The sequence below is a fragment of the Mesoplodon bidens genome (genome assembly GCF_964165515.1).
Source record: "Mesoplodon bidens genome assembly, chromosome: 4".
NCBI lineage: Eukaryota > Metazoa > Chordata > Mammalia > Artiodactyla > Ziphiidae > Mesoplodon > Mesoplodon bidens.
This window is the reverse complement of record NC_138160.1, coordinates 157,146,202-157,218,290: the sequence shown is the minus strand read 5'-3', so window position 1 is coordinate 157,218,290 and position 72,089 is coordinate 157,146,202.

Genomic DNA, 72,089 nt, shown 5'->3' with positions numbered 1-72,089 from the left:
ACTTGTGGATCCAATCAACTCTCTGAGGAGAAAGGCTGCCAGCTTGGACAGAGATGAGAAGAAATGAAGGAAGGCTCTCAGACCAGATTTTCACTGGGGCTAAGGAGGTGGGGTTGTCACCCCCATGGGCCAAAAGAACACAGCATGGAGCCAAAGAGGATTATTCTAAAGCCTTAAAATTGAATGGAATTTGCCCTAATAGTTTTCCGACTTCCTTCGGACCTGTGACCCCTTCTGTCCTACTAATTTTTCTCTTTTGGAATAGGAATTTCTACTCTGTGCCTGTCCCACCTTATATTTTGGAAACAGATAACTTGTTGTCTGCTTTCACAAGTACACAAATGGAGAGGAATTTTGACCCTGGATGAATCCTACTCCAACTCTTACCTATAAATGATTTTGCCTGATTTAGATGATAAGATATGGGACTTTGAGGAGATGATGTTTAGATGAGATTTGAGGCTTAGAATTGATGCAGGAATAAGTAACACATCTGGGGATATTGGGATGGGTGAATTCATTTTGCATGTAGGGATTTTGGGGGGTCCAGAAGGAAGACTATTATGGGTTGAATTGTGTCTCCTAAGAAAAGAAATGTTGGAATCTTAACCCCTAGGGTCTCAGAATATGATCTTATTTGGAGATAGGGTCTTTACAGAGATAATCATGTTTAAATTAGGTCATTAGGGTAGACCCTAATCCAGTATTAATAGTTTCCTTATGGAAAGGGAAAATGTTGAGACAGAGACAGACACAGAAGAAAGATACACACACACACACACACACACACACACACACAGAAAGTCATGTGAACATGAAGGTAGAGATCGAGGTCAAGCTCAGAAATGACAAAGATTCCTGGCAAGCCACCAGGAGCCAGGAGAGAGGCATGGAATAGATTCTCCCTCCAAGCCCAAGAAGAAACCAACCATGTTGACCTTGATCTTGAACTTCTAACCTTCATAAATGTAAGAGTGCATTTCTGTTGTTTAAGCCACACCTGTTTAGTCTCTTTTACCTTTGAAGACTTTGAAAATTATGTTCCATCTATTTATGAAACTCTTCCTTCCACCCCAGGTTTACTTAGCTTACTCCTTCTTTTCCTTCAGTTCTCTGTTTGGGCTTTAGTTTTTCTAAGAAGCTTTCCTCAACTTCCCCAGGGTGGATAGGTGCTTCCTAACCTCTTGTGTTCCTACTAGCTCAGCATTCAACATACACCAGGGTAAGTATATCTTTATCTATCTGTCTTTGCCACAGACTGTAGAATCCTTGAGGACAGAGTTATTTCTTATTCTTCACTGTATTCTGAACACAGTTGCACAGTTGCACAGTTTCACACATAGAGAACAGCTCAAAACTATTTTTTGGACGGATGAATGGAAAATGAAATCTAAACCTAAGAGATACAAACAAGTACTGAACATTTTTCAGGCTGTTAAATGACCACAGTTTTTAAAAATTGTTGGAAAATCAATGACATTATGAATTTTAAGATCTATCAATATAACAATTTTCCCGAGTAGCACACAATTATATTTTCTATTACTTCCCTGGCCTTGCTTGAGTCACCCATGATTGCTTACATTGCTCAAGTACTGCCTGCTGAATTGTCATGGTTCCATGTCTTAATAGAGGGTTTTTATTTCCTGCAAAAAGTAATAGCAGAATGACTAGTTGACAAGGGAATCAAGTCACTTAATTGATGGCTTGCATGTACACACATTCACAGGGAAACCTGATTAGCTGGCAGGGTACAGGAGCTGGGTTCAGAAGAACTGGATTGGGTTTCTGGCCTTGCCATTGCCAGCATGAGGTTTTGCAACCATCATGAGGTGGGAGGACCAGGAGAAGAGCACTTAACTGTGAGTCAGAAACCAGACTGGCCTTCTTACCTACTAGCTGAGTGACTCTTTGAAAATGTTTTCTAATTTCAAAAATGGGGGTAAGAAGCTTATCTCCTCCTCCTCTTCTTCCCAAGGTTGTTGTGAGATGCAAATGAGAACACACACAAGAAAGGGCTTCATAACTGCAAAGCCCTGCAATGAATGGAGTTTCTCAAAGATTCCCCCAATGGGGGCTCCACAAAGAAACATCCTGTGGTCATATAAATTGGGGAATGCTGTCAATGCTAATCCCTTTTGTATATTACAAAGTGGATTCCCCTAGTAAACACTCTGAAATGCCTTGCAAAAAAAACCCCCCAAAAACAAAAAACCTATCTGATTGTATTTGGTACCATATTTCCCAAACTTGTTTGATATAGAAAAATGTGTGTGTTTTTACATGAGTATAGATGTCTCTAAAACACTTTTCTACACTGGGTTCCAAAGAACACACTTTGGGAAATATTTCCTTAAATGTCTCCAGAGAGAGTATCAGCCATCCAAGATGCTATTAAATCAATACCTTTTTTTTTTTTTTTGCGGTATGCGGGCCTCTCACTGTTGTGGCCTTTCCCGTTGCGGAGCACAGGCTCCGGATGCGCAGGCCCAGCGGCCATGGCTCACGGGCCCAGCCGCTCCGCGGCATATGGGATCCTCCCAGACCGGGGCACGAACCCGTATCCCCTGCATTGGCAGGCGGACTCTCAACCACTGCACCACCAGGGAGGCCCCTAAATCAATACATTTTATAGGTTCCTGCAAATTATCACAGGTGAGTTTCTCAAAATCATACTGTCTGTTGAGTGACTACTCATTTAGGCACTGATCTAGGAACTTTTCAGATGACATCTTGTTAAATTTTCACATCATACCATGAGACAAGAACATTAGCCCTCTTTCAAAGTTGATAAAGTCAAATCTTAGGGAGGCTGAGGACATATACCCATTAGGCATACATCTTGCAAATGGCAGAGCTGTGATTTGAAGCCAGGCTTGCCTGACTCCTAAGCCAAAGATATTCTTTACACAGCCTTCATAAGAACACAAAATACTATGCTTTGGAGGATGAGGTTATTCTGTATTCATATTAAACTCTATAGCTCTTCAGATATTCCAGCTAGAAGCCTGGTGTGTTTGCTAGGACTCATTATTCTTGATAGGTCCAGGTCTCCAGGATGTGTACACCCAAATCAGCTTCTTTTCTCTCAGACTGCTGCTACTTACACCCCAGCCAATGCCTTTTGTGCTAAGGAGGAACCCCTGAAAAGATACACTATAGGAATAAGTGCAAAACAGGAGCCCAGCCCTCAAAAAGACTGAAGCCCAGCCTCTAATCAGCTCAATCCTTGATTAGATGGAGATCTTCCTCAACTTAACTACATGGCTAAGCAAAGAAAGTCCCCTCAGGAGGAAAAGAATATCATCGAAAGCCTCAAAGTATCTTTGACATTTTTCATACAAAATGTCTGACATTTTATCAAAACTTTTCAAGCATTCCAGAAGAAAACAAGTGACCAGAAATCAAGTGAAACAAACAAACAAATAATAGAAAAAGACCCACAACAGATCCATATACTGAGATTAACAGACATGGATATTAAAATGACAGTGATTCATATTTTCAAGAAAAGATAAGACACGTTTCTGATTTTCACCACAGACCTGAAATCTATACAAAATGGAAATTCTAGAAGTGCAAAATGTACTAAAATTAATAACTCAATAGATTTATTACCAGCAGATTAGATATAGCTGAAGAGAGGATTAATGATCAAGAAGACAAGTCAATAGAAAATATCTAGATTGAAGCATGGAGAGAAAAAAGCATGGGAAAAAGGGGTTTAGGAGATATATGAGACATGGTGAAAGAACTAAATGCATGTAATTGGAAGACCAGAAAGAAAGGAGAGAAAAGGGTGCCAAGGCAATATTAAGAAGATAATAGCCAAGAATTTTCCAAAAATAACGAAAGCTGCAGGTTCAAGAAGTGCTCTGAATCCTAAACAGAATAAATATGAGGAAACAAACAATATCAAATGAATAGCATTTTGCCTGTTTTTAGAGTTTAAGTATGATACATTTCTGTAGATATTCTGTAATTTTCCTTGTTACCTAATGTTATTCATTGTAACTGTATTTAATTTTTCACTGTATAAAAACTGTCCCATTGTATAAATGGTATATTAATCCATTCCACATTTGAAGGACATTAGGTTGTTTCTAATCTTTCACTATTCCACATTTGATGCTATCTGCCTTCTTGTGCACATATGTAAAATTGATCTGATGAAGGAAGTACATTCCGAATTGGGGCACATACATTCCAAGGAGGGTGGCAAGACAATCCATGTGGGGACAGGAAGAAAATGGTAGAAATTCTACTTGCATTTCTTAAAGACATCTTTTAAAAACTTCTGCTTTTATATGTGTTTAATAATACTCATATGGGAATAGTGATATGTGTACATGATTTATAAATCAAAAAAAATACTTATACTAAGAGTGCATGCTTTAAAAAAACTTAACTGATGAGGAATGTGATCAAAAAATCTGGAGACCTTTACTCTAAAGAATATGGCTAGATGTGGAATTTCCGAGTCCCCACATTCAGTTTTATTAGATATTACCACATTGCTCTCCCAGGTGGTTGTACTAATCCATCTTCTAACCTGCAATGCGTGTGAAGGTTATATTTGCTGGTAATCTCCTGAATTGTAGAGATTTTAAGTAACTCCCAAATCAATCACTACTGCTCAGAAATGACATAGTATGAAGCTGTATCATCAACATACTACCAAGAAAAAATTCTTCATATGAGCATTTTAACACATAAAATGTAAAGAACCAGACCCCAATGGTACAGATCAAATTCTAAGAAGAATTAGCATTATTATTTTTAAAGTGTATTTAAATTCTCGAAGAGCACCTTTTTGTTCATGATCCCCTAGCATATTGCCAATATCTCTAACTGCGTTTATCCTTTTTTTCCTCAAAATTCTGAAATATGGTGCACAAAGCAGCAGCTGTCATATCAGGATATTTCAGTGATGTGATAATTTGTATTTAAAATTCCCTGAGATCCAGTGAAAAAGTCACAAGCATGTAAAGTCAGATGAAGAAAAGGAAGCAAGTAATTTCAGAGCCCCATGAGTCAAGACTGCCAAAGTTCCAGTAGGACCCAAGGGGTTCTTGTAGGAGTGCAGTACGCAAAGCCCCCAGTTCCTGATTGACAGAAAACTGAATGACTGCAAATGACTGGGACTTAGTTAACTCAGCACTTGGGCACTAGTCAAAGTATCCAAAACGCTTGGGTAGTTCAGATACTCATCTGAATTCTGACCATATCATGCAGTGTATGTTTACATAACTAATGTTAATTGACCACCTACTATGTTGTACCAAGAAATATATTAGATGTTGTGAGTAAATGACAATGCCATCAATGTAGCTGACATTTATCAAACATTTACTATGTTCCAGGCTCTTTTAAAAATGCATTTCTAGGGCTTCCCTGGTGGCGCAGTGGTTGAGAGTCCGCCTGCCGATGCAGGGGACACGGGTTCGTGCCCCGGTCTGGGAAGATTCCATATGCCGCAGAGCGGCTGGGCCCGTGAGCCATGGCCGCTGAGCCTGTGCTCCGCAATGGGAGAGGCCACAACAGTGAGAGGCCCAACTACTGCAAAAAAAAAAAAAAAAATGCATTTCTAGCAATCCTATGATTTCTTTATGTCATTGATAAAGAGACACAATACGGCATGTACAACACAGCTCTTATCACAGAATTGCAATCTAGTTGGAGACAGACTCAGAAACACAAGAAAGGTTATAATGTGCAGATGAGTGAAGTGGCTGAGGATGGGTGCAAAAGGCTGCTAGGAGATGGGGCATTTGACCTGGGTCTTGAAAGGTGAGTAGGACCTTGAGGGATGGAGGAGAGAGGGGAGGGCATCCTGGATAGAGGGAATAGCAATGCAAAGACAAGGGTGTGAAGGGGTATATGCATTGGTGAAAAGTGTTTAAGTTCTATGTGAATAGAAAAAAATAGTGCAAGGAGGACATGAGTAAAAAGAGTGGTTTTAGAAAAGTCAGCAGGACTCATTCATGTCAAACTAAAAAGCTCCAACTTTTTACACTTGGCCGTAGAGCACCATTAATAAGTTTTCAAACAGGAATGTGACATGGTTAGTGCTGGAATTTACAAAAACTGCTTTAATCTAGACCCAGATTTCCCAGAATTCCTGCCCTGCTCACTGGGGAGACATAAAAGAATAGCTTATAAAAGTCCTTACATTGGTAAGACCCAGTCTCAAGATGATGCTAAGATCAAAAGCCCTAGGGATTTTGAAGAGAATTTTTTAAGCCTTAGAGGAATAGAAAGAGGTCCCTGAGAAGACCTCTCAGTCCTGTAAACCTGTAGCACTTTCATACATGGCTGCCTGCAACAAAAGCAGAGTCAGAAGTACATGGCTGAGGCAGGATCTGAATCCTTCAGTCACCCGGGGCAGAAGAACAGAAAGCTTAAAGGAGCCAGCCTGGAGCTCACACTGAAGTCACAGGGCTAATTTTAGGGGCATCAAACTTGGGACAAGCCCTTTGATTGACCTCACGTGTCTTATCCCATGAGTACGCTGCCACATGAGACTTTCAGGCCTGAAAGATAATTCTTCTGGAGAAAGGGAAATTTTTAGATTTCTCACAAACAGCTCACTTTTTTATAAGGAGAAACGAGGAGCTAAAATAAAACTGCCTCAATTATTTGGCTTCTAAACTGACTTATGAAACCCACAGAGGACTTTGTGAAAATTTATCAGAAGCCATGGGAAAGAGTCATTACAAATCTCTGCAGGTGGCAGTGTCCTGGGCAGATCTTGCTGGTTTCCAGGCCCAGGGCTGAGCAGCTATGCCCAGGTGCATAGGCCTTGAAGCAAGGCGTCTAAAGGACATAAACTTGAAATTGATTCCTGAAGAAGAGGCCATCTCTATGTTCTTCCAAAGGATGTGCCATCTCTTCCTGTCAAGATCTAGCCTTGACTCTTTGTAGGGATGCTGGCCTCATTTTTTCCTCACTGCCCTGAATTTCCTTTCTGCTCAGGTATCATCAGACACACTAGAGAAACTATTAAGAGGGAGCCCATCTTGCACAAGGAGATAAATGCAAGGATTCACCGCAGCCCTGGTTGCAATACTCCAAAATTGAAAACAATCTGAATGTTCATCAACGGGAGAAAACACACAGGATCGAACACTACACACATGTTAAAAGGAAGGGTACCAAGGTATATGGATAAATATCAAAAACCAGAATGTTGAATTAGAGTACATTACAAAATGATTCCTGGTGTTAGCTACCATATATTTAATACTCTGTATTACTTATGAGTTCCCACTAATGGAATAAAAATGCAAAATCATGCAGGGGAAGTATGTATGTTTACTTCAGTTTAGAAGTTATCTCTGGGGAGGAAAGTAAATGGGGTCAGGGACATGAAGGAACTTCAACTCTATCTGTGATGTTTTATTTGTAAAAAAACCATTGAGGGCTTCCCTGGTGGCGCAGTGGCTGCGAGTCCACCTGCCGATGCAGGGGACACGGGTTCGTGCCCCGGTCCGGGAAGTTCCCACATGCCGCGGAGCAGCTGGGCCCGTGAGCCATGGCCGTTGAGCCTGCGTGTCCGGAGCCTGTGCTCCGCAATGGGAGAGGCCACAACAGTGAGAGGCCCGTGTACGGCAAAAAAAAAAAAAAAAAAAAAAAAAAAAAAAAAAAATTGAGAGATTTGAAAGGAATAGAGTGATGTTCAGATTCACTATGCCAAGTGGTGAGTGCACAAATGTTTATTACATTGGTCTCTGTACTTCTATTCATGTTATATATATTTCATAAAAACTATTTTTAGAAAGAGTCGATTGGGTCTCTTTTTCCTGCTAAGGGTCAGAGGTTAGGCCTTGTGTATGAATTAGGTTAAGAAGGGCTTATTGGCCTGATTCAGCAGGAAGCCTGGATTGGCCCTGCTGGTCTAGCAGCTAAGGATCTCAGACTCTGGGCTGACCTCCCAGCCATTCTCTTGGTAACAGAAGTGGCTGTGGCAGCTTGGAACACCTCATCCTCACACACCAAGGGCCCAGCCACACACAGGAAATACAGCCTCAAATGTGTGCTTCTCATCAGGCAGCAAAATCTTTCCCAGAATCTTCTAGCAGACCCGTCATTGGCTGCACCTCAATCACATGATCACCTCTCCTTCCAAGGAGGCTGGGGAATCAAGGATCTGACAGCTGGACCATGGGATAGGCAACAGGTTCTCCAAGAATGGGAAAGGGGGAAGCAAGGGATTTGGGTAGGCAACCAAGAGGCATGATGCCCCATGTGGAAGACGGTGGGCTGGTGAAGGGCTGAGATCCTCGAGGAGCAAGTTCTGGTGGTGTCAGCGGAAGGGGGCATCACAGCCAGTGGCTTCCAGGGGGAAAATTAGGCTAATAGACATGTGTGGTAGAGCAGAAAAACAGTGATCATGGGCTTTGCAGTTTCACAAACCAATGCACTAAAAAAACCTGCAAGTGTTGGCAACCATTGTGCCAAGTGAGATAATTAACAGAAAAAAAAACTACCATCTATTCTATTCTTATATTATTCCTACAAAATGAAAGAGTATTTTTACATGAACAAATTAGGAAGAACACTGTAAAAAATAAAGGCATGTTCTTCCCATTGAACCAGGCTTAGGGAAGAGTCACTTATGGGTGAAAGTCTTTCACTCTTTGCCCAATGGGGTGAAAGTTTTGCCACCTGGGACACTTGCCTATGGACCAGCTGTTGGATCATGAGTGGTCTGGTAATGTGAGAGCAAAGATTTGGGTGGAAGAAGAAGCAGGGTGGGATGCTGGAAAGGTAAACTGGGTCAAGGCTGTGAAGAGCCTTGAATGCCAAGCCAAGAGATTGAGAGACCCAGCTCAAAAGTGATATTTTCTATGAAGCTTTTCCTGATACCTTTCTGCATCCCTAACACACTTTGCCAGCCCCTATGACCAACAACTCCCTGTCTTGTGTCCCTCCTGGTACAACCTAGATTTCAGTTGAGTGTCATTGCACTGTTTATTGATTAATCTACCTCCCTCTTTACCCTTGGAGTTCCTAAAGAGCCAGAAAAATGTCCTGCCCATTTCTGCATCACCAGCATCCAGCCCAGCAGCCCAGTAGGTTGGAATAACTGATGAATGAATAAATTAATCAATATATGAAAACATGAACAAGTGAAGGGAATGGATTAGGCAACCTTTAGAGTATAGCTTAGTGTTTAAAAGGATGGGCTATACGTTAGGAGGGGGTTTAAAGGTGCCCAAGTTTGACTTCCAACTCTGTTTCTGCCTATGTGACCTTGAGCAAATCATTTAACATGTCTGTGCCTCAGTTTCCTTGTCTATAAAATGCGAATAATAGTGACATTCACAGGGTTATTAAAAGAATTAAATGCATTCATATAAGTAAATCAAATCAACCTGGCTCAATAATTTCAGCTGATATTATTAGTAGTAGTAGCATCTCCATTTCCATTCTGAGGAAAACTAAGGCAGAAAAGTTAATGACCTCATTAAATTCCCACAACTGAAATCCAGTTCCTTTGGCTCCAAACCCATGCCCCAAACACTAGCCACCTTCTTATGATGCATCAAGGGTCTACATCATTGTGAATGAAATGTCTTTACTTTTCTACCTAGAATCTTCAAAAGTATGATTTCCACAGTGTTCTTAGAGATCAGTGAAAGGGTTGGAGGTCTTCAGAGAAAACTGCCACCAAATTTGCTTTGCTTCTATCAGGAGCCAAGGACTTACGAAGGGAGTACCTGTTCATCACCGTGGCTGGCATTTATTGAGCAATTACTATGTACTAGGTCAGAGGTCAGCATACTACAGTTTATGAGCCAAATCTGTTTTTGTAGGGCCTCTGAATTAAGAGTGTTTACATTTTAAGTGGTTTTAAAAAGACAAAAGAAGCATAATATTTCATGCACATTAAAATTATATGAAATTAAATTTTCAGTGTCCTTTAATGAAATTTTATTGTAACACAGCCACATCTATTCTTTGCACGTTGTCTATGGCTGCTTTAGTGTCCAAAAGCCTAAAAGACTTCTTAGCTGGTCTTTTACAGTAAAAGCTTGCCAACCCCTGTGATGGATGCTCCTTTCAGGACTTCACCTGGATTGCACGCTCAGTCTTTTTTTGTTTCTTATTAAATTTATCTATTTATTTAACTTATTGTCTTTGGCTGCATTGGGTCTTCGTTGCTGCACGCAGGCTTTCTCTAGTTGCAGCGAGCGGGGGCTACTCTTCGTTGTGGTGTGTGGGCTTCTCATTGCGGTGGCTTCTCTTGTTGTGGAGCACAGGGTCTAGGCACGTGGGCTTCAGTAGCTGCAGCCTGTGGGCTCAGTAGTTGTGGCTCATGGGCTCTAGAGCACAGGCTCAGGAGTTGTGGCACACAGACTTAGTTGCTCCACGGCATGTGGCATCTTCCCCGACCAGGGATCGAACCCATGTCCTCTGAATTGGGAGGCAGATTCTTAACCACTGCGCCACCAGGGAAGTCCCTCACTTACTCTTTATGACTCCATATGGTAGAGGTGTGCAGACTGACCTCGTTTGCCATTGGGAAGCAGATGCTTAAAGGGGGCAAGTGACTTATAACAGGTCATATACCTATGTTACCAGAGTCAGGACATGAGAGCTGGGCAGCTCAGAAAGAATGAATGGCAATTTCCCCCTACAGTTGAATTTTTCCTAAGACTCATCAGACTTGTTCACTCTTCTCAAAAAATAAATGGCTCTTAACTACTAGAAGGACCTAAATTAATTGAAAAAGGGAAGATGCTTTTACAATAGTTTAATAAAGCAGATGGTGGGTGGTGGGTGGCAGGTGTAGGGCCTGACTGCTCCAGATGGATGATTGGGAGAGGAGGGGTGGTGGTCAGACTCAGAGGAGGGTGGTAATTATAAGACAACCAAACTCTACTCTGAGTAGTCAGTGAGGGTCTCACTGCTCAAGATGTGGGCCTGAGGCCACTCTGGGGCCAAGGAGCTGCGGGGAATGGCAGAAATCCATCCTGCTAAGGGGAGTTCGAGAGATGTCGGAGAGAAGGTCAGGTCAGGGATGGATGGGGTAATTTCTGCCCAGGATCTTTCTTCGGCCTTGGAGCTCTCAGCATCTGTCTTAAAGCTATTACCTTGTTCCCGCATTCCACAACTTCTGCCCCTGAACTGGCTGGTCTCGGGGTCTGACTTGGACAAAGCACAGTGCTTCCAAGGATTTGGAAGCACTCCTGTGTAATACAAGAGAGATTATTCCGGAAGACAGGATTATTTTCCAGAGTAGAAAAATGGGAGTGATTCAGGCTGAGCCTTTATACAGTGTAAACACCTTATTAGGAGTTTTTCATGCACTATTCCATTAGCCTACAAGTCAAACTATCAAATGGGGCTATGGGGCAGAACTGGCCTATATTCCCCCAGTATTCTTCCCCCTTCTTCCTTAGCAATAGGACCTCAACTTCACCTGGGTGCATAGCTACCTGAATAAAGATTGCATTCCTTAGAAACCCTTGTTGCCAAGTAGGGCCACATGACCAATTCTGCCCAAAGGTCGGTAAGCCCAAGTGTTGCGTATGCCTTCTAGGAAGCATTCTTTAAAGAGAGGGAGAGAATCCCACTATAGTCCTTACTCTTTCCTGCTAGTTAAAAATAGGACATGGTGTCTGGTGCTTGGCAGCCATGTTGGGCCGTGAGGTGAACACTTCCTGCTGATAGTCACAGAGCAGCAAAAGGGAAGGGCCTGGTTCCCTGAAGATTATGAAACTATCCTACCTGTCCTGAACTGCTTACCTGGAGACTTTTAGATGAGAGAGAAAGAAACTTTTATCTTGTTTAAGCCACTGTTACCTTGGCCTTTCTTGTGCTCATAGCCAAACCAAATGCCAACTTATAATAATGTAGCAACAGAGGTTCAGAGAGGTCAATGACTTACTCAAGGTCACACAGCTATTAAGTGGCAGAACCAGGATTTATACACAGCCTTGCCTGACCTCAAAGCCTGCTCTTCTTTTAATAATAATGACAACTCAATGACAGCCACTATTCATTGAGTCCCTACTATGTGCCAGGCACTGGGCATCTTCACCAAAACTGACCGGGTTTGCTACCACAAGCTTGATATATAAGCTAGGGCAAGCTATTTAACCACTGAGCTTCAGATTCCCCACCTGTAAATGAGCTCAAATACATTGATTTGGGGAAAATGAAATGAGATCATGGATGTAAAGTGCTGAGTACGTTGCCTGGCACAGAATGGGTTCCTTATAGACGACTTCCACTTTATGTCTGGATCATTGGTGCCCTATCATAGGTTGCACACATAGTAGGCACACAGGTTAATCCTCACTGCTTGCATGTCAGTAACTATTGTACTAGCTTCTTTTGCAAGAAAAGGACAGAGACAAGTGAATTGAACGTTTACTGGACACCTAGTATGTGCAGTAGCACACAGGCTGCTGCTTGGGAAGACACAGTTCCTGGTAGATGAGAAGCTCATGGTGAGAGTGGTGAAGGCCAGCCCTGTTAAAAGGGAAGATGGAATAAGAGTTCAAGAAGTCAGGATCATATCTCCCTGCCCAAAGCAGAACAGGGCTCCGAGGAGTACACGCACAACCTAAGGATACCGCAGAAGAGAAATCTGATGAGGTTAGAGACTCAACACTCAGGCCTCCAATGTCATGAGAACCCCAGATGGCTTTCTGCTGGCTGGTTTTGGTGATCAGATAGCCTAGGAGAGGCGGGATTTGGGCAAGCCTGGAATAAAGGGAAGATTTTGATAGGCACTGTGGCAGAGGGTGTGGTTCCAGGGAAGATGCTAAATTACTCTGACCTCCTGGGTGCCAACTGGTGGAAGAGACTGGAAATCACACGTCCTTAACCAATAAAACCCATCCATCTGAATCTTCTTCTAAATATTCTAGAGGCACATTAAAGCTGACTTTGAGAGATGGTAGGAAAAACAGAATTTGGAGTCCAAAGACTCATGTTCTAAGCTTAACTCTTCTGTTTACTAGCTGTGAGATGCTATTCAAGTCAGGGAATTACAGGTTTCAGTTGCTACACCTATTAAGTGGGGCTTAATTAAATAGGCACCTTGCTGATATGAGGATTATGTGAAATAATATATGAGAAAGCACAAGACAAGTGATGGCTAGCAGCGAAAGGACTTTGCCATCAGACTGACCTCTCTGAGCTTCTGTTTCGTTCTCTGGAAACTATTAAACGTGTTTGAAGGATGACATCAAAGCATGGAAAACACTTAAAACAGCCCCTTCAAAAGTGGCAGCCACCACCTTCATCATTGCCATCATAATTAATAATGTTTTCCAATACCTGGGCTCAAAACTGTTCAGCTTAGATTATTCAGTCCTCTCAAAGAGACAGAAGATAAATGCAGTGTAGAAGCAGACTCGGCAATCTTTCCTGTAAAAGCAGTGCTTTTGCTTCAGCTGTCTTCATACCATATGCATCCTTGAAGGCTCCTGCAGAAAGCTGCACACATCTCCTGGGGTGTTCAAGGAAAGCCCGGGCCTTGTCTCCTGAGTCTGCCCTCAACCTGCCTCACAGGTGCAACCAGAGGAGAGAAAAGGCCAGGGTGGGCTGGGGGACCCTTCTGTAGCAGGTGGCTCATGCCCACAAGCCATTTGTTGAATTGGATGGGGCAGAGCTTAACCTCCAATGAAGTGATTCTTTAACAAGTAGCCTTTCAAGACTCCATCTACAAAATTCTTTCTTCCTTATTTCATGCCTTTTAGCTTCATATGAGTAGCAGAGTGGGAACAGGTGTCCAGGGAGATAACAGATCATCAGAGATGAGATGCTCATGGGGAAACCACCAGGTCCAATCTCATGTGATGTGCTTTTCCCACCTGCAAGGACACTATTTTATTCCTAAAAATTTCAGAGCCTGGAACCAATTTTTATGTACATATAAAATAACAATAACTTCTCTCAGGCCTGTCCATTGCATTGGGTAAAATTGCTTTGGGGCTTTTAAAAGTCTAGTAGTTGTGTGGCTGTAGAGTAAGTATAATGCATATACACTGTGCTTTGGGGTCCACATGTGTCCAGACATTTAAATGGGCAGGAAGAAGAGGAAACAATAAAGACAAATAAAAGGTCAGAGAATCTATATGTGATAAGCATTTTATTGATGTTCTCATTTAATTCTCAGAGACCTCCCTGAAATGGGTATTAGGAAGCCCATTTCACAGTTAATAAGAATAATGACAGCAGTAATAGTAACAATAGAGTTACTGGGATCACTGCTCACCTTTACTGAGCCGTCGCCATGTGCCAGGCAGAGTGCTAAGAGCTTTACATACATTGTCTCATTTAATCCTTATAAAAACCCTGGATCTTAGGTCTAGCCCTATCCTCATTTTACAGATTTGGAGACATGTAGGTACTATGTGGAAGAACAGAAGTTCAAGTGCACGCTCTTAGCTTTTACACAGTAGGGCTGAAGGCAATGAGGCCAGGCAATCAGGGACCTTGTCCGGGACACACAAGTAGTAAGTGGTTCGCCAGAGACCTGAAGCCAGGTTTGCCCAGTTGCAAAGGCCACTCTCCTTCCAGCAGCCCAGAGCATTCTGAGAGGCGCAGAGGGCCAGTACTATCTCAAAACGGTTCCGAGGGCTTCCCTAGTGGCGCAGTGGTTGAGAGTCCGCCTGCCGATGCAGGGGACACGGGTTCGTGCCCCGGTTCAGGAAGGTCCCACATGCCACGGAGTGGCTGGGCCCGTGAGCCATGGCCGCTGAGCCTGCGTGTCCGGAGCCTGTGCTCTGCAATGGGAGAGGCCACAACAGTGAGAGGCCCGCGTATCGCAAAAACAAACAAACAAACAAACAAAAACGGTTCCAAAACCTAGATGAACAGGAAGACTAAGGTTGCCAATAAGTTCACTCTAGCCCAGTCCCACTTTGGAAACAAGCCCTGAGTTTGGGCTTCACTCTAAGCGTCACAGGAAGCCGCTTGGAGGAGTGTGAGCCAGAAAGTGACACATCCTTATTAAGAGGTTTTCAAAAATTACTCAGGACACTCTGCGGGGAACAGACTGCAAGAGTGGGAGCAGGATTGTTAATTACCTAATGTAAGTTTCTAAGTGCACAGAGATGATTCCTTGTAAGAAAATTAAAATATTCAGATGCAACTAAAATCCGCCTGAGCACTGCCTCTACCCTGGTGTGGTTTCCGAATCCTGGAGGAAGAAGGCCCATTTTCAGTGGGCTAAGGGCACTCATGCCCAAGCAATGTCGTGAGGACTGCTGAAAACAGAAGTGGCATCTGGACCATTTCATGCGGTGCCAGGCAAGCAAACCAAGGTGAGGGAGAATGCACGCACTCAGCCAACTCTAACTCAGGGTAGAAGCGGCTGCAGTGAACTGTTGTTCAAGGTGGGTTGGACACCCAGAGCAGACCAGACCACTCCTCCCAGGTCCCAGAGATTCAGGAAGATAGTAGAGAGTGGAGGAACCCAGAAGCATGGGCCAGATGATGAGGAAGATGATGGGCTTTCCAGAGCACTAATAACGGAAGCTAACATTTCTTGAGGCTTACTGTGTGTCAGCCATGGTTCTGAGCACCTGATACTCATTCATTTATTTAAATCTCATCACCCTGCAAGGCCAAGGCAGTTTATTCTCAATATTCATGGTAGTTTTGTTCCAATAAGTTCTACCTGAACACTGAATTTATGAATACTGAACCACTGCTTCCAGGGCCACTCAAGATTAGGGTCCTGTAAACCTCTGGTCACATTATTTTTGTCAGTCAATACATAACCTGGTTTTATGTATGTTTCTGTTTAAAGACACCTTATTTAATATATAGTGGAAAAGAATATAAAAAGGAATGTATACATGTACAACTGAATCACATTGCTCTACAGCAGAAATTAACATAACATTGTAAATCAACTATACTTCAATTTTAAAAATGTAAAAAAAAGAATGATACATTTAAATATATATATATATATATATATAATTGATTAATAACATTGAACTCACAGCCAACAGCACTCATAACGCATGTATTTTCTCTTTAATGCATATCACAGGATTCCCGGGCTTAGGATCATTAGACAGAGCTTTAGCACCACAGAATTACCAACAAAGAGCACAAAAATGAGAAAAACATGGCACCAAATATTCTGCAAAAACGACACTCGTTTATCGTAGAAGAGCTGAACCAAGCAGCAGTCATCACCTTGTTTGAGCAGAGCTGGGAATGTGCGGATCACGTGACCCACATACTCCCCCACCCCCCCACGCACACACACGTCCGTCAGTTTCCGGGACAGCACATCGAGTATTGATTTAAGGGTTGCAAATACATTTTAGTCTGTAGGTGAATTCACAAAGAAAAGGTTTGTAAACAGTGAAGACTGTTCTATTAGATATTAGATCCCTGTTTTACCCATGGGGAAAGTGAGGCACAGGAAGGTGAAGTGCCTTGCCCCGGGTCTCATAGCCAGTAAGCGGCAGGGCCAGGATTCCGTGCTCAGGCACTGATGCATCCTCTACGCTGCACTGCCCTCTTCTCTCGTGTGGATTCAGTTGTGTGCAAGCGGCAGCAGATGGAAGGCGGGCACGTGTTTGCATAGATGGTGCACATGTGCTGTGTGCAGAGCTGACAAAGTGGGAGACTCAGAGCTCCCACCTCATGGGATTGAATTTAAAGGACATGATGCATGAGGCATGAACAGCACATAATCAATGCTTGACCAACAGTACCTGCCCCGCCCATAGCACACACAGAATAGACTAAAACTCAGAAAACCCCTATAGATCATACACATGGCATTTGACCCGAGAGTAAATGTTGCTATGCATCTTTGCACACTTGTCTCTAAGAAACCCACCTAGAAACTCACTAGACATCCAAGATCCCATTTAAATGTAAAATATTCATAGAACCTGACTGTCACAGGAATGCCAACAAATATTTTCAGGAGATTATCTGATGTACATTTCAAAACTCTGTAGGGGGCTTCCCTGGTGGCGCAGTGGTTGAGAGTCCGCCTGCCGATGCTAGGGGACACGGGTTCGCACCCCGGTCTGGGAAGATCCCACATGCCACGGAGCGGCTGGGCCCGTGAGCCATGGCCACTGAGCCTGCGCATCCAGAGCCTGTGCTCCGCAACGGGAGAGGCCACAACCATGAGAGGCCCGCATACCGCAAAAAAAAAAACAAAAACAAAAACAAAAAACTTGGTTTCCAAATTTTGGGCTTCCCTGGTGGCGCAGTGGTTGGGAGTCCGCCTGCCGATGCAGGGGATGCGGGTTCGTGCCCTGGTCTGGGAAGATCCCACATGCCGCGCAGCGGCTGGCCCTGTGAGCCATGGCCGCTGAGCCTGCGCGTCCGGAGCTTGTGCTCCGCAATGGGAGAGGCCACAGCGGTGAGAGGCCCGCGTACCGCAAAAAAAAAAAAAAAAAAACTCTGTAAAACCCATCTGTAAAAATTTCAAAACTGCAACGCAGCAAAAGAGATATATTTTTTTTAAATGAATGGATCCAAAATGATCAGGAAAAGTATTTGGAAGTTTATTCATTTAGAAAACTCTATCAATGGATTAGACATAAATTAATTGCTAAGATACAGAATCCAAGAAAGCTCTGTTCAGGGAGGTGTCATCAATTTAATATAGGGCTTTGCTAATTGAATGTATAATTTGAACAAATTCAAAAAGAGTATGTCACACTTGAACAGGATAAGAAAGAACACAGCCTAAACTATAGAGTCAGGCAATCAAAGTGATTTTTTAAAAGAAACTTGGAACAATAGATGCATTAAGCTGATAAGCATTGGAAAAACCCATGTCTGGTGGCTTTCAAAGGTCAGGGTTGGAGGCCAGGTACAAAGGGCCTTTGGAGGTATTGAATCTGAAATGAAAATTTGTTCTCAGGGGTGGAATTGCTGGATCATATGGCAGTACCTGAAAGAAACAAAAACTCTAATTTGAAAAGATACCTGCACCCCAATGTTCGTAGCAGCCTTATTTACAACAGCTAAGACATGAAAACAACCTAAGTGTCCATCAACAGATGAATGGATAAAGAAGATGTGGTGTATAGACACAATGGAATAGTATTCAGCCATAAAAAAGAATGAAATTTTGCCATTTGCAGCAACATAGATGGACCGGGATATAGGGTACTATGCTAAGTGAAATAAGTCAGACAGAGAGAAACAAATAATGTGTGACATCACTTATATATGGAATCTAAAAAATACAACAAACTAGTGAATCTAACAAAAAAGAAGCAGACTCACAGATATAGAGAACAAACTAGTGGTTACTAGTGGCCGTGGGGGGCTGGGGAGGCCAAAATGGGGGTGGGAGTGGGATGTACAAACTACAGGGTGTAAGATAGGCTCAAGGGTATATTGTACAACACGAGGAATATAGCCAATATTTTGTAACACCTGTAAGTGGGGAAGCTGTCTGCCGTACTCCAGGACGCTGTGTTAGTAGCATGGGTACACCAAGCAGGTGGCCCTCCAGACAGAAAACCAACAAGATCCAAAACAAACAAGTGAAAAGAGATCCATTTACCTACGCTGATGCTTACTCAATTTTGAACTGAGCTGGAAGCCATCGAGTGTTTGAACAGATTATAGAACACCTATCTCGCCTGGAGCTGAGTTTTGTCGTTAGTGAATCCTGGGGGAAAAAAATAGTTCCTGCTTTCAATATTTCTCTGCTTCTCCCCTGTAGTGATAATAATAATGGCAAACATTTATTGAATGCTTGTCATGGCATACATCATCTCACTTAACTATGGCAGTCACCTTAAAGCCCAGTTATTCCAGTTTTGCTGGTGGGGAGACTGTGACTGAGAGAGCTCAAGCACTTCTCCCAAATCCACAGTCAGTGAGTAACAAGATGCAGGATTTGAACCTAGATCCACCTGCTCCCAATACTGAGATTTTTAATCATTTCTAAATTGCTTCTCAAGGATGATATTGTTATAAAAGAATAAAAAGACTGGCTGAATATGAAAATTAATCAGACTTTTCAAATACCATAAGAAACCCAAGATGTGTACCTCCTCAGTGAATGATTTGTTTGTGTGCTAGCCTCAGGAGTGCTAGCCACATGTGATGTGATTCCAGTCCCAGACCCCATTTTCAGCAGCTCTTTGGGAATCACAGGATAACAAAATAAAGGTAACAATAAGCCTGACAGAATATTAGGAGGTTCTATGGACTTCTTGATGCCTTGGACAAGCCCTAGGCATACTGCTGTTGTTTCCAGAATGGACATTCTGAGCAAGACTATATAAGAGAGAGAAAACTCCTGTACCCTGTGCAACTTGGCCTAGTCTATTTCTCCTCTAACCCTAACCCTTACCCTAACCCTGAGAATAGCTGGGCTTGTTGTCAAAGAATATATTAATAGTTCTTTGCAACATTTACCCTTAATTCTGGGAGAACTCCCTTGGCCGGGCAGGTCCACATCCTGGCAGGTTGCATTTGTCCTTGCATGAGACAATCAAACAAACACCCAGAATTCTTGATGTAGGAATATAAAAATGAAACGTGCGGGCTTCCCTGGTGGTGCAGTGGTTGAGAGTCCGCCTGCCGATGCAGGGGACACGGGTTCGTGCCCCAGTCCGGGAGGATCTCACATGCCGCAGAGCAGCTGGGCCCGAGAGCCATGGCTGCTGAGCCTGTGCGTCCGGAGCCTGTGCTCCGCAACAGGAGAGACCACAACAGTGAGAGGCCTGCGTACCGCAAAAAAAAAAAAAAAAAGAAACGTGCTATCTTAATATCTGACATCAGGAGTTTCTCTTAGGGAGGGAAGCATCTCTGGGAAAATGCCTTGAGGGTGGTGGGAGAAAGAAGGGTAGATCAATATTCCCAGAAGCTGGAAGCAGAAGTGCAGAAATTACCAAAGTGACCCATTAGATTCAGCTGTGCGTATGCACCCACAGCTCCGAAGTCTTCTCCCCAAGCTGATGCATGCATGTGACTTTTCTTTGGTGGGAACTATGAAGATGGGCTAGATTTTCCTTTCAGATAGACCAGCTGTGGAATGAAGACACCCTGAACAGGATGGGGAGGTGGTCCCCACACTGAACTCAGTGAGAACAGGAGCTGGGGGTTGGTGTGAATGAGAGAATAAAATCACCCCCTTCCCCAAATTTCCAGAATCTTGGTGAGGGTCCACCTGTGGCACTATAGTGTTTCCACCTATTTTATCTAGATCTGAACAGGTCTGGAGGCCTCACCTTCTTCTGACACACAGAGACACCCCAAGACACACAAAGCACAAGTCATCACTGATAACACCTGAAACAAGTATTGTTGATCAAACGTGTACCAGGCCCCATCCTAAGCAACTGACATACCTTAATTAATTTATTCTCAACCACTATGAGGAAGTTAGTATTAATGAGAAAGGTACTATTAATTTCTCCATTTTACAGATGAGGAAACTGGCCCAGAGAAGTTGCATGATTTTCCCAAGATTGCACAGCTGATGAGTGATGGAGGCAGGTAGGAACCCAGTCAGCTGGGCTTCAGGAACCACATTCTTAGGTAAGAAGTTGCAGAATGAAGGAGTGAGGCTTGTTCCCAAAGCACCTCTGTCTACAGACCCTAGAATTTTAAGTGGGAAATCAGAATGTCCCCCAATTCTGCTTAGAGCAACCCACAATCTATATCCTGAAAATGCAGAGGTCAAAAATATGGGTCACACATTTTGGAAAGCCCGAATGTAATGGGGAGTCAGTCACATGGCAAATGGTCACCCCACAGTATGATGTTTAATGGACTCCAACGGAGGAAGCAGTGCTGTGTGTCAATTGCCAGAGGTCACAGGGTAGGGCTCCAGGTCAAGTCAGTCCACCTATCCCCTGGCCCCTACAGAACCGAGGACACAGACTGGATAGGAAGCTGGCCTGAGGTTACCCTGTCTCTTGCTGAGATAGCTGCACTGTGGAAATTACTACCTCGGACTACACTTTCCTCGGTGGAAGATAGCACAGCAGGGAAACTGTTCAGGAGAATAAAGTTTCCAAAGATAAACTTTGCTCTCTGATACCTCCTCTCCGATCTCTCCACTTTAAATCTGCAGAGGCTGTTTTGGGGTTCTTATTAAACACTCACATTCTCAGCATACAGTCTGCCATTTTAAAACATTTTCACATTGTGATCTCATTTGACTCTCAGCATCTGTGCAAAACAGGCAGAACAGACATAATTATGACCCTCAGGAAGTATGGGGAAACTCAGACACAGGGTGAACTCAAAGCAAGCCAGCCTTAAACAACAATCTCTGTGCTTGCGGTTCTGAAAATGTTGGTGCTAGAAGTTAACATGGTAACCATCATTCTCTTATTTTCCAGATGTGGAAACTGGTGCTCAAAGAGAGGTATAGGCAAGTCAAAATTTACTCAGCTAGTTAGCTGCAGGGTTAGGACTTGAACTCAAGCCCCCTGCCTCAGACTAACCTATCTAAACACAGTCTGTGGTGTTGCTTGATCTGCTTCTCTCTTTCTTTCACCCTGCAAGACAAGACTAACTCATCATTTATGGAGACTGGCAAGGTTTAGCTTTTCTTTTCGTAGTTCTAGTAGGTGAGCATCCAATCCTGCCCTAAAGGCATTTGCCTTCCCACCCAGCTACATCACTTGTCCAACTTGGGAAAATGATAGCTGTGTATTACCTCCAGTGGCTCAAAGATTTTATCCTCTTAGGGTGGGTCCAGGCTGAACGAAGTAAGACACTTCCTGTGCAGCTGGACTCAGGCCCAGACTTGGGAAGGAATCACATTACTGGGGTTTGCAACCTGGTTGTCCCATCAAAGCCAATTGTTCTTAATCATAAGAACAGAAGAAACAAGGGGACAAGCTCATGACTGGAACAGAAAACAATCTATTTCTATGTGATTGTTGGGCCATCTGCACTTTACCTAACCCTAAAACTAAATTAAGCCAGACCTGATGCTCATCCACACAGTCATCTATCCATCCCTCCATCCAACAAGCTAATCATCCATCCATCCATCCATCCATCCACCCATCCAACCAACCATCCATCATCCATCTGTTCATCCACCACCTATCCATCTATTCATCCATCCAACCATCTAACTACCCATCCAACCATCATTCATCTATTCAACTATCCACCATCCATTCACCTAGTCACCAATTCATCCATCCATCCATCCATCCATCCATCTATCCATTCACTCTCCTCAGTACTTTTCTCTCTCCTTCCTCCAATCTCTGTGTTCTTTCATTCATCCATTTTTCATTTATCTATAAATTATATTATTTATTTACTCATTTATTTATCCAAAAGTTGTTATCAAACACATTATTTTCTCAGGTATTCCTAACAACAGCCTTGGTTCCTCCTCCCTACCCACATACCTTTGTAGATGAGAAAACTTAAGGCACAAATAAATTATGTAATTTACTCAAATAATTACTTGTTGAGCTGTATAAAATTAAATCTCTTCCTTTGGAGGATTTTGATCCAGAGGAGGGGGGTGTCAGGTGTGAACAGGTTATAATATTCAACATTCCAAAGCCTTCCTCCAAGCTCTTAAACACTCAGCAAGCATTTATTGAATATCTACTGTGCATTTATTGAACTCTACTATGTGCCAAACAGGTAACGGAAACCAAGGCCACAAAGAATAAAACAAACCCTAATGGTTTGGTGGAAGGTGAGTATATAGAGCCGTAAACAGACAATCAATTATAGGTTTAAAATGTGGTAAATGCAATAATAAAGGTCAGCAAAGGAAGAAGTGACTTTCTTGCTTAGGGTAGCCTGTGAAGTTTGTCTTCAGGAGCGAACAGTTGAATAAGGTCCCAAAGGAAAAGTAAAAATTTGCAAAAATAAGAGTTCCAACTAGATTTTTAAGCTTTTTTCTTTTATTGTAAAAACACTATGTTTGTGATGAACATTTTGAAGAAGACAGATGGGCAAAAATATAAGTAAACCCTCTCATTCTCTCAGCACTCTCCCACATGCTAGAAACCCACTCCCCAGGGAGCTACCTCCGTTAACTCTATCTAGAGCATCAACCTAGAATTCTCTACCACATATAAGCAAAATATCTCACTAAGGGCTGCGACTTTGGGATTTTCTAATGCTATCATTTGTTCTGCAGTTATTAGCTGGCATCATTTGGTAAAGGAAAACTTTCCCTTATTAACTAGATGAACTGGAGCTTATTCTTAAAAGGCAAACTAAATAATTATTTCCTCCAGCTACCAATTTTCAGGGTAAGGAGTTTCTACCTATGTCTATCTATTTATGTATTTTACTGTTTTATTTTTCTAGAATCACTATGGACTGGTGAATTTTTATTCATTCTGTATTTTGCAACCAAAGATATTTTTCTGTTTGATTCTCAAAGTGTCCCAAGTTTGGCCAACCGGAACACCTATCAGCTGGCTTCTGTGTTCTTTTGACATGCCTTCAACATTCTTCCTTTCTCACATGGTAAGACTCATTTTATAATTTTGCTGACCCAGACTTAGAATCACCCATTTCTCAAAGGAGCTGTTTTCTCTTAGGGGAGAATGATAGTATTTAGAAACCAAGATCTGGGTACTAGGTGAGCTCATAGCTATTAGAATATTATTTTTTCTAGGCTTTTTCCATGGACAGAACTAGAAAATATATTTGTTTAATAAAATCATGAGTCCATACTGATAGTCACAATTCAAGTTAATATTACAAGGTTATTCAGAACACCTTAATTCACATTTTTATCTCCTTTTATCTCCAACCAAAAATCTCAATTCCTGATAACATATGTATATTATATATTTGCTTTATCCTATACTGAACACTAAATGATTACAACAGTGACTATTAGCAATGAAACTGAAGATTAATATTTCTCTGCAGTTCTTTCTTGTTCTTAAGGACAATCTGAATACCAAAAGTCAAAAGTCATTTGAAATCTTTTCCCTGTGTGCTAATGTGAAAAATTTAACGTATCACCAGGGTTGTTTGTTGCAGTTTACTTTCAATTTTAGGTTGCCTTTTTATGTTTTCTGTTTAATTTTTGAATATGTAAACATTTACATAATTCCAAAGTTAAAACCATATACAAAGATGCACTCAGAGAAATATCTGTCCCTCTACTCTATTCCCCCAACATTGTGTAGCTAAATACTATTTTTATTAGTTTCCAGTTTATCCTTCCAGTGCTATTTTTTATAAAAATAGTATATACTACCCCTTGTTTTGACAAAAAAGGTAGCAAACCCTAAACAGTTTTCAACAACTTACTTTTTTACTTAATAAAGTATTCAGAAAATCACTCCCAATCTGTACATACAGATATTTTTTATTGAATTTTAGGATTGCATATAGTCTACTGTGTGAAAATACCCTCGTTTATTCAACCATTCTCTGAACGATACATATTTGAGTTGTTTCCAGTCTTTTTGCTCTTGGAAATAATGCCACAGTGGCATTTTTGCCACAATGCCACAGATATTTATGAAAGTATATCTTTATTGTAGATTTCCTAGAAATAGGATTGCTGGGTCAAAAGGTAAATGCACAGGTAATATCATTAAATGTAAAATTCCTCTTCATAGGCTTTGGACATTTTGCACTTTTACCAGAAAAGTATGAGAGTGATGGTTTCTTTGCAAACAATGTGTTACCTAACTCTTGGATTTTTGCCAATCTGAGAGATAAGAAATGACATTTCAGTGTTGTTTAAATTTGCATTTCCTTTATTATGAGTGAGGTTGAGCATCTTTTCATATATTTAAAGACCTTTGCCTTTCTTTCTGCTATGAACTATGTCTTTTGCCCATTTTACCTCAATTCTGAAGAGCTTTTTAGTGTATTAATAAGATTAGCCTTTTGTGATGTAAGTTGCAAATATTTTCTCTCAGCTTTTCATTTCACCTTGACTGCTTATGATGTCTTTTGTCATGCAAAAATTTTTAAAATTTAGGTAACTGAATTTATCAGTCTTTTCTTTTAACACTTCTGAATGGTGAGTGATAGGAAAAGGATCTTGTCATTCCCAGGGTTAAAGGAATTTGCCTACATTTTCTTTTAATATTTATATGGCTTAATTTTTTACATTTAGATTTTTGATGCATTTGTAGTTTAACTTGATGAATGGTATGAGGTGTGGACATAATTTTTTCATTTTCCAAATGTCTCTCCAGTTATCCCAACACCACTATTTGCAAGGCCATTTTTTTTCCCCCAGGATCTGAGATGTCACTCTTTCCTAGACCAAATTTCCATGTGTCCTTGGTCATATTTCTGGACTTGTCATTATGTTTACAATTGTTCTGTCTATTCAGGTGCCAATAACATTGTTTTAATTATAAACTATGTCATATGTCTTCCACTTGCCCCTCTAGACCCTTTCCCTTGCTTCTGCACTCTGTCATGAGCCCTGGGAGGTTGACTTCAAAGAACTACAACTGCTGCTTCCTTGTCTTTGGCTTCTGGTTGAGTGTAGACATTGGGGAGGTCTGGCAGGAGATTGGAAGGAAGGAAGTGAGAAAGGTGAAGGTATTTATTCTCCTGGCTCCTTCCTGCAGGGTATCCTTGATCTGCCTGTGTCCCTGGACAGAAGGTCACCAGTCCTCTCAACCTGGCCATTTCTACACAACCCTCTCTTCTAGATTCTGCTACCTGCTCCCTCCTCTTGCACCTTTGGGCCCTTAGCTGGTTAACAACCCAACATTTATTGGGAAAACTGTATAATCCCTTATGATTTTCATACAGCCTGTCCACCCACACCTTTGTAAATAGTCCCTTTATTAAATCATTTTCCAGTTATACTAATTTGAGTGTGTCATCTGTTTCTTGCTCCAGCCTAAGTAACATACAGAGGCTGTATTTACTTCTATCTCTCTGCCTATCTAGCTATCTGCCATCTATCTATCTGATGAAATTACCTTGTCCCTCATCACTCCTAAAAAGGTTTCCAAGCTATTCATGCTTTATCTTTATATGAATTTAAAATCAAGTTGGCAGACTCCATTAAAAACCTTTGTTGATACTTATTACTAGAGCATTACTAAAGATATGTTATCTTGGGGAGGACTTACATCCTTGTGATGCTGAATTAGTCTTTCCAAGACCCTGGTTTGTCTTAACTGTTCTTCAAATCTACTTTTATTTTGTTAAAGAATTTAAAAATTTCCCTCAAAATTTGCCCATTTCATGCTAAGTGTAATGTTAGGTTTCTTTCTTTCTTTCTTTCTTTCTTTCTTTCTTTCTTTCTTTCTTTCTTTCTTTCTTTCTTTCTTTCTTCTTTCTTTCTTTCTTTCTTTCTTTCTTTCTCTCTTCTTTCTTTCTTTTCTTTTTGATATTGTAAATGGTGTCTTGTGCTTCACTGTATCTTCTACCTGGTTATTGTTATATGAAGGCTATTTTGGAGGTTATTGATTTTTTTGTTTGTTAATTTTACAACCTTCCATGTTAGTAAATCATGTTTTAATCATAATTTTTTCCCTTACTTCTTTTGGGTTTATCAGGTAAAAATTTTAACAGCTTTATTGACACATAATTCATATGACATACAACTTACCCATTTAGAGAATATAATTCATTTTTTTTACTATATTTACAGGGTTGTGTTACTATGACCACAATCTAATTTTAGAACATTTTTATAACCCTTAAAAGAAACTTCACACTCATTACATTTCTCCTAACCCCCCGCCACTCCCAGTCGTAAGCAGCCACTAATTTACTTTATATCTCTATAGATTTTCATGTTCTGTACATCAGCCATTTAAATGGAATCAGACAATATGTGGTCTTTTGTGACTGGCTTCTTTCACTTAGCATATTATTTTAAGGTTCATGCAAGTTGTAACATATATCAGTTCTTCATTACTTTTATTGCTGAATAATATTCCATTGTATAAATATTTCACGTTTACCCATTTATCAGTTGATGGACGTCTGGTTTGTTTCAACTTTTTGGCTATTACGAGTTAAGGTGCTGTAAACACTCATATACAAGCTTTTGTTTTCACATATATTTTCATTTCTCTTGGGTGTATATCAAAGAGTGGAATCGCTTAGTCTTATGGTAACTCTATACGTAACATATTGAGGAGCTGCCAAACTGTCTTCCAAAGTGGTTGAACCATTTTATGTTCTCATCAGCAAAGTATGAAGGTTTTGAGTTCTCCACATTCTGCCAACAGTTGTTATTGTCTGTCTTTTTGATGATAACCATTCTACTGGGTATGAAGTTGTATTTCATTGTGGTTTTGATTTGCATTTCTTTAATAAGTAATGATACTGAGCATCTTTTCATGTGCTTATTAGCAATTGGTACATCTTCTTTGGAGAAATGTCTACTCAAATCTTTGTTTATTTTTAAACTTCGGTTGTCTTTTATTATTTAATTATGAGTTCTTTTTTCTGGATACTAGACCCTTATCAGATATATGATCCTAAATATTCTCTCCCATTCTGTGGGTTGTCTTTTCACTTATTGGAGGTGTCATTTGTAACACAGAAGTATTTAATTTTGATATAATCTAATTTTCTCTTTTTTTCTTTTGTGGCTTGTACTTTTGTTGGCCTAAGAAACCTTTCCTTAATCCAGGGTTGTGAATATTTACTCCTATGTTTTCTTCTAAGAGTTTTACAGTGTTAGCTCTTAAACTTAGGTCTATGATCCATTTTGAGTTCATATTTGTATATGGTGTGACGTAAGCAATCCAACTTCATTCTTTTGCATGTGGATATCCAGTTGTCCCAACATAATTTGTTGAAAAGATAATTCTTCCCCTATTTATTGTCTTGATACTCTTGTCCAAAATCAATTGATCTTAATATAAATGTTGATTTCTGAACTCAGGTAAATTTTTATATCAAATGAAAATAAAGATAATTTGGTCTCTTTCTCCCCAGTTCTTATGCCTGACTTTGCTAATATTTCTAAAAAAAGTCAAAGATTGGTGGGAATAGTGAACATCCTTGTTTTATTCTTAATTTGAGTAAAAACGTGTCTCTTTAGTCTCCATTTAACATTGGGATAAGTTATATTTGTTTTTTAATGTTAAGAAATTGTTCATTAATTCCTATTTATTGTCCTTTTTAAGGAAATAGTATGGAATTTTGCCAGGTGTCTTTTTAATGTCTATGAAGATAAAATGATTATTCTTAGTAAATTTATTTATAAGATCAATTACATTAATTGATTATATATTGATGGATATTGAACCATCTTTGTATTTATGGAATAAACCCCACTTGATCAGGATGTATTACTTTTAATGTACTGTTGCATTTGTCTGTTATTATTTTATTTAGTATTTTTGCATTGATATTCATAAGTGAGGCATCTATTTTCTATTTGTATACAGTGTTCTTCAGATTTAGTTATCAGTGGTATACTTATTGAATAAAAAATAATCTAGGAGTTTTTCTCTTTTTCTGTGCTCTACAATTGTGCCGTCAGATAAAGTAACCACTGGTCACAAGTGGTTAGTTAAATTTAGTTTAATTAAAATTAAATTTTTAAATATTGTTTCTTAGTCATATTAGCCCCATTTCAGGGGTTTAACCCCCTCATATGGTTAGTGGTTTCTGCATTGGACAGCACAGATATTCAATGTTTCCTCCATTACTGAGTGGTCTGTAGGATAGTGCTCCTCTAGAATATATGTAGTGTTGAGTTTTGGGGGTGATGGACAGTTGATAGCTATTTTTATTTTTCTTATGGAAATTGGTGCATTTGAACTTTCTATCTCTGTTAGCACTGATTTGGAAATGTTGTGGTTTTTCAGAAACTGTACATTTTTCTACAGTTTAAAATATATTTCCTTAGAATTATATAAAGTGGTATCTTATACTTTTTAAATTTCCTCTTTTTCAATGATTGTTTTCCCTTGTCATTTTTATTTATTCATTCTGTGTTTCTGTGCTTGCTCTTCTTTTCAGTTATTTTGTAGATTTTTTTCAAATAGCTAGCTTTTAAATTTTATTTATTTATTCTATTTTTTTAACTTTATTCTCATAATTATTATCTATCTTCTGCTTTAGTTTGGTTTTCTGTTTTGTTCTTTTTCTAATTTGGTGGGGTTGCTTAATTTTCATGCTTTCATTTTTATTAATATATAATATAATATATAATACAAGAAGCTATTCATTTTTCTTTAATTGTTGATTAAATCACATCTCATAGATTTTTGAAGTTTGTTTTAATTATCAGTATTTTCAAGAATTCTGCAGTTTTGTTTTCTTAATTAGAGATATTTAATTTAAGAATAAAATAGGGTTCATGGTTTTGAATTTGTTACTTATTTTTAGATATATTGCTTAATGAAGAGATAATGCAATCATAGCATTTCTACTTAATCAAATTTATTAAGGTTTTCATTGTTATTTTATATGTGATAATTTTTCAGTGAAGTTATTAAACTCTTCTATTACTTCTTGTATCTTCCAGGCTTTCCACTTTATGAAATTTGCTGCTGTGCTATGTGGGGCATAAATATTTATAACTATTAAGACTCATACATTGTTAAGTGTGGCTTTATTAAGTATTCTTCTTTATCTTGTTATGCTTTTTAGTCTGAATTCTAACTTATCATGTTGAAGTGTTGTTTTTCTATTTTTCTCTACTTCATAGATTTTTTTTATCCTGAAGTGTTTTTATCTTCTGAGAAAGTTTAATTTTCATTTTCTGTTTTCTTCTTAGAGTAACTTTGAATCAATTTTGGATTTTTTTCCTATTTATGATTATTTTTTTGGATTTTCCTGAGCCCATAATACCTGGTGATCTTATGGGGTGGGGAGAGATTGCACAGGCAAGGTCATAAACTTGCTAAGTTTCTTGGTTGAAGAGTGCCCTCCTTCATTGCTAATATTAAGTGCAATTTATTTAATGATTCTTTCTCTCTTTCTTTCTTTCTTTCTTTCTTTCTTTCTTTCTTTCTTTCTTTCTTTCTTTCTTTCTTTTCTTCCTTCCTTCCTTCCTTCCCTTCTTTCTTTCTTTCGTCTTCTGACACCTATGTTGTTTCAGTAAGTTTGTATCATCAGTCATTTCCTTCTTTCCCTCACTATGAAGCCTCCATTGGTACCACCTACACTTTCTAACATGCCTCATCTCTTACTATACAACTTCTAAGCCCCTTTCTTTTGCCTACCCAGTATCCAGCGTTTTGGTTCACCACATCTTCTACCTATTCTCTACATGTCTTATCTAGAGTGAAACCTTCTCCTACAGGCTGAACCATCCTTGTAGTTATTTATGTTCCATCACCAGTAGGACCCCTCTTCAGTTTTGAAGTAAATCCTGAAATTGACACTGCTAGTATTACACTTGTTTTCCCAAGTGTGTATAAATTGAAGTGATACATTCTTTGCATTTTACTTATGCTATGGGTACTGACTGTGGGTGGTTCTATTCTCTCTTTCTCACTCTCATTTCTCTTTCTTTCTCATCTTTTTTATTTGTGTGGGTTTTTTAGAAGACACATGGAAAGATTCTAATACAGACAGCCACCATTACTGTACAGGACTCTGAAACTAAAGTGAGCCTCTTAAATTTTGGCTAGACATTTTTTTAAACGTTTTTATTGGAGTATAATTGCTTTACAATGGTGTGTTAGTTTCTGCTTTATAACGAAGTGAATCAGTTATACATATACATATATCCCCATATATCTTCCCTCTTGCATCTCCCTCCCTCCCACCCTCCCTATCCCACTCTTCTAGCTGGTCACAAAGCACTTGGCTAGATATTTTTTAAACAAGGAAACTACCACCTTGTGGAAGTAGTACTTCTGCCCTATTGGTCTAATTCAACCAGCCACTCTGTCAAATTGGTACAGTTTGCAGGCACAAATTTTTGTGGAGATGGAACAACTTACTGATCCTATCTGAATACAGAAAACCTCCTTGGGGTATTCCTGAGAGAAGTAAATCCCTTCCTTCAGCCTTTAAACTCTTCTCAATTCAATATAAATTTGAATACTTTCCAGGAAAGACAGTATCTAACTGCAGAATAATAATCACCATCATCACTGCCCTGGATCAGTATCTCTCTCAGAAATGCTAAGGCCCTTGCCTGTTATATTTAGTGGACTCAAAACCTTGGCAATCTTTTGCCTAAGGGTTTTGTCTGGTTTCTGAAATGAGCATTAAATAGAGACTTCGGATTATTATCCAAATGTTCTGGAAATGTAAGGAATTATTTCCTGACATGTCAGGAGCTCACCAGTGTCTTCTCGCCATACAGAAACCTCCATATTTTTCACCCCCATATCATTTCCCTACCAACTCATCATTCCCATTTCTCCAGAGTAACTACAAAAAGATGTATCTGGGCAGATCAAAGGCCTTGACCTTTGATGGTTCCCTGCTATGTACAAAATAAATTCCCAACTTTTCAGCATAGGTCTTCATGATCTGAGTTGTACTTACTAGTTAGCCACTTATCCCCATACTACAGTCTCACAAACTAGTGCCCTGTTTTTTCAGATATCTGGCCCTTCATTCACGTGTTTCTCCTGCCTGTGTACTCTCCTCTGTATCCAAGCACTAGGGAACATCTTGCCTTTCTATAATCAATTTAAATGAATCCATCCTTCATCTCCCAGTTGGGATTAGGGACCTCTCTATGCTGTATGCTCTGCGCTACATGCTCAGTCCCTATGCTCCCTTTCTAGCTCTCCCAACTGTAGTTCTGAGCACATTGCATCACGATTTTCTCTGTGTGTGTGTGTGTGTGTGTGTGTGTGTGTGTGTTTTCCTGTCCTCTCCTCTATCCTGTGAGCCTCATGAGAGCAGGAAAAAACACCTCATTAATTTCTATAACCCCAGGGCTTAATACACTGTCTGGTGCAAGGTAGGTGCTCGTTAAATGTTTGAATGAATATATGCACATAGGATCTAAGAGTTAAAACTCAAGCCAGAGTTAAATCCCTTCATACCCATTAAGATGATGCTCAGTCATTCCTATAGTTGTGTTTTACTGTGTTTCAGAGAACACTAGCTCAATGAGGATTTTCCCGGGGAAAGAATTTCATGGTCAAATGTGTCTGGGAAGTACTATTTATTCAGCGTCACTTTCAGACAGTACCTATACCTAGGAACATTAGTTCATTCATGCATTAAAGGCTCTGAAAAGTCCTGCAGTATTAAAACATATTTTCTCTTTTTTAACTCAGGGTTTCAAAAACTTATTTGATCATTAAACCTTTTCTTCAGATAATACCTTATTATACTCTGAGAAACTATTGCTCTAAAGAACACACATCAGATCGCAGAAAGGAAAGATCGAGGCCCTTCCTGACAGACAAAGCTGGGTGGTCTTGACTCCCATCCCCAAAGTCACATGATGGATTAGTGGAAGAGAAGGAACAGGAACTGTGGTGATAGACTCGTGATGTGAAGACAGTTCTATCTAGGGTCACTTGAACAGAATCTCTGTTCCAGCTTCTGCAGGGATTCTTGGTGAACTGGGCATTTATGGTCATGCTTGAAGCCTCTAGCTAACAGGTTATTGTTGATTGCAGAAACAGAAACTTAGCTCATGCCAGGTTGTAGTCTGTATCAGACCCAGTTGGACCCAGAGCTCAAAAGTCATCAAGAAATGGTCTCCTTCCATCTCTTTCAATTCTACTTTCCTCCGGGCTCTGTTATCAGACACACTCTAGTCAAATAATGGCAAAGTGACCTCCATCCATCCCTAGTTTACTCTCTTATGGAATACATGCTTTCTAATCCAATGACTCCAGCAATAGTCCCAGGGCTGTCTCTCAGCATAGGTCTTCATGATCTGAGTTGTACTTACTAGTTAGCCACTTATCCCCATACTAGAGTCTCATTGGGCCGATGTGGCCATTCCCTAACCCTAAACCAATTACTGTGGAATTCTCTGATTGGGACAGGACTGGGTCACAAGGTCCACCCCAGAGTAGGAAGATGGATAGTTCCTCCTAAACCCCATAGAAATGATAGTAGAAGGGGAGGTGATTTCCCAACAAAAACTGGCTGCTATTATCAGATAAAAGGATCCAGAACAGCTAAAACAACAAAAACATCATCTAATAATAAGAGGAGAGATGTAGACTGAGGCACAACGCTAAGCATTTTTGATGCATTGTATACAATTATTTTCCTCATTTGACAGATGGGGAAATTGGAGTTTGGTGCAGTGAGTGATTTGCTTAAGTCACACACAATTTGTGAAGAAGCTGAGGCTTAACCTTAGGCCATTTGATTCTGAAATCTGAACTTTTAACCACTGGGCTGGGCTGCTTAGCCCACCTTAGTATCTGCTCCTAGTTTCCCTGTCTGCATTCTTTTCCAGAGCATTTTAAGGTTTTTTTTTCCCTTAATAATCAATTTTATAGTAGTAAAATGAAGTCTGGGTCATTCAAACTTGCTACAGTTTCAATGTTTCTTCTCCTCCTCTCCCTAATCTATTCTCACTGAGACAATAGCATCTTGTGTTTAATGAGTGACACAGTATGAATGGGCTCTTACTTTCCTTGAGCAGACCTGCGACACTGCTGGTGGATAAATAGTGCTGGTGGGCTGCATTGGCCATTTGCATCCCAAGGGTATCTCTTTTCCCTCCTACCTCTTCATAAACCACTTCCCTTTCTATTGGCTCATCTCAGAGACCCTTCTAAAGACCAACTTGTGACCCAGAAATGTGATGAATTAGAGGAGGCCAAGTGACTTCCTCCCTGATAACCCTTCCTATCTGCTTACCTGAGGTGCCTAGTGGCTTCATGCTCTTGAACCTCCCCAGCCCCATATAGACCTTCCTCTAGACTCTGGTGTTCAGAGAGCTTAGCAATTCATCTAGCTCCATGGTGACATGGGAAGACTGATTTGCTGAGTAGGATGAAGAGTTTGAGAGAATTTGGAGAATATTATAGAGGAAAAAAGCAGCAGTTGTGTATAAGTTATCTATTGCTGTGTAACAAATCACTCCCAGACTTAGTGGCTTAAATGAACAATGATTTACTCTTTCTCACAATTCTGCAAGTTAGCTGGGTGGTTCCTTTGCTGGTTTAGCCTGTGCTCACTCATGTGGCTGCATTCAGCTGGATGGTCAGAAGGCCCCACTCATGCATCTGGTATTTGCCGTTCCCCTTGTTGGAGAGCCTCAGTTCTCCACGTGACCACTCATCTTTCAGTATCACATGGTCTCATATGGTGGCCTCAGCAGCATTCCAACAGGGTAGAGGAGGAAGCTACAAGCCTAAGGAAGCTTAGGCTTTAGAACTTGCACTGTGCCATTTCCAGCACATTCTATGGAACAAGGCAGTCATAAGGCCAGCCCAGATGCAAGGGAGCAGGGAAGTGGACTCCACCTCTGGTTGGGAGGAGCAACAAAGTCACATTGCAAAGGGGTGAACACATTGGAAGGGGAGGAATTGGTGGCCACTAAACAATTTTCCATAGCCTGCATGATCTCTCCTGGGCATTTGCTCAATAAGACAAGAGGTGGAGCAGCACGAAACTGATGAAGATTGATGGACAGACATACAGCGCATCCATGGTTACAAGGAAGTGCTCCTTCTTCCTAAGCACATACAGATTTCATAGCTGTTACTTTGTGAAGTCTTATTAGATGACAATTAGAGATACAGCTAAGGACAACGGGCTGCCTGTGAGGTGGTGAGCTCCCTGTCACTGGCAGAGCTCATCCCCGTGGACATGGAGCTTATATTCTAGCTGGGAAACAGAACCACTAAACAAGCAGCTGCCCTGGAGTGTAAGAAGGGTAAGTACAGCAAACCAAAGATTATCAGCAGGATATAAAGAGCTCTGGGGTCTGATAATTTGGGTTAAAATCCCAGGTCTGCAGATGCAAAATATATATAGAATGGATAAACAGCAAGATCCTATTGTATAGCACAGGGAACTGTATTCAATACCCTGTAATAAATTATAATGGAAAAGAATATGAAGAAGAATATGTATATTTATGTATAACTGAATCACTTTGCTGTACACCAGAAACTAACACAACATTGGAAACACAACATTGGAAATATGAACGCTGATTAGGAGGCTCATGGGGGCCTAGGACCCCAACTGGGTAGCCCCAGAATGGGAGTACATTCAGCAGTCATGGGGAGTGCAAACATTCAGGCAGGCCAGGGTCACAGACAGAGGGAGTAATTCCCTAATTCCTTCCTTTTATATTTGTTACCACCAAAAGGAGCCAAGTACCCTTAGTGAGATATAGAAAGAGCCTTGCTATTATGGAGAGGCAGGCCATTAGAGAGAAGAGGGACCCAGGATGCCTGTTATTCTAACCTGAAAGAAGGTGAACGAAACTAACATTTACTGAGTCCCTTCCACAAGCAGATGCCATTTCACAAAAGCACTTTCCTAAAGTATCTCACCTGAGCTTTACCACAACCCAGTGATACTATTCCTATTTCACAGATAAGAAACAGGGTCAGAAGGGTTATAGAGATTGCCCCAGGCTCCACGGTTTCTGAGCTTCAGAGCAAGATTAGAACCTTGGTCTGTGCCTCCAAATCCTCATGCTTGCCACTCTCCAGATGCTTCTCTGAAATCCCAGCGATGGACCCATGGGGCAACCAGGGAGTAAATAAAATAACCGGCATCAGTGTGCTGTCCTCTGTTATATAATAAGATGTTTGGGGAATGCACTTGCCGTTCCATGAGTCGGGTGGAAACAGGGGAATCAGGGCATGAGAGCCAGGGCTTCCTCCTGAGACTGGGATAATGCCTTTCAGCAGTTTCTCTGCTGGAATTCCGGAGATTAATCATCTGAAACAGACTTGGCCAGAAATAAGCCAGGAATAAGAGGTCTGTGGGCCCACACATTAAAAAAAAAAAAAAACCACAGAAAAGTGCAATTATCAAGAGTGAGAACCATAAATAGAACAAGCTCTGTTCAGCACATACAGGGAAGCCTCCCTCCCAGCCAGTTCTCAGGATTATGATAAGGTCACTGAAACATACAGGGTCACTGAGTTCCTGGCATCTGAATGTTGCTGTTATGGACTCTTCCCAAAATTCATCCATAGAAAGGATTATTAGAATCCTGGGAAGAGCACAGAGGCAAAGGTACAATGATAAAGGAAACCCATAGGCATGGATGGGTCTTCTGGTCCTGATAACTCTTGATAGATGGTTTCAAACACACCTTCCCTAACCTGTACATCAGCCTGAGAAATAAATATGATTTCCTCCACTTTGCAGATGTGATAACTGAGTCACAGGGAGAAAAATTCGTTATCATCAGGCAGCTGATAAGTGGCTGAGCCGGACTAGAACCCACATTTTTGACTCTATCTTGTTTTCTCCCACCATTGCCCCTCCCTGACATTATGGAAAGGCTCCAGCTCAGGTGGAAAGGGAGCCCTACACCCTAAACCAGATCTCCTGACCAGCTCAGATGCCCCAGAGGCACAGTTTGTTTGGGGTGTTTTCCCACTGTGATTATAACAGTCCTCTGAGGGGAAATTTGGCCAAACAGGGCCTTCTGTGAGCTTCAGGCCTGGAACCCCACTGAGTCCCTCTTTCTTCAGGGTCAAGTTTGTTGATCTGGATTATCTCATGAACTGTTTTCAAGGCCACCGCACTCAATGGCCTCTTCTTGGAGAATTTTCTCCACTTCTCTGAAGCTTGATCAAGGACACTGTGCAAATCTCTACTTAGTGTTTAATGATGTAGAAACCACTTCCCTGGGAACTGCTTGGTTTATGATGCACCTTCCCTAGAAATGGCCTCCAAACCCTGACATGGGTAGGCCTTCTGATTGGTACAGAAGCAAATGCATGACCCAAACAGGGACAATAAGAACATCTCTCTTGGCAACAGTAACATTTCTCCTAGGAAGTGGGAGGGAGGCTGGGAGTGCTTGGTAACGTGGCTGTGTTAATAGCAACACTCTCGACAAAGTGTCATGAGCCACCTTAGTAGTTCCCTCCCTCCCTCCTTCCCAAAGCTTTCTTGTTCCATGAAAATATCAACATCCATCCAACATGTCTCCTTTTTGTTCTAGATGGCTGAAGTAGACTTTTTTTTATCTGTAACCAAAAGAAATGCTCTATTTTTACTTGCTTGTTTTCTTCTTGGTCTTCTCCACTTGACTGAGCTCCTCAAACACCATAACTTTGACTTAAATGTTTGATCCAGAGAAAGGGTTCAATCAGGGATGGCTGAATAAATGGCTAACTGCCTCATTTCTCCACATTCTTTCCTTCAGGTCATCACTTGTACATCCTGTTCTTCATCTATCCTCCCTCAAGTCATGTCATTAGGGAACCATTCTGTGCTGAGATCTTATTAGAACAATAAGGAATGCAAGGAAACATCACACATGTGCCTGCCCTCATCTACCTGCAGTGTATTTGAGTAGCACAGACATCAAACCCAATAAATTGCACAAAAATGCAAGAAAGAACAAAAGAAGTGAAAATGATAATATCTACCATGTATTGATTGCCTACGACATGCTATGCAAAGCACTTTTATATATCATCTCATTAGAATCTCACAAGAGCCTTGGAGAAAGATGTTATTATATCTGCTTGCAGAAAGGAAACCTGAGACTCAGAGAGTTTAAGTGACTTGCTCAGTGTCATACAGGTAGTAAAGCATGGGACTGGGATTCAGCCCAAGCTCTGTCTGTTTCCAGAGCCCACAGTATCTCTGCACTGCTCCTTGTAATCCCAATGCTAAAAGGCTTAGCCAGGAGCAATAGATATGAGACTGGGCCAACTGAGAATTTTAACAAAGACTGCAGCCTGGGCAGAAGGTCCCTGGGTCAAGTGGTGGAAGCACTTGACAGAGTTGGAGAGAAGAAGACAGCCATCATCATTAGCTAAAACAGGTGGGGTCAGCATCTTGGGAAAGGAGGCTATCTCTGGGTCCTTGGGGCTATCCAATGGGAAGCCAGCTCTCTGAGGATGAGCCAGGGTGTGGGACCCCAAACATCCCTTACTTCCATTTCTTATCTCCCTTTCTATGTCAAACGGTGATGCAAAGTGACAAATAGAGGGAGGGGCTCCTTTCCAGGCACAGAGGGTGGGTCCAGATAGCGACATCTCAGAACCAGTACAAAATGCAAAAGTTCTCTTAAGTCTGTTTAGGCTTACCCAACAGACCAGTGGGAGGCCTTCAGATATATTCTTTATTTGTTCTGAAGCAATCCTATTTCTGTATTAGCTTTCTTGGACAGAAATCTAACTCAAAGTGCCTTAAATAAACAAACAAAAAGAATGTATTGGCTCATGTAACAGAAAGGCCAGACATAGGGTTATTTTAGAAGATGGCTGTTTCCAGATACTCAGTCAATATCTTCAGAAGATCCGCTCTCTCCATTGCTTCATTCTGCTTTCCTCTCCACTAACTTTATTCTACTCCCATAGGGTAACAAGACAACCCCCTAGCATCTCCAAGTTTGTCTACTAGCTTGAAAATGCCAAGTAAAAAAATAAGTGCCTCTTTCTAAATAGTTCCAGCAACAGTCCTGGATTGGCTTTAATTGACCAGGCTCGAGATGTGTGCTCATTGCAGACCCAATTACTAAGGCATTTTGGGTTCTCATAGACCAGACCCAGGTTGCAAATCCATTTTTGGAGCTATTGTTGTAGATAAACACTTTGTACTGACCCCATGAAGTGACAGTGAGGGAGGGATGTTTTCTGGTTTCTCAGAGATGTACCCGGACATTGTTACCAAGAGACAGAGGGCTAGCTTGTGGTGCAGCAAAACAATGGCTGGACAAAGTAATTTTGTTGAAGCATTTTGGGAAATATTCCTTCACTCATTCCTTTATGATATATGTACTGCATAGGAGACATTGTGCTGGGGATGAAAAAAATATGAGACCTACTGTCTGTCATAAGAATAGTAACAAGTGCTTCTGCTATTCTTTACAGTTTAAGTGGTACTTTCCCCTTCATTACCTTATTTAATCACTATCTTAACTCTTCATGGTGTCAACAGCCCCACTTTAAAGATGAGAAAACTGAGGTTCAAAGAGGTAGAGTCACTAGTCTCAGTTTCCTTGGTGTGGTAGGTTGGAATATTGGGCCCAACTCTCCCATTCTTCCCTGTAACATGACTATGGACTCATATATTTGTCACGTGACTTTGAAGGACTCTTGGTAAGCTAAGTGACCTATTGATTCTGAGCCAATAGTGTGAGAACAGATGTGATACACAACATCCCAGGCGAGGCTTGAAATGTGCTTGCAAGTTTCACTTGTGCTTGAAAGCAACTCTTTTCCCCTTTCCTGTTTGCCCATTTCTGTTCCCCTCTAATCTTAAAAGAACTTAGCTATAGGAATTATATGGTTAACTAAGCAATTAATGTAACTCCTGACATATGCTCTCCTGAATGAACATCATGCCTTGTCTAACCTGTTGATTCTTTTCCTGGATAAAAAGAAGTCAGTTAAAAAAAAATGACTAGCTCTCTACCTCCAACAGCAATCCTGCAGGTGGATCATTCAGGCAAGATAACATCTGAAGAGAGAGTCAGCCAGTCTGCACACAACAGAGAAGGATATAGAACCAAACCTCTTGCCTCATGATTCACTGAGATTCTCCACCCCACCCCATCCATTTTTCCCTTTAAAAACTGTCAGAGCTGAGCAGAATCTTCGAAGATGGTCTCTGGACACGAGTCAACCAACTCCCTGCAGTTGCCAGCTTTTCTGATTAAAGCACCTTTCCTTCCTACTGACACTTGCCTCTCAAATTATTGGCTTCTGAGAGGCAAGTAGCTGAACCTGGGTTCAGTATCATGCTCAACTGGAACAAAAGCATGCCCCAAGGAGCCATTGCTCCTCCAGCCTGGGTCCTAAGTTGAGACATATGGAGAAGACCTGAACTCAACTCACTGCTGGGAACCAAATTTAGCTGAGGTCATCAGAACCACAGCCAACTCACAGATCTGAGAGCACAAGATAATATGTGTTATTGTGAGTTTCTGAGATTTGAGGAATGCTTGTTATGCAGCAAACACTGCTTAATAGATCTAAAAAGTTATGAATCAGGAATTTAGAGGCTAGTATAATATGACAGCAGAAAGCACAAAGAAAGGGCATTAAATGCCAGCAACCGATTTAGACTTCACCCTGAAAAGAGTTGGAACTGCTGAATGGAATGACCTAATTAGGTGTGTTAGGATGGTGGCTCTAGGATTTTAATGAGTGAGACTGTGAAGAGGATACTCAAGGAGGAGGCAGGATCTGAGCTCCAGGGAAGAGATAATAAGGGATGAGACTATGGCAGCTCATATGGGCAGGGAGCTCTCTATCCAATTACAGCTCTGTAATTGTTCAACGCCATTAAAAATCATTAAATCATAAGACCAGGTTAATCTGTTACAATATCTGCTGAAATTAAGCCTCTCGAGTCACATATATCACTGGCAATAGCAGATATTTTCCATTTGCTATCTCCTTTCTGATTAGAATTCATTTGATTGTAATTACTGAACATAATTCAGTGCCATGTTTTATCCCATATGGCAAATATTGCTTCCAATTTCTGACGAAGTGCTCACAGTACACAGCCCTTCCATTTGTGCTCATTTGTGTGCAACCAAACTGCCCTTCACGTTGAGAAGTTGCCATTGGCATCTATACTGTATACCTTTTAAAGGTAAATATCCATGCTTTTAAAAAATTCAATGAAGTTTAGAACTCATGTTAACTTCTGAAGGTAAATGTTTAGGGAGAACCTTTAACTAGGGAGTTTAGATTAAGTTTAGATTAAGATGCCACATATTTTGAGCCCCTGCTCTGTATCAACCCTCTATTTTTACCTAGTTATTTCTCTTAATACTTGTAACAATCACTCTCATTGTCAGAAGAGGACACTGAGACTTAGAGACGTAAAGGGACTTGGGGCTAAAACATAGAAGTATTAAGAAATGTTAATGTACGGGAAGAGCTCCTCATCCACCAGCAGTGTGCTGCTCTAGTGGAACACCATTGGGTCTTGGTTGCTGCCTGTGGGCTTTCTCTAGTTACAGTGTGGGAAGTAAACCATCTTTCAGTGGAATAAATACTCTAACCAATGAGGTCGAAATTATGTATATTTCAATAGCCGTGTGGCTGATAAGGTCTTGGTGCTCCAGCCGGGTGTCAGACCTGAAACTCTGAGGTGGGCAAACCGAGTTCAGGACATTGGATCACCAGAGACCTCCCAGCACCTCATAATATCAATCAGCAATAGCTCTCCCAGAGATCTCTGTCTCAATGCTAAGACCCAGCTCCACTCAATGACCAGCAAGCTACAGTGCTGGACACTCCATGCCAAACAACTAGCAGGACAGGAACAAAACCCCACCCATTAGCAGAGAGTCTGCCTAAAATCATAATAAATTCACAGACACACCAAAACACAACACTGGACACGGTCCTGCCCATCAGAAAGACAAGATTCAAACTCATCCACCAGAACACAGGCTCTAGTCCCGTCCACCAGGAAACCTACACAACCCACTGAATCAACCTTACGCACTGGGGACAGACACCAAAAACAACGGGAACTACGAACATGCAGCCTGTGAAAATGAGACACCAAACACAGTAAGTTAAGCAAAATGAGAAAACAGAGAAATACACAGCAGATGAAGGAGCAAGGTAAAAACCCACCAGACCAAATAAATGAAGAGGAAATAGGCAGTCTACCTGAAAAAGAATTCAGAGTAATGATAGTAAAGATGATCCAAAATCTTGGAAATGGAATGGAGAAAATGTAAGAAACGTTTAATAAGGACCTAGAAGAATGAAAGAGCAAATAAACAATGATGAACAACACAATAAATGAAATTAAAAATTCTCTAGAAGGGATCAATAGCCGAATAACTGAGGCAGAAGAACGGATAAGTGACCTGGAAGATAAAATAGCGGAAATAACTACTGCAGAGCAGAATAAAGAAAAAAGAATGAAAAGAATTTGATGACAGTCTCAGAGACCTCTGGGACAACATTAAATGCACCAACATTCAAATTATAGGGGTCCCAGAAGAAGAAGAGAAAATGAAAGGGACTGAGAAAATATTTGAAGAGATTATATTTGAAAACTTCCATAATATGGGAAAGGAAATAGTCAATCAACTCCAGGAAGCTCAGAGAGTCCCATACAGGATAAATCCAAGGAAAAACATGCCAAGACACATATTAATCAAACTATCAAAAATTAAATACAAAGAAAAAAATATTAAGAGCAGCTAGGGAAAAGCAAAAAATAACATACAAGGGAATCCCAATAAGGTTAACAGCTGATCTTTCAACAGAAACTCTATAAGCCAGATGAGAGTGGCAAGACATATTTAAAGTGATGAAAGGCAAAAACCTACAACCAAGATTATTCTACCCAGCAAGGATCTCATTCAGATTTTACGAGAAATTAAAACCTTTACAGACAAGCAAAAGCTAAGAGAATTCAGCACCACCAAGCCAGCTTTACAACAAATGCTAAAGGAGCTTTTCTAGTCAGGAAACACAAGAGAAAGGAAAGACCTACAAAAACAAGCCCAAAACAATTAAGAAAATGGTAATAGAAACATACATATCGATAACTACCTTAAATGTAAATGGATTAAATGCTCCAACCAAAAGACATAAATGGGGTGAATGGATACAATAACAAGACCCATATATATGCTGTGTACAAGAGACCCACTCCAGACCAAGGGAAACTTACAGACTGAAAGTGAGGGGATGGGAATAGATATTCCATGGAAATGGAAACCAAAAGAAAGCTGGAGTAGCAATTCTTATATTAGACAAAATAAACTTTAAAATAAAGACTATTACAAGAGACAAAGAAGGGCACTACATAATGATCCAAGAAGAAGATATAACAATTGTAAATATTTATGCACCCAACATAGAAGCACCTCAATACATAAGGCAAAAACTAACAGCCATAAAAGGGGAAATCAACAGTAACACAGTCATAGTAGGGGACTTTAACACCCTGCTTTCACCAATGGACAGATCATCCACAATGAAAATAAATAAGGAAACACAAGCTTTAAATGGTACATTAAACAAGAGGGACTTAATTGATATTTATAGGACATTCCATCCAAAAACACCACGACACACATTTTTCTCAAGTGCTCATGGAACACTCTCCAGGATAGATCATATCTTGGGTAACAAATCAAGCGTTGGTAATTTTAAGAAAATTGAAATCATATCAAGTATCTTTTCTGACCACAATGCTATGTGACTAGATATCAATTACAGGACACAATCTGTTAAAAATACAAACCCATGGAAGCTAAACAATACAGTACTAAATAACCAAGAGATCACTGAAGAAATCAAAGAGGAAATCAAAAAATACCTAGAAACAAATGACAATGAAAACACGACGACCCCAAACCTATGGGATGCAGCAAAAGCAGTTCTAAGGGGGAAGTTTATAGCAATACAATCCTACCTCAAGAATCAAGAAACATCTCAAATAAACAACCTAAGCTTAACCTAAGCTTACACTTAAAGCAATTATAGGACGAAGAACAACAACAGAAAGAAACCTTGAAGTTAGCAAAGGAAAGAAATCATAAAGATCAGGTCAGAAATAAATGAAAAAGAAATGAAGGAAACAATAGCAAAGATCAATAAAACTAAAAGCTGGTTCTTTGAGAAGATACACAAAATTGATAAACCATTAGCCAGACTCATCAAGAAAAGAAGGGAGAACACTCAAAGCAATAGAATTAGAAATGAAAAAGGAGAAGTAACAACTGACACTGCAGAAATACAAAGGATCATGAGAGATTACTACAAGCAATTATATGCCAATAAAATGGACAACATGGAAGAAAGGGACAAATTCTTAGAAAAGCACAACCTTCTGACACTGAACCAGGAAGAAATAGAAAATATAAACAGACCAATCACAAGCACTGAAATTGAGACTGTGATAAAAAAAGTCTTCCAACAAACAAAAGCCCAGGACCAGATGGCTTCACAAGGGAATTCTATCAAACATTTAGAGAAGAGCTAACACCTATCCTTCTCAAACTCTTCCAAAATATATCAGAGGGAGGAATACTCCCAAACTCATTCTATGAGGCCACCATCACCCTGATACCAAAACCAGAAAAAGATGTCACAAAGAAAGAAAGCTACAGGCTAATATCACCGCTGAATGTAGATGCAAAAATCCTCCACAAAATAATAGCAAACAGAATCCAACAGCACCTGAAGAAGATCATACACCATGATCAAGTGAGGTTTATCCCAGGAATACAAGGATTCTTCAATATACACAAATCAATCAATGTGATACACCATATTAACAAATTGAAGGAGAAAACCACATGGTCATCTCAATAGATGCAGAAAAAGCTTTCAACAAAATTCAACATACATTTATGATAAAAACTCTCCAGAAAGTAGGCATAGAGGGAACTTAATAAAGGCCATATATGACACACACACAACCAACATTGTTCGCAATGATGAAAAACTGAAAATATTTCCACTAAGATCAGGAACAAGACAAAGTTGTCCACTCTCACCGCTATTATTCAACATAGTTTTGGAAGTTTAACCACGGCAATCAGAGAAGAAATAGAAATAAAAGGAATCCAAACTGGAAAAGAAGAAGTAAAACAGTTACTGTTTGCAGATGACATGATACTATACATAGAGAATCCTAAAGATGCTACCAGAAAACTACTAGAGCTAATCAATGAATTTGGTAAAGTAGCAGGATACAAAATTAATGCACAGATATCTCTTGCATTCCTATACACTAATGATGAAAAATCTGAAAGAGAAATTAAGGAAACACTGCCATTTACCACTGCAACCAAAAGAATAAAATACCTAGGAATAAACCTACCTAAGGAGACAAAACTCCTGTATGCAGCAAACTATAAGACACTGATGAAAGAAATTAAAGATGATACAAACAGATGGAGAGATATACCATGTGCTTGGGTTGGAAGAATCAACACTGTGAAAATGACTATACTACCCAAAGCAATCTATAGATTCAATGCAATCCCTATCAAACTACCAAGGGCATTTTTCTCAGAACTAGAACAAAAATTTTCACAATTTGTATGGAAACACAAAAGACCCCGAATAGCCAAAGCAATCTTGAGAATGAAAAATGGAGCTGGAGGAATTAGGCTCCTGTACTTCAGACTATACTACAAAGCTACAGTAATCAAGACAGTACAGTACTGGCACAAAAACAGAAATATAGATCAACGGAACAGGATAGAAAACCCAGAGATAAAACCACGCACATATGGTCACCATATATATTTTGCCAAACACAGGCCTCTCACTGTTGTGGCCTCTCCCATTGCGGAGCACAGGCTCAGCGGCCATGGCTCAAGGGCCTAGCCTCTCCATGGCATGTGGGATCTTCCCAGACCGGGGCATGAACCCGTGTCCCCTGCATCGGCAGGTGGACTCTCAACCACTGAGCCACCAGGGAAGCCCCAGTCACCTTATCTTTGATAAAGGAGGCAAGAATATACAGTGGAGAAAAGACAACCTCTTCAATAAGTTGTGCTGGGAAAACTGGACAGCTACATGTAAAAGAATGAATGTAGAACACTCCCTAACACCATACACAAAAATATACTCAAAATGGATTAAAGACCTAAATGTAAAACCAGACACTATAAAACTCTTAGAGGAATACATAGGCAGAATACTCTATGGCATAAATCACAGCAAGATCCTTTTTGACCAACCTCCTAGAGAAAAGGAAATAAAAACAAAAATAAACAAATGGGACATAATGAAACTTAAAACTTTTTGCACAGCAAAGGAAACCATAAATAAGATGAAAAGACAACCCTCAGAATGGGAGAAACTATTTGCAAATGAAGCAACTGACAAAGGATTAATCTCTAAAATATACAAGCAGCTCATGCAGCTCAATATCAAAAACACAAAAAACCCAATCCAAAAGTGGGCAGAAGCTCTAAATAGATGTTTCTCCAAAGAAGGTATACAGATTGCAAACAAACACATGAAAGGATGCTTATCCCTAGAGAAATTCACTAATCATTTGAGAAATGCAAATCAAAACTACAGTGAGTTATCTCCTCACAGCAGTCAGAATGGCCATCATCAAAAAACCTACAAACAATAAATGCTGGAGAGGGTGTGGAGAAAAGAGAACCCTCTTGCACTGTTGGTGGGAATATAAATTGATATAGTCACTATGGAGAACAGTATGGAGATTCCTTAAGAAACTAAAAATAGGGCCTCCCTGGTGGCGCAGTGGTTGAGAGTCCGCCTGCCGATGCAGGGGATACGGGTTCGTGCCCCGGTCTGGGAGGATCCCATATGCCGCGGAGCGGCTGGGCCCGTGAGCCATGGCCGCTGGGCCTGCGCATCCGGAGCCTGTGCTCCGCAACGGGAGAGGCCACAGCAGTGAGAGGCCCGCATACCGCAAAAAGAAAAAAAAAAAAAAAAGAAACTAAAAATAGGACTACCATACGACCCAGTAATCCCACTACTGGGCATATACCCTGAAAAAAACATAATTCAGAAAGAGTCATGTACGATAATGTTCATTGCAGCTCTATTTACAATAGCCAGGACATGGAAGCAGCCTAAGTGTCCATCAACAGATGAATGGATAAAGATGATATGGCACATATATACAATGGAATATTACTCAACCATAAAAGGAAACTAAATTGAGTTATTTGTCGTGAGGTGGATGGACCTAGAGTCTGTCATACAGAATGAAGTAAGTCAGAAAGAGAAAAACAAATACCATATGCTAACACATATATATGGAATCTAAACAAAAAGGTTATTAAGAACCCTAGGGGCAGGACAGAAATAAAGATGCAGATGTAGAGAATGGACCTGAGGACACGGGGAGGGGGAAGGGTAAGCTGAGATGAAGTGAGAGAGTGGCATGGACATATATACTCTACCAAATGTAAAATAGCTAGTGGGAAGCAGCCGCATAGCACAGGGAGATCAGCTAAGTGCTTTGTGACCACCTAGGGGGGTGGGATAGGGAGGGTGGGAGGGAGACACAAGATGGAGGGATATGGGGATATATGTATACGCATAGCTGATCCACTTTGTTATGCAGCAGAAACTAACACACCATTGTAAAGCAATTATACTCCAATAAAGATGTTTTAAAAAAAGTGTTAATGTGATAAGCTTTTTGGCAGGACAGCTTCTTTCAAAAAGATTATTTTTTTAAAAGCCTACTTTCTCGGCCTCAGTTGCCTCATTTACTGAAGGGTATGAAGAGAATAATATCATGGGATTGCCATAAACATGAAATATATAGTGGATATTTGCCATTCTTACTGCCTTTCTAGAACCTTGGAAATCTCTTATAAGTTAGAAAGCTTCCTCACAATCTGAATCTTGAAACCCCCCAACTCACTTTATTATTATTTTTTTTGTGTGGTACGCGGGCCTCTCACTGTTGTGGCCTCTCCCGTTGTGGAGCACAGGCTCCAGACGCGCAGGCTCAGCGGCCATGGCTCACGGGCCCAGCCGCTCCGCGGCATATGGGATCCTCCCAGACCGGGGCACGAACCTGTATCCCCTGCATCGGCAGGCGGACTCTCAATCACTGCGCCACCAGGGAGGCCCCCTCACTTTATTTTTGAATATCTTCCTTGAGATACAATTTACACACCATAAAATTGCCACATTTTAAGTTAAACTTAGTGATTTTTTAGAAAATTCAAAGAGGTATGCAGCCCTCACCACAATCCAGTTTTTAGAAAAATTTCCATCATTCCAGAAAGATCACTCATGAGCATTTGTGGTCAAGCACCACTCTTGCCCCCACCCTAGGTAACTACTGACCTGCTTTCTGTCTCTAGATTTCCCTTTTCTGGACATTTCATACAAATGAAATCATACAGTCTGTGGTTCTTTTTGTCTGATTCTTTCATTTGCCATACTGTTTTTGAGGTTTATCCATGTGCCTTTTTATTGCTGAATAGTATTCTGTTTATGAATATACTGCATTTTATTTACCCATCACCAGCTGATGAACATTTGGATTATTTCAAGGTTTGGGCTATTATGGAAAATGCTGCTCTTAACATTTGCCTACCTGTCTTTTTGTGGAGATATGGTTTCATTTCTCTGACTAGATTTTCCATCCTCCCTTGCAGCTAGGGCACAAGCATAACAAAAGCTCAAACAATCAGAACCCTAGCCATAAGACTGCTGTTAATTCCTATGGTAATTCTCTCAGATTGATCCCATTGCTCTCTAAGGCTAAGTTGCACCAATTTTCAGCAGTCGTGTTACTTTAATATTCACATTTATTGAGTACCTGCCATGTGCCCAGCACTGTCCTAAGCATTCCATATGCATCTTCTCATTTAATCCTCAAAACAATCCTCCAGGGTAGGCACTATTACTATACTCATTTTACAGATGGGCAAACTGAGGCAAAAAGAGGTTAAGTGACTAACACATTGGGAAACTTCAAAGCCAAAATTTGAATCCAGGCAGCCTGCCATCAGAGACTATGCACTTAACCATGCCCTGAAAAGTTGCTGAATTTGTATCCTGAGCTCAGTTCTCATTGCACATTTCCAGTTTTAAGAGCCATGATGTACTCTCCCTCTGATGATAATCAGCGCTGCATTGTTTCATCAATATGTGAAGTGGAGCAATAGCAGAAAGAGCATTTGATGGTCTTAGAATGCTAACATCTGCCATCATCAGACCAATACTCTTCAGGTCCCAGAGTTCACTGGCATCCACGGTCCTATGTAATCATCTAGTCACCTGGCAGAGAGGGAAGGGTCATCAGCATCCCACTGACAGATAGGGAAACAGAGACACAGAAAGGGGAGGCCACTCACCCAAGTTTGCACAGAAAGGAGTCCCAGAATCCAGGATCCCATCCTCAGTGGGCCAGTAGCCAGTCTGAGCACTCCCCCCTCCAACCTCCACCAACTCAAAAGTCCACAGTCATTCCAGGTGATGGTCAAAGAGAGTAAGAGCTTGGTGGTGTCCTGGGTAGCAGTGGAGGGTTGTAGGTGGGCTCCAGAACCTAACAAAACCTATTCCAGGCTGTTCTATTTGTCACCTGTGCTACTTGGGTAAATTCTTTTTTCTGAATGTGTTTCCCCTTTCGTAAAATGATAAAATAATAGTACATATTCATGGAGCTGCTGTGAAAGTTGAGGGAAATAAGCATAGTAAAAACACGTGGCAAACTAGAGCTGGATCTCCATGTGTCTTGCTTGCCAAACAGCACCACTAAACGCAAAAGATGGAGAGAATAGAATCCTAGTGGCATCATTTTAACTCTAGAGACACTTTTACCTAAAATCCCTGAATAGTGCTCAACCCAAACTATAGATGTTACCGTTGATTCCTCACCTTCCATCTCCCACTCCTAACCCACCAAGATCACAACGTCTGCTGAATCTTTTCACTGCTTCATCTCTACAACTCCCTTCTTTGGCCCAGAGCAGCTGAACAACTGTGCCAGTCCATTAACTAATCCAGCTTCCATGTTTCCTTCCCTTTTTCCCCACCCAAAATCCATTCTCTCCACAGCAGCTGAAATGATCTTTCCAGTTTATCAATCAGACTCTGTCCCTCTCTCATTTTCAGCTCTCCAATGACCATTTATTGCTCTCTGAATCCAACCCAGACCCCTCAGCTCTTATCAATAACCTTATAAATCTGGTTCCAGTGATCCTCATAAGTGTGCCTGGCCTGGCCATAATGATAAAAGCTACCATTTACCAAATGCTTGCTGCCAGCCTTGGGCCTCCCTAACCAATGTGTAGATGTTAATTTATCTGATGAGGTCTCCCAACAGGGCCAGGTTCCTGGACATGCCACCTGTGTAGTCACACAGGGTCCTGAGCTTAGAAGGGTCCCATGTTTTGTTTAATGCTCTGTTCTTGAAATTTTAAATACTTTTTGACCAAGGGGCCCTGCATTTTCATTTGCACCAATGATGTAGCTGATTCTGTCTCCTAATAGCCATGAGAAATGATGAATGAGTCAGAAGTCTTCTAGTTGCAAGCAACAGAGATACAACTCCAAATGGCTTAAACAGTACGGGAGAATTTACTGGTTCATAAAGATATATAAGGATAGATCTTACTAATTCAGGCATAGTGAGCTCTAGGGTTAAAATGATGCCACCAGGATTCTGTTCTCTCCATCTTTTACCTCTGCTTTGATTTGTCTAGTTTCAAGGCCCGGTCAAAGAGCTTATACCTTCTATAATTCCAACAGGTCATAAGATGAAGTCTCATCATACCATCCTGTTCACTTTCCCATCCCTGAACAAAGCACAGAGGTGTCAGGATGTCTACTTCACAGGGAGAGTGTTGTCATCTCTCTTTTTCAGATAAGAAAAGAGACTCACTGTCATACAGAGTGCAGTAAGTCAGAAAGAGAAAGACAAATACCATATGCTAATACATATATATGGAATCTAAGAAAAAAAAGTGTCATGAAGAGCCTAGGGGTAAGATGGGAATAAAGACACAGACCTACTGAGAATGGACTTGAGGATACGGGGAGGGGGAAGGGTAAGCTGGGACGAAGTGAGAGAGTGGCATGGACATATACACACTACCAAACGTAAAATAGATAGCTAGTGGGAAGCAGCCGCATAGCACAGGGAGATCAGCTCGGTGCTTTGTGACCACCTAGAGGGGTGGGATAGGGAGGGCGGGAGGGAGGGAGATGCAAGAGGGAAGAGATATGGGAACATATGTATATGTATAACTGATTCACTTTGTTATAAAGCAGAAACTAACACACAATTGTAAAGCAATCATACTCCAATAAAGATGTAAAAAAAAAGTTTTTTTTCATCAGAAATGTTGCATGCCACAAGAGGGAAGAGATATGGGAACATATGTTTATGTATAACTGATTCACTTTGTTATGCAGCAGAAACTAACACACCACTGTAAAGCAGTTATACTCCAATAAAGATGTAAAAAAAAAAAATTTTTAAAAAAAGAGAAGAGAGACTCACTGTAGTGATGAGGAGTGACCAGAACCACACACTGAACTAGAATTTGAATCCAACTACGAATGACCCCAAAGTCTCTCAGATGCTCTCCTCACCAGGCCCTCCTACCTTTCACCTTGACAATTGTCCAGATGAAGACTCACACTGTGTCCAGCTCAGGTTCGGCTCATGTCCTATCTCGCATCATGTGGTTTGGGCTTCACCTTGTGCTGTGTCCACCTTAGAATGCGGACACATTCTCAGCCCCTTTCCCCCTGTTTGTAGGTGCTTGCTTAGCACGAACAGCTCAGAGGAGCATGGTACTTCTTCAAGGCTGAGCTAGAACAGGTCTCTAGAACCCTTAGGAATAGCATCACCTCTTGGGTTTATTTGGCAAGCCCATCTCAAACAGCTATTTAAATCTTAATTGGTACTTTGAGGTCCACAGCCCTGGAATTTCCTCGGCATGTTAGGTCAAATTCAGCTACTCCTATTATTCCAAAAGAAAACAAATCCAGCCCCAAAGCATCAGGACGTAACAGGGAGAGGGAGAGGAAGAGGAGGTGACATTTCTCACCTGCAACAAAACTCCCTCAATGTCCACACTCTTCCTATCTCTGTTCACTTCCCCAAAGTCCCTTCCCACTAAGTAGCTGAACCAGCTGACATTTCTCGGGCTTTTGGAAGCCTTACCTCCATTCCTACCCAAGATGGCTCATCAAAATATTCAACATCCCCCAGCAACCCCCCAAACAAACAAGTTTTCCACTTGTGGAGGAAATTCTGCTGCTTAGAAAACAAGATTTTTGTCTACATCCTTAAATACCTCAGTTGGACTGGATATCCAGAATCTGAGCACTTCTCATCAGCCTCCTGCTCTCACCCCATCTGAGCCCCCATCATCTCTCCCCTGGGCGATGGCAGTCGGTGCCTTTCTGTTCTCTGCCCTTTTACCTTTGCTCTGTTCGGGAGGAGGTCCTATTCTCAATGCAGTACTGATCCAGTTAAAAGCTATGTTGCATCTTGTTACTGCCCCACTTAAAACCTTCCAGTGGTTCCCCTTTCACTCAGTGTCAAAGCCACCCTGCTTATTGTGAACTGAGAACCTACAGGGTGTGGTCTCGACCTCTTTCTGGCCCCATCACCTCCTACTTATCTCCAATCTCACTAGCGTCCTTGCCATTCACCCCAGTGATAGATATATTCCTGCCTCAGGGCCTTTGCACTGGTGGTTCCCATTGCCTAGAATCCCCTTCTACTAGGAATCCACAGGGCTCAATCCACCACTTTCTGCAGGTTGACTGCAAAGTCATCCTCTCTGCATCAATGCCCACCCTATCTTTTCTTTTTGTGACAAAAAGTCCTTTACTGTTGCCATTTTCAAAGAGAAAATAGGGTTATTTTTCCTAATTATAAAAGTGTTGCTCATTTATAAAAGGTACTCTACAAAGACATTATTAAAAAGCACCCAAAATTCCATATCACAGAGGCAGCTGGTGGGTGTGATACTGTGAGACTGAACTCCAGAGATTCTCTGCCATAGTTATTTCATATTCTACCTATCCGTGAGCTGCGAGAACTAGGACAAGTTCCTTCACATTTTGAAACCTCAGTTTCCTCATCTGTGTGTGGGAATGACTGGTCCACATCTTGGATTGTTGGTAGAGAATGGGGAAAAGTGCTAATCTAGCCCTGACCTACAGTCCATGACAGCGACAGATATTTTCTTTGTTTTTTTCTGTCACCATCATATCATTAACATTTTGGTATATATCTTTTCAGACTTGTGTCTATAGCTACATAAACATATTGATTATATTCTCACAGAAATGGGAACAAACTACAATATTACTTTATGATCCAATTTTCTCATGAATTATAGCGTGACCATTCATGTAGCTTGTCTTACCCAACATTTTTAATGGATACATATTTGCCCATCAACTTGATATCACACAATTTATGAATAGATTCTGTTTTCTCTATTATACAAAAAATTTGCTCCAAAAACCCTTATATCCTCTTCTCATTCATTGTCTCATTACTTCCTTATGCTATGATCTTAGAAGTAGGATTTCTGGATCAAAGGTATTTACAAGGTAACACTTTTAGTACCAACCACTAAATTGTTTCTAAGAAGATTACTCCAAATTATATACCCAAAAGCAACATATGAAAAGTACCCATTTTCTAGCATTTGTTTCTAAGTTGTTGGTATTAGCTCTGGAATTGGAAGGTATTTCCAGATTCTGGAAACTAGGGGGAAAAATAAGAGTTTAATTTATTTCCCCCAAGTTATCATATATACAGAGTTGCTTTGCTACAAATTAGTTAGAATTTGTCTGCCTTAAACATTTAGCATGAGGACTTTATTGTTTATTTTGACAAGTACATTTAAGAGAACCCTTATAGCTCTATACATTTAGTCTAACCATTTCAGCTTGTTTGTTTCTCTTCTTGTTTCATATAGATACCACATTCATCTCTTTGCTACAGACAAAATTGCCACATAATTCTTATGACATGTATATTCCCACTACTGTCCTCCCCCTCCACAGCTGCAGAGAGTAAGAAGACATCTGGTAAGATGGGACATTAGAAAGATCAAGTCACATGGGCTGTACTCCTAGGGACTGGCTTTTTCCACAAAGCTTCACCCCAAGGCCTCTCTGAGTCAGACCCCAGGGCTGAGTAGTCTTTGATTCTCCAGATGACTAAGGCAGAACCTTGTTAATTAATCGGGGATCACATCTAGTGGAGGAAGCAGGCTAGGAGACAGAGGTTGACTACAGAATGACACAAGGCTGATGGAGATATGAAGGAACCCAGAAGATGAAGCTACTCATTTCTATAGAAAGCAAAGAGCTTCGAAGGCACCTTGAGTTGCCAGGCCAGGAAATGAGAGTAGAGGGCTCCAGGCAAAGGGCACAGCACATGCAAAAGCAGGAAAGCTTGACAGTTCGTGGGAAATTTGAGAAAAGAGAGTCCACAGTGGTCAGAATCCCGTGTGTACGTGGAGTGTTGAAGAGACGGGACAGGTAGGTCAGGGCTAGGTGGATGCACTGACTAAGCTGGATAGAGAGAGAGGCTGGGCCCAAGTTACACAAAACCACGTATGTCAGGCTCCAGGCACCTGGGGAGCCATTGAAGTTTCTAGCAGGAGAAGGATGTGATATGTTTAGCATTTAGAGCAATCATGTAGGTTTCCACAAGGAGGGTGGCTTTGAGCGAAGTCTGTTGGCAGGGAGATCAGAACTAGGCCGTGGTGGTGGAGATGGAGAGGTGGAGAAGTACCGGGGAGACATGCATGGATGGACGGGATGGTTCTTATTGAGTGACTGAATGTAGAAGAATATGAAGAGGGAGAACAAAAGCTATGTCCAGGTTCCTGGTTCTGCTACCCAGAGGGAGGGTGGGGCCGTTCACTGAGCCCTCTAGGATGCCTATGTCCAGACCACAAAATAGAGAGCTGGACTGGAGATAGTGGTTGAGGACATCAGCAGAGCAATCATGACAAAAGCCTTGGAGAAGACGTCACCAGCCAGGCAGAGTGTGTCAGGGAAAGACCACAGGGAGGCTTAAAGTACTGACTAAGGAAAACTCCTGCCCGTGATTGGCACGAGAAACACTTCAAGGCAAGGACACAGAGGCTGACCGTAGCATCATGGCAGCTTCCATCCTTGAAGAAAATGTATATGAGCTGAAAACAAGTGTCCCTCTCTGTGTCTGTAAGAGCCCACACTGGTCCCTGTTGGCAGATCTTCCCCGTGGGGCAGAGGGTCGTCACTCTAGGGCAGGGTGTGGAAATGCAGGTCTCACTGGGCTCCTGTTTCCATCACGCTGAGAAAATTTGATCGGCAGTACACAGCTCAGTCCCATCACCATGAATTTCTCTGGCCTGAGAGAGGAATACATTTCTTTTTAGGAGAAAATTAATTTATTATAGCAATACATTAAAACAGCAAAATAAGTATTTTTTCTTTTTTTGCTGAAATATCATTGGTTTATAATGTTGCATTCATTTCAGGTATATTCTTCAGATTATTTTCCCTTATAGGTTATTACAAGATCCTGAGTGTAGTTCCTTGTGCTCTACAGTAGGTCCTTGTCAGTTATCTATTTTATATTTAGTACTGTGTATATGTTAATTCCAAACTCCTAATTTATTCCTCCCTCCCCCATTTCGAGAGGTGAATTAATTTTTAAATCCATCATATCTTGTTCAGCACTGGCTGTTAACGTGGAATGAAGGAGGGCTGATAGGGAGGAATGCCCTTTCCTGGTTCCATAGTGTGAGTTCTGAGTTCACCAGGGATGTGTATAGGAACAGCTAACCCCTCCAGGTTGGCTCCACAGGAGCCCTGAGTATGCTGGGTATCCACAATGAGACAAACATGAAACACAGTTCAGCCTTTGTACAATAAAAGCCATTGCTTCTGGGAGGGAGAACATGGAGAAATCAGAAGACTTTTCAGTCAGCAGAGAGTGGTGGTCAACAGTTGAAGCTCAGTGGTCAACTGCCAGGATTCAGGACCCAATCCTCCCTCTTATCGGCTGTTTGTCCCTAGGAAAGTCTCTGTGCCTCAGTTTACTTATCTGTAAAATGGGAACTAATAATAGTTCCTACATCATAAGGTTGATGAAAGAATTTAAATATGTATATTTCCTCTGGGAAGATGGAAATGTGTTAAGGGTTTTAGGATAGGCAAATAAAAAAGGAAGAGCCAAAAAAAAAAAAGGAAGAGCCAACCGGAATTGGTTGAGTCACATGTTCAATAGCAATGCTTAGAATATGAATTTCCAAAGCCAATTATGTTTGAGTAGTTAGTTTAATATCAAATTCCAGGCCTTACCTAACTCAAGGGTTTTATCTCTTTAAATATAGATTTTTCTACCTCAATGATTTAGGGTTGAGTTCTTTTATTTTCCTACCCAGATTCCTACATTCACTTTTTATTTTAAATTCATAAGCAGTTAGAAAACTGGTGGGAAAAAACAAGGGAGAAATTATATATGGAGAAGCTAGTCATTGTGGGAAGACAGTGAGGGGGTGTTTAGAACTGGGAATCCAGTGACTGTTTCCAGGTCCATCCCTACTTTTGATCAGCCCCCAGTCGCTGGACAAGTCCTAGATCCAGCAAAATTAAAGCTGGAAGAAGCTTTAGAGACTACCAGTTCCAACCAGCTCCACTGAGAGAAGGGAAACTGAGGCCCATAAAGGGGAGGTGAATTTCCTTACATTGCCCAGTTAGCAAATAGTTGAGCTAATACTCCATCTCAGGTATTCCAGTGCTTTGAGTTCTGAACAGGCCTAATGGAGCTAGTGATATTTAGTTTGTCTAGACCTCAGCGTTGCCACAAATGTCAAACAATATATTAAACATTCAAGACTCAAGTGTCTTAAATTTGCTCTAAAGACCCACAAACTTGGATTTGAACTTTGGTTGTAGCAAGTACCAGCTATGTGACCGTGACCTTAACCTTTCTGAGCCATTATATTCTCATCTGTAAAATGGGGTAATAATAGGATCTACCTCAGAGTATAGTTAAAATGACAGGATGGAATCACACTTGTAAAGCACTTAGCACAGTGCACATTGAGAGTGCTCAAGGAATAGCTGGTATTTTTATTAATGTTTTCATACCACTCTATTTAATGAGTATTTGTGAGTGCTTACTTGGTTAAAAACAAAACAAAACAAAACAAAACAAACTAAAGTCCAAAGAAGCCAAGTGACTTGTCTAACGTCTGACAGCTGAAATTTGAGGCCAGGTCCTTTGGCCACAGAATCTATGTTTTACCCATCATGCATACCAACTCTCAACATGGGCACAAGGTGCTTTCCTTTCACATATACAAGAACTGGTGGTCATGGACCCTTGACTCTCTGATTCTGCCCAGCTCATGATGGTTCTCATCTTACTTGTAACATGTTTTTCTGAGTTTAAGGGAGTCCTTGGTTACCACACTTTCTTTCATAATCTTACCTCCAATAGGAAAATAGACCAGAGCTCAATGCTTAGTCTTAAAGTCTTTTGCATTTTTTGTCTCAAGAGGTCTAGCAGGTCTTTTTGGGAAGAGCACTCCTGGTGACCATTCAACTGCAACTCTCCAGATATGAGTTTGCCCCAGTGTCTCCCCCTGCCCACTCTTACCCTATCCAAACGTTTCCACTACAACCTACTATAACTTTTCCCCAAGCCTAAAACTTCAAGAACGCTGGCTTGACCTGATCGGGAAACTTTAAACGATATTAAGGAATGTGGTTGCTTGTCTACGATGCTCTGGGTACTTCCTGTGTGCATGGCAGTGCTCGAAGCACTATTCAAACATTGTCTCTGAATTTGAACTTGAGCCTTGTCCCCAAACCCAGTGCTCTAACTTTATACTGAAATACAGCTCCCCAAAATGGTCAGGAAAGGCAAACTCCAGAAGAGTGAGACTTCTGTCTTCTTTTAAAAGCTCAAGGGAGCTAAGTTTGGGTTTTGGACAAAGAAACAGAACTTGAGATATCACACTGTGTCTAGTAAACACACAACATATATTTCTTTTTGTCATCAGGGACTGACCCAAAGCAGACACTCATGTTTTGCTCCTCTATGCTGGATGGAATTGAGGGTATTGAGTATGAATTGAATTGAATGGGATTGAATTGAAGCTAGTCAAGTCAAATTGAAAATGATGAAGATAGATAATAAAGACAGAAAATGCTTTGGGTTTGTAGACAATTGTAGTGTGAGCAGCAACTGATAGGAGTAAAATCTTGAAGTAAATGGAAAAGATAAGTTTATCTCCTGAATATACCCTAGTTGAGCTCTATTAGTGTTTTTCAAAAAAAAATGACTATTATCTGTAGTAAGAAATGCATTTTACATCACAATACAGTATACATAGTCATGTATATGTTTATAATGTAAAATAGTATATCTATCTATCTATATATATATATTAGAGAAGTTTCATGAAATAGTATTGATCCATACTAGCCAAGATGCACTTTATTTTTCCATTCTACTCTATTCTAGTCCAATCTCTTCCATTTTTTATTTTAACCATTTTAGTTCCAAACCCTCTAAACTGAGTTTACTCTCCTCAAAGAGCTTGACCCTGCAGTCTGGAAAGCTCTGCTCTGCTGGGAAGTGTTCTGGGTAGGCCTGGAGTTGAATCCCAGTTCTTCATTCACTCTCGCTGTGACTTCATGATCTATTAGAGTGTCAGTTGCCTCATCTGTAAAATGGGTGGGAGGAGTGACACACCTCTGTCAGGGTCTTAGAGAGGAACGGGCGACATTGCATCTGTAAAGCTCCAGCATAATGTCTAACACACAGCAAGTGGCCCTTGACATCACCAGCTCACAGGAGCTGTATTTGACCCATTGTAACAATTTCAGATTCTTTTCAAATCAAGGGAAATAAAAGGTAGAGGAGGCATTCCCACTTCTCACACCTCTATGTCTTGATTCCTCTTGATCCACAGCAGGCAGGCCCAGCTGAAACATGGCATTTTTAGCACAGGAGCCTTTTCTCATCCAGGTCATGGCTAGAGGCTCCTGGCCTTCAGGCATTCCTCAGGTTGCCCTTCTGCTCTGGGATCATTTCAAAGAGAAGCAGTGTCTCAGGTAATTGATCACGGTGAGCCAGGGCCTGTCTGACTCATGCCAGAGAGCAGGTAGCAGTCAGCTAGGGTTTGAGATTGGAATTATTCAGCATTAAAAGTTCTGACCTGCCAGGGAGCAGAAAGATAAGCAAGCTGCACAAGCTGGAAAACGGTGTGATAAAAAGTTGGACATAAAAATGAGCAGTGTGGACCCAGAGAGAGAGAGAGAGACAAGGCTGCAGACTCTAAAATAATCTTCTTTCTAAGTTTTGTGTTCATCTTCCATTTTTTAACCCATCCGTTCATTCATTCATTCAATACACTTGGATACCCATCCTGCTTTCCAGGCCTGCTCAGGCTCTAGGAGGACCAGATACATAAGAGTAGCCCCAGTCTTTGAGGAACTTAGAACATGGGGCCACTGGGAGACGTGAACGGCACAAAAGGTGCCATTCACACAGGGCTTGTGGGCCCAGAGGATGGGGTGACTGACTTGGCCTGGGAGAACAGTGGAAGACAAAGGTACCAGGAGAGAAGAAAGAAAAGGTTGCTCCAGGCAGAAAGAACAGCAGAGACAAAGGCATGGAGGAAGGACGGTGACCAGAAAGCAGACTGATGGAACTGGGGTATGAAAGGAGGTAGAGGCAGCGGTGACTGAGGAAGAGGGTCTGGGCAGAAACTGCAGAATCAGGCCCCTCATGCAGGCAATAAGGAACCATCAAAGGATTTGGAGTGGGAAGGGGTGCCAGTCTCAGCTGTGTGATGTACAAAGAGCTCTCTGGAGCAGTGAAACAGGAGCACTGGATGGAGAATTTGTAGGCAGGGAGATCATTCTGGATGCTGCCCCAACAGTCCAGGAAAGAGATGGTGGGGAACTGAGGAAATTTAAACATCAGCTGGATGTTTGTTAATATTCAGTGATTAGTTTTAACTTTTCAGGTTTGCTATAACTGCATGTGTACATTTTAAAAAGTGAATCTTGGGGCTTCCCTGGTGGCGCAGTGGTTGAGAGTCCGCCTGCCGATGCAGGGGACACGGGTTCGTGCCCCAGTCTGGGAAGATCCCACATGCCACGGAGTGGCTGGGCCCGTGAGCCATGGCCGCTGAGCCTGTGCGTCCGGAGCCTGTGCTCCGCAACGGGAGGGGCCACAGCAGTGACAGGCGCACATACCGCAAAATAAATAAATAAATAAATAAATAAAAAGTGAATCTTTCTCTTTTATAGCTGAATATTTATGAATGACATATGATGTCTGGGGTTTCCTTCAAAATAATCTGGGTATAGGGGTTGCAGGAATTCAGGGGGAGCTAATAGATAAGACACGATTGGCTCTAAATTGGCCATTGTTGAATCTGGTTGATGGCTACATTGAAGTTCACTCTATTATTCTACTTCTGTTTTTGTTTGAAACCTTGATAAAACATGTTAAAGATAATGGAGCTTTAATAAAGAGAAGGAAACAATAAAAGTAGGAGCTAATGCATATTGAGGGCTTACCATGTTCCACGGGGAGCTTATGCATATTAATTACCTTCACACACACAACAACGCTTGACGCAGGTATTATTAATATCCCTCTTTAGCAGATGAAGAAACCAAGGTCAGCATAGTATGCAGCATACTTAAGGTGATACAGGCACCAAGTGGTGGAGTGAAAATTCTAACCCATCTGGCACCACAGCTCTGCTCTTTCTTATGCTCTAGTTATGGTAGTGACCTTAGGTTACATTGCTTCATCAAGCCCTTTTCCAGGAAGAGGAAGTGAATGAAACACACAAGTCCCCACCATCTTGATGCTTACATTCTTGCTATGCATACAGACAATAAACCAAATAAAACCAGTGTGTTAGAAGATGATGATAAGGGGAGAAGCAAAGGAGGCAAGAGGCAGAGACAGTGTCATAGCCAGGGATGGACTTGGGGAGGGGGCTGTGTGTGCCATCAAAGGAGAAAAGAGAGAGAGAGAGAGAAACCCAAACGGGGAGCTGAAGGGAACACAAGTGGGGAAGAAAGAACAGAGGGTACAACACTTCTCAGGTGTGAGCCTGCCTGGTGTGCTCACTGAGCAGCAGGGAGACCACTGTGGCCTGAGCAGAGAGACGGAGGGGTAAGCAGTTGGAGATGAGGCTAGGGAAGGAACTGGGGGGCTCCACCATGCGGAGACTTTTAGCAGTTTTAAGGACCTTGCCTTGTACTTTGTGTGAGCTGGCGTGTCTTGCAGGGTTTTGAGCTGTGTAGGAAAGAGGGAGCACTCCAGCCTGCAGCCTCCTTTTGAGGAGCCTGCTTACAAAGCTGGCCATTAGCTGGACTCTGGGAACTTGGATTTGAGGAGCATGTCCACCATCCTCTGATAGGAGTGGCCCAGTCTGCCTAAAGCACTTGTACTAGCAATGTGGTTCATGCTGATGCCTGCCTTCCTTCTGGAAGACTACAGTCTGGCTTTGTGCCAGACAGAGAGGGGGCTGACATGATCAGGCCCAGTAAAAACCGGGTCTCTAACGGGCACCCCTGGTGGACAATGTCTTACACACGCTGTCATAGCCTGTTGCCAGGTGGCTTGAGGATGTCCCCTGTCACGCCATTTTGAAAGCTTGCTCCTGGTTTCCCCTGGACTCTGCCCCCCACACCTCTTCCCTTTGTTGATTGTATTTTGTATCCTTTTGCTGTAGTAATTCATAGCCCCGAGTATAACAACACTTGGACTCATGAGTCCTAGTGGATTGCCGAAACTGACAGTGGCCTCAGGGCCCCCAGCCCAGGAATGATTGTTCCAGCATTTTTCAAAGGATCACTCAGGCTGCCTTTCTGAAGGTAGCAAGAGCAGAAGCAGGGAGACCCCAGAGGAAGCCATCACAATAATCCAGGCGAAAGACAGCCTCAGCTTAGACCAGGATGGTACTGCTGGAGATGGTGAGAGGAAGTGGGGCTCTGGGTTTATAGGTGTTGGGACTTAGAAGCAAGCAGAGGAAGGCAGTGCCTGTGAGGACCTGGCATGCTAACCAGAGGACCGTCCTCACGCGTGAACTTTGCACCATTGGACTGATCCCTTAGTGTGTAGAAAACTTGGGACAAATGCCCATTACAACTTCCAGTAGGCTCTCTGACCCATAGTGCAAATACAGTTGTCAAAGACCTCCTTCTTTTATCTATTTGCAGAGATCAGCCCAGGGACACTTTCTTGCTCTGAAAAAACAAGTGTAGCTTCTAAGACATAGCACCCTTTGCAGAAGAGGGCGGTGAATGCAAAATTGCGGGATTCCATGCAAGAAAAAGTGTGTAAACAGCCCATCCCTGCTTCCTGACCTCAGCTTTTCCACAAGTCCAAAGTGGGCAGGGAGATTTAAGAAAAAAAAAAGTTTTCAAGGACAAAAAAAATTGCCCTTTTGATTAAGAACACAGGTACCGTGGGCTGCTTCTGCAGTGGAAGAAAAAGGCATCTCTTTTTATGACATAGATTACACAAACTTTCTTGAACTCTAAATTTGAAATAGCATATTTCAAGGCAGGTGGGTGGATGGGTGTGGAGGAGGGAAAAAGCAGAAAGACAGTAGGAAGCGGGGCGGGACATTGGGGCTCTTGGGAACTGTTCGCAGAGCCCTCACTGAGATTTTCAAGTTGAGAAGTGATGTTATGTTAATCTATGTCCTAATTGCTCAGCAATAAACAACACCCACTCGCTGCATAAATGTCAGGGCCAAGACTATTTCTAAATCTGCTTTGAAACAATGTCACTCACCATGAAGAGCACAAAGAGGTTGAACACTTGGGCTAGCATACAAAATGTTAAATATATATGATAGAGGGGCATTGGTTCCTGACAGAAACAGCCCTCAGATGCAGTGGAAGTGGGAGGATGGGGCTGGGTTGAGGTGGGACTGTTTGTCAGCTGACAGCTGACATGGGAGCAGTGGCTATGATGTGTCCACGCTTGTCACCTCTTGCTGAAAGTGTCACAGAGCAGGTGACAGAGCTCAGCTCGGATGGCACTAGGAGGTGGGGGACGGCAATATTTCAAACAAAAATGAAGGCTGATGGAACAGATTTGAATACTCCAGTCCACCGAGTCTGTAAAGTTGTCAAGAATGGAAGTTAAAATGGTAATAATAAAATAACCAGATGGGGCTTCCCTGGTGGCGCAGTGGTTGAGAGTCCGCCTGCCGATGCAGGGGACGCGGATTCGTGCCCTGGTCCGGGAAGATGCCACATACCGCAGAGTGGCTGGGCCCATGAGCCATGGCCGCTGAGCCTGCACGTCTGGAGCCTGTGCTCCACAACAGGAGAGGCCACAACAGTGAGAGGCCCGCGTACCGCAAAAAAAATAAAAAAAAATAAAAATAAAAAATAAAAAACCAGATACCCTGTCTGTTCTAATCACAGGTTGTCAAAGACTCAAAGCCTGCTCATGGAGAGTGTGGAAATAGTTTGGGAGCCCAACAGTCTGAAACCCTCTCCTTTTCGCTGTGTGTCCTCAGGCAGGTGCTCAACCTCTCTGAGCCTTGGTTTCTTTGTCTCTCATTAACAAAGATAATTATCCCCACCTCTTTGAGGGCACATGAGGATTTATGAACTAACGTGTCTGCATACGTACCTGAGAGTCTCTTGTAAATAACCTAAAGCACATTCCCAGAAGCAGCCTGCACTAGCTGGACACTGCAAAAATTCTGTTATTCCTACTGAAGTGCAGTGAGTTACCTTGGCTCCCCAGAAGTTACACCTGTACCTCCACTAATCCCCAAGGATCTGCCTGGACTATCCGTGCTGATTGGGCAGAGAGCCCAGGGAATGTCTGGAAACTGATGGCTCTCTAAGATGCTCACATCAAATATCTAAACTGAGGGAGTGATTCTGCAAAGTAATGCCTGCTTTGGGTTTCAAGCTCCTCCTTGCCTCAGGTAGGGGTGGCTGAACAGTGAAGTTTGTGGTTAAGAGCATGGATTTTTGGCATTCCCACTGCATCGAGGTCTGTTGCTTTCCATAATGAATAGAGCATAGATGTTGGCATGAGACCTGACTGTAGCTCCAGGCCTTGCCCTGTCTAGCTGGGTGGCCTTAGATAAGTTACATAACCTCTCTGAGCCTAGGTCATCTAGATAAAAACAGCAGAGGGAGACATAGCTATGTGACTCTTTGTGTTATTAAATGCACCACTACTCCCAATTTTGAAAACAAAGCCATGTGGATTTAGTTGCAAAAAGAACTTTGTTTTTAAATTTTCTCCAAGACAGAAGGTACTGGTAAAATCTGGCATCATTGGAGACCAAGTTTAGATTTTGAAGTTTGTTTTCTTCCTACTTTTACACCATAGTTTACTGTTGTTGTTGCATACTATTGATGCCAGTAAAATATGATGCTCTTCAATAGTTGAGACCCTGAGGAGGGAGGTTTAAAGATGGAAAATAAATAGAATGCATTTCTCCAACTAGCAGGGCTTTCCTGAAATAACCCAAAGTTTGGTTCTTCTCAGAATCGTGTGTGTGTGTGGCTGTGTGTGTGTGTGTATGAAGACATTATTTTTATGTGGCTGTACACTTATGTGAGACCATGAAGATAAAGTTCTTCCCTAGGGATTGCTTTTTTGTGTGTAATCGAAGGTATTGGTTGGAAACAGTTGAGTTTAACCTGCACATCACCCAGCTCTTGTAGGTGGAACCTGAGGAGGCATCAGTGTGATCTGACACTCCCTGGAAATCTTCATCCATGCCCTGCATGTCCTAGGGATGGTGTGACAGCCTTAGAGTAAGACACAGGCCACTCCCACTCTATGCAAGGTAGTGACAAGCCTCGGGCTTCCCTGGTGGCACAGTGGTTGGGAATCCTCCTGCCAATTCAGGGGACACAGGTTCAAGCCCTGGTCCAGGAAGATCCCACATGCCGTGGAGCAACTAAGCCTGTGCTCCACAACTACTGAGCCTGCACTCTGGAGCCCGCGAGCCACAACTGCTGAAGCCTGCATGCCTGGAGCCCGTGCTCCGCAACAGGAGAGGCCACCACGTTGAGAGGCCCGTGCACTGCAACAAAGAGTGGCCCCCACTCGCTGCAACTGGAGAGAGCCCGTGAGCAGCAACAAAGACCCAACTCAGCCAAAAATAAATGCATAAATAAATTCATATTTTTTTAAAAAAGATGGTGACAAGCCTCTCCGTCTCTGCTCACACAGGACAGTGTAGAGCACTTTGGAGAGAAAGAAGAAACATTCTGAGTTATCAAGAAGGCCTCAGGGGCTTCCCTGGTGGCGCAGTGGTTGAGAGTCTGCCTGCCGATGCAGGGGACACGGGTTCATGCCCCGGTCCGGGAAGATCCCACATGCCACAGAGTGGCTGGGCCCGTGAGCCATGGCCGCTGAGCCTGCGCGTCCGGAGCCTGTGCTCCGCAACGGGAGAGGCCACAACAGTGAGAGGCCCGCATACCACAAAAAACAAACAAACAAACAAACAAAAAGGCCTCAGGAAACTTCCAAATCTCTTATATCAAACAAGAATGCTTTCATTTGCAGCTAATAGAATTATTGACCAACAGATGCTTAAAAAAAAAAAAAGTCACTTAATTATCTCACCTAAAAAATGTCTGAAATTAGACAGCTCCAAGTTTGGGTCAAGGACTTAATGACTGAGACACATTTTATTCTTTCTATTTCACCATCCTCAGAATGTTGACTTGTTGCCTCATGTTCACAGGATGGCTGCTGTTACTCTAGCCATCATGTCCTTGCATAAGCAGCCAAAGTAGAAGGGAAGATGGGGCAAAGGCTTTTTCTTGGGAGACTTTTTTATTTACACTTTATTTCAAACCCAAATTATTTGATTTCAGAGACCATTTTCTTAATCACTACAATAGAGGATTACCGTGAGACTTAATTATATGATGCATGGGAAAAAACTTGGCCCATGGTAGGCATTCAGTGTTAGTTACTTTCTTTGAAGGAAGTTCAGCAAAATCTCAGGCTCTATTGTTTTGTTACCTGGTTGAGACCGTGAGAGAGCTACTTCCCTCTCTGTGCCTCAGTTTGTCAGCCACGAAAAGGGATGATGATAGTCAAGCAGTAAACACTCTATAAACATTCACTGTTCTCATTATAATTTTTTCCTCTAGCCTGTGTATTCACAGGCTCAGCCTGAGTTTGAAGATTCACTTTTCAGGCCCAAGTACTAGTCAATTAACACATTCAGTTTGATTTTTAACAATAGTGCTTTTAGAAATAATGTTTAGTGAGGATTTCTGCAATGTGTCAACAGTTCTTCAATCTTGGAGATGCTAGGGAATGCCAGCAATAATTATCACCTAGCTGAGCTCCTGTTAGAGCAAAAGGATACTTAGAAAATGGGCAGTTAGTATGTAAATAGATGATTATTCATCACCAGGAAAAATGTTTCTTTATTTGCTCATGCCTTGTCTGCTGCTCAAGAAAGAGTTCCTTTGCACTGGGTTAGTACACATTATTTATTTTTTAAATTTAACAAATATAATTAGATGAGAAAAACATGCAGAAAACTGGAGTCGGTACTGTCAGCTTTAATTCTTTGTGCCACTAATTTGATCTAAATTTTCAATATTTTGTCATCAGAGTACGGGACGATTGTTGGACAGTGTTCAATACTAAATGACTATGCATATATCCAACTATCATTTATTAACAGCTGCCCTGTGGCCAACCCTGGGCCAGGCACTAGGGAGACAGAGATGGCAAAACCTGCATCTTGACCTGGAGGAGCTCCCAGCCTGGAGGACAGACTTCTATGCAAGTAACTTACAAGCTCCTAAGGGTGGTCATAGGAGTGTGTGCTCAGAGCAGCTCTGAGGAGGGAATGATTGTCCTTGTCAAAGCTGGGGGGTGTAGTGGGGTCAGACAGGCTTCCCAGAGGAACTGACCTATGAGCTAGGAAAGGGATTTCCAGGGAGAAGAAACAGCACATGCAAAGGTCCAGAGGCTGGAAACTGCTTTGTGAATAGAGGAAACTGTATTCTGTTGGGGAAAACAAAGTGGGAAGGGGATGTGGCAAAGACCAGGGCTGATGTATCAGGGCCGGATGGCCAAGAGGTTTGCTCTGTGTGGGAAGGAGTTGAAGCCCTCTTCTGAGGCCAGTGGGGGCCTGAGAACATTTTTCCTCCCTCCTTCCCTCCCTCCCTTGCTTCCTTCCTTCCTTCCTTCCTTCCTTCCTTCCTTCCTTCCTTCCTTTTTTGTTGGGATTTTAGGCTTTAGAAGGCTAATCTGGTTGCACCATAGCGCTTGTAACACTAACAGGTTAGCTCCAAGCTACACGGTAGGAGGTAGATGGTCGGGAAAAGGTCAAGGTTTGAGTCTTGACTCTGTTGCTAACTAACCCACAGTCCAAACGCAGTCTACTTCAACGTGCTGGCCTCACTTTCCTCATGTATAAAATGGAGCATGTGGGCCAGATGATCGCTAAGGTCCCTCAAAAGGCAAAAACCTTGAGCTCTATAACCGAATTCCCTGGCTACAATGGCAACAAATGTGGGAAACATTTTCATTTGTAAGCACTGTTTACTCATGTGACCCCAAGGTGACTGGGTCCCCATGGTCAGCATCAGCCCTCATCCACATTGCCTGGTAGATACTCAGCATGGTGCTGGCTCCCCAATCACAGAGGGCAACTCCATAACCCAGTGTTGAGCATGGGAGACTTTCCTGAGCATCTTCCAGGGAGACAAGGGTGGGGATTTGCACAGACACCTCACAGCAACACTGGAGAAGGTGGAGGGAAATGCAGGCTTATTTGGATGGCTTAGGAGAAGAAAGGCCATTCCTCAGGGTTAAAGCAAAATGGTGCCCTTTCTAGCTTTCAGAGGGAAAAATCAGTCTCCAGATCCTAAGCAGATAAGACAACTAGGGAAAAACTGGAGCAAACTTTTCACAAGTCATTTCAAAGTGAAAACTATCGTGCATCCTCAGAAAGCATTGACAATACCCAGTGAGGAATCTGAAGCCAGCTAAGGTGCTTTCATTATTTAGAGTTGATGTCATCGCATTTTCCCCTACCTCTTAAAGAACAGAGAGAAAAAGAATGCTTGTTAGTATCATCCTTCTCTTGCCTAGAAATTTGGTGGGGAATTGGATTTTCGTATTTCCAAGGACTTGGAACAACCGGTGTTACTGCACACACAGAGTTAAACATGGGCAAGGACTGGGCAACACTAGATGTTTTTCCTTCCATGACCATCACGGAGCAGAGGGAACAGGCCATGGGAGACCACTATCTGTCACCATGGCCCTGAAAGTCCTATTTTCTCTCTTCTCATCCCAGATATGGGAGAAATAGCCAAGCCTGAAAAATGTGAGGAAATGAGACTGAGAAAAAAAGCCTGTTGGCAGCTAGGCTTTCAAAATAAGTCTGGAGCTCCATGCGTTTTCGAATTATTCAAGATTTCAAAGAACTAGTTAGACTCTATTTTAGCCAGCAGATTGGTTCCTTTATTTTCTTGCTCCCCAGGTTGGCGACGCTGAGTAAAAAATTCTAGAGAAATTTCATGCTAAACTCAGGGTGTTTCTTGACACTGGACACTGGATATAAGTCTTACCTCGAATTTGACAGCAGAAGGGCCTTTGTGATGCTTCTTGATAGAGAAAAGGCATCGCCGGATGGAAGGAAGACAGGCATTGAAAACAACACAACTGACTTGAATCTGGCTTTAGGATTTGTTAGCCTTGGGTCTTGGGTCTAATTATTTAATTTTATGGAGCCTCATTTCTTCATATGTAAAACAGTGTTTAATAAACCTGTTCCCAAATGCCCAGTGCTCATTTTTTCTCAGGAGGCAACCAGGAGGTTGTTGTGTGAAGAGCATGGGTTTTATAGTGATGCAGACCTGTGGCCACTTTACAGATGAGAAAACTGAGGCTGCATTTGTAATCAAGACCCCAGTGGACAACCACTCCCCTGGGGCTTGGCCTGATGTCACCCTCATTTCCCTGTCCCCTTTCCACCTTCCCTCCTTCCTTCCTTCTACCTTCAGCAATCAGGGTCTCAGCTCCTTTCCTTATGTGGACTCAGGTGACCAGAGGACAGGGAGCTTTCATCCATCTGACTCCCAAGGTAGAGGATCCCAGCTGTTTTTTTTTTTTTTTTGCTTTTATAATTATTTCTTTGTGCATTATATTTTTTCCACATTCCTGTGGCTTCCTTGACTGTGATTATTTCAAGTCAAAAGCAGTTGGAAAGAGTGAAATAAATCAGACAGAGAAAGACAAATACTGTATGATAACGCTTATGTGTGGAACCTAAAAAAGTATGACAAACTAGTGAATATAACAAAAAAGAAGCATACTCACAGATATAGGGGCAAACTAGTGGTTACCAGTGGAGAGAGGGGAGGGGCAATATAGGGGTAGGGGAGCAAGAGGTAAAAACTATTAGGTATAAAATAAGCTACAAGGACATATTGTATTGATACAACATGGGGAATATAGCCAATATTTCATAATAACTATAAACGTGAGTATAACCTTTACAAATTGTATAAAAATTTTGAGTTTAAAAAAATTAAGTAAAAGTAAAAATAAAGAGCATATATTTTAATTAAAGAAAAAAGCAGTTGGAGATACCAGCCTAATAACACAGGAAGTTTCCTCGGGTTTGAAATCTCACCACTGCAAATGTGTGTGTGTGTGTGTGTGTGTGTGTGTTCACATGTGCTGTGTTTCACCTGACCTGCAGAATGATAGGCTGACAATGACGTGCTGATAACAGTTACCTTGAGAACAGTGGCTTCAGAGCCAGGTCAGCACAGCAAAAGGCAATTCTGTATAATGGTGAAGAGTATGAATTTTTTTAAAGGACCTGGGTTCAAATCCCTGCTCTACCATGCACTAGTGGGTAAGTGTTATCATCTCTCTGAGCATCAGCTCCTACACTTATCAAATAAGGATGATGATATTACCTCCATCATTGGTTTGTTATAAAAGTTAATCAGAGCTGTAGGCAGACAGTTTCTGGCACACAGTAACATGACTAGAATATTCATCATCTTCCATCTCTACCCTGCTTCATCCAGCCCCATGTGATGTGTGGTCTTTGGACGGAGTAGGGGGTGTCTGTGAATCATTGAAGATTAGGGTCCTGCTTGTGAGGGTGGAAATGTCTGGGTGGATTTGGGTCTGACACTGTGTGACTGAGTGATGGAGCCCCAGGATAATGAGATACTGAACTTAGAGCCAAAACAACCACCCACATTTGTGGGGAAAGAGAAAGCCCTAGATGCTGCTGGTGAGTCAGAATGAGAAGGCAATGCAGCAGTTCAAGTACAGAGGAAAGCTGGGGGGCTGTGCCAGGAAGTTTCTGCAGCCGTGACTCCAGAACAGCTTTGCCCAACTTTCTGAAGCAGCATCCCACCTGAGCTGGCCAGCCCTCTGGGGTTAGGCAGTGTGCCTTTTAACAATTCTTGAAAAGCCTAAGAACTTAGATGACTTGGGGAACAGGAGAAGAAGGATGCTAATGTGATGGGATCATCCTTTATTCTGTAATATCTTCAACAAGCCCTGAGAAGAAGGTATCAATATCCCTGTTTGCAGATGAGAAAACCAAGGTTTAGAGAGTCAAAGCCACCTGTCTGATGTCACACAGCTTTGTCTACAAAGCCCTGATTTTCCCCTTGACTATACTGCATTCCACCAATACTGCATCAGGCTAGCCACATTCGAATGCTCTTGTGTTTTGCTTGGGGAGCGAACAAGTATCGTTGGAAAACAGTCCTTTATAGCCAGGGTATTTGGGGCATAAGCACAAGTTCTCCAGCTTGATCATAGGTCTTTCGCAATCCTCAGCTGGCTGTAAGCACTCACGAAATTTTGACTAGATAAAGACAATGTTTGCCAATATTAGTTGAGAGTTTACTTTATACACATTTTGTGCCCCAACCCATTAAAACCTCACAACAACACGTAATGTTAGGTACTGTTATTTGCACCATTTTATAGATGGAGAAACAGAGGCACAGGGAGATGAAATAACTTGCCCAAGACAATACAGCTAAGAAGTGGCAGAACTGGGATTTGAACCCAGGGAGTGGTCCTGGTTGTGGAGGGTGTGTTTCAATCCTGCTGTCATGGTGGCCTCTCGTAACTGAGGAGATGATGATGGACAGATGAACAAATGTCAGGAAAAGGTGAGAAGGAAACCTCATTTATTAAGTGTCTGGTCCTCCCTAGGTCCTGTCCGGGCTCTTTGCCTGTTATACTGCATATAACACAAGTCTATGGGGTTAACGACATCTCCAATTTAGACACGAGGAAACTGGGCTTAGAAAGTTGAGATGACTTGGGAGAGTCACAGAGCGGCAGAGCTGAAATTTGAAGCCAGCTTGTCTCCCATCAAAGCCCAAAGTCTTTCCAACCCTGAAGGGTACCCTTTGGGGGTCTAGAGGAAGAAGAACATGGAGTGTGAGAAGGCTGCGGTGCTGGGCAATTTGCTGCTTCTGAGAAGCTCGTTTCTGGACCCAGCGCCACCATGACACACCGACGATTGGCAGCTTTCTTTTGTGTGAACCGTGCTCATTACAGGTTTTCATTTTCCGTGATGCTCCTGACAGCTTTTGTGGGATGATTGCAGGGTAGAAGACTGTAACCTTTAAAGGTTTGGTAAAAACTCTGCAAGTAGGAGGTCTGTCGTCTTCCCAGGGAGTGTTGTCAGCTCTGCTTAGAAATGTTTCTTTACAACATTCTTTACAACATGGGTGCCTGAGCTCTCCAGGTGAGGAAAGCCTGAGCTCAGACAAAAGCTGGGATGCGGAAGGAAGGAAGGAGGGAGGGAAGGAGGAAGGAGGGAGGGAGGGAGGGAGGAAGGAAGCCAGGAGAACTTATGCTGTGACCTGGCAAGACTTGGGCTCCGTGGGATGTCAGGGAGGAGGAGAGGGGATATCCAGGTTTGGGGCTTGGTGTAGGGGGGCTACCAAATGGGTGGGAGACACTTGAAGGGTCTTGGACGCAAGGAGGGACCGTTTAGGGATGGGAGAAACAAGAAGATAGTTCTCCATCAATACTGATGCTTCTCACTGAGACCTCAAACGGAAGTCTGGAGCCAGGAAACCTCAGAGTGCCTCTGAGGCACAACTACAGTCCCAGTGGCTGTGGCCAAGCCTGGAAAAAAGCCAGAACCCTGGCCAGAGGAGTGTCCTTTTGGTCCCTGGGAACCTAATTCTGGGTCCTGACTTGTCTTCCGGCTCTTTGCCTCTGTCTCCCTTTTCTCTGTTCTCAGGGGACTTAGTCACATCAAGCTGAAGCTTGCCAGCTGGGCTCCTGTCTCTACCATTTCCCCTCCACTCTTACTTCTGAGTCTGGTGCACACCTTCAGAGAGGCAAGCCCTGGGGATGCAGAGACACACCAGACGCCACCCCTGCCTTAAGATCCTCGTAGTCCAGGGAGATGTCTACAGGTGCAGGTTGCTCCCGGCACAGGAGAAGCACTGAGGAGATCAGAGGGAAGCGGGGAAGTGAGTGTCCACCCTGCCAGAGAGGAGGCTGTGTGAGGGTCAGGCCTTGGAAGCTGAGCACACGCTTTCCAGGCAACGAGCAAGGGGAAGGGCGTTCTAGGCAGAGGGCCACCACGCACCAAGACAGGGAAGAAAGCCCAGTGTTTGAGGACA